The following is a 72,089-nucleotide window of genomic DNA, read 5'->3' as shown; positions in this document are numbered from 1 at the left end:
AAGTCAACAAGTGAAATGACCAAGCAAATCCACGTAACCTTACTCAATCAAGTATTCTCAACAAGAAATAATGACCAATGTCCAACTTCACATATCATAACCTTTAAGGATACATAACATCATACTTTAGTAATACACCCCAATTACATGTTCAAGAGGATAATCATAATCAAATAATATCATTTATAATGTAGCATCAATGTGTTATCATCATATACATCATTATCATATGCATACATATTATCAACTTCCTAAAGCTTTCATCAAGGCCAACTATTTCAAGGCATAGTAGAGTCTCATACCCCTACCTAGGCTAAGTTAAACCTTTCAAGTCACCCTAGTTAGTTTATACTTCATTTCTTCATTTTAGTTTAGTGAACACTTACCTTAATTGACATAGACCACAAGAGATAAGTGTGGAATCCGGTGTTGTAAAACCTTACACCGATGGAAGGTGGTCTACCGTCCAAAGTAAAACCAAACATAAACGTAGCTTTCTAGGTGGATCCACTAGCTAGTCTTCCTATGGAGGAAACATAGTTCAAGAACTAAGAGAGAGTATATTACCTCTTCATACCACTTGGTAATTGGGTCCTCCTCTCATGGTAATCTATTAGATTAGTATTCCTTTTTGGGAAGTCAACATCTCATGTAGAACTATAGGGCGAACCTTTCCCTTTGGGAAGTCATCACCTCTCATTGTCAAGTTCACTCGGTGCTAAGGTAAGTCCCTTTATTGAAATATTTTTAAGTCCTTATTATCAATCATAGATTAGTTTAGGTCATAGGGTCTATCCCTTGTGTAATCATCATTATAACTAGCTCAATAAGAATTGTATGAGTATAAATCCTTTCATCACAATTCATATAGGTGAGGTTATCACATTACATATCACTTCATAATAAGGAACATTGGTATACATGACCATCCGCATAACACTTACATATTAACCAACCTCACAAAATAATCAAGACATTTCAATTAAACATTATACAACCCTATCAATCCTAAATAAGGCATACTCCAACACAATCATCATGACTTAATCACAATTAACCTCAAGTTGAAGTAAGGATAGGGATTACAGACTTACCAAGTCTTCTTCATAATTCATCATAAGGGTCTTACCATCAACCGACAAATCAAATTAACTAGGTCATCACATCAACATAATTCAATAACCAACATGATAATAAGGCTAGAAGAATCACTACACCATAATTCAATACTTACTCAAAGCTTATGACAAGATACTTAGGTCAATTCTCATAACCTAGATCACTTCTCAAGAACTAGTATGAAAGACTAAAATTCACCCTAATTAGTTCATGATTAATGTAGAAACATCATCTCATAGTGATTTAACCAATAATCAAGTAAATTGAATCAATCTCAACCTAATTCACATTTAGATCAAACCTAGGGTTAAGGGTTAAGGATCATATTCTTCATTTTGAACCAAACCATTACAATTGATCATAATCAAGTTAAAATAAATGTTATTCTATCCATTATATCCTAAATAAACCATAAATCAAGTAAATTGAATCAACCTCAACCTAATTCACATTTAGATCAAACCTAGGGTTAAGGGTTAAGGATCATATTCTTCATTCTGAACCAAACCATTAAAATTGATCATAATCAAGTTAAAATAAATGTTATTCTATCCATTATATCCTAAATAAACCATAAACAACTCTGTTCACAACATAAAATTCGTAATTGAATGAAACCCACTTGAAAACTCTACTTTTTGAAATACTTTGAAGGAGCACTTTGAGGAAAAAAGTCTCAAAGGTGAATTAGATCTCATACCTCCACGTTTGCTGATGATTTCATAGTGAAATCGTCCCTTTCCAGCCCCCAAAACCTCCGCCTAGCTTGTCTTCAATGGTGTCTTCAAATAGAGAGAGAAAGAATCGAGAGGGAAGAGAGTTTATTTTTGTGAGTTATGTTTTAAATTAATGAGGGTTAGAGTCTTTATATTGGGGCTTAATCAACTTATTTAGATTCCCATGAACCCCTAATTAATCACCTAACTACCTAACTAATTAAATGAAACTAACTTAAGTTGTGCAAAAAACTCGACCCTCACAGACGAGACCCCAAAAGACGGGCCGTCTATGAGTCGACGGTCATTGTGCCCTTCAAAGATGCACAATCGTCGTTGAGTTTAGAGACTATGCATTTGAGGGCCTCCAAAATTTTTGCTAAATGCGGGAAGATGGTTGGCATCGACGCCCCATCGATCCTCACACGAGCTGTCATTGCCCTCTCGTGGTTGCACACAGCCTAGGCAGTGTTGCCTCCTAAGTGGTTAGGTTCTCCTCAAGGGCCCTTGGTTGGTCACTGGGGAGTCATATCCAGACGTTGCAACCACGAATCATCTTTAACAGTTATTATACACCCTTCCCCCTAATTTCATGGATTTTTGACTCCTAAAAGCTAGTCAAATAAGCTAAGGCGTGCTAGTACCCCTTAGAACTAGTTTCCGAACGTCATGAACGTTCTAGGATGTTTTGGTTCCTAAATTTCCTAAATGACCTATATTTATTGAAATAGGTCTTAAAAAAGTTTTTCGACCCCATGGTATCTATGTTAGGCTTTACGACTCGTCTTGGATTTTACGAAGTGTTACATTATCCCCCCCCCTAGGAACATTCGTCCCCGAATAACACTAAATTCTTTTGAAGGAAGGAATAGACTCAAGCTAGCAGCACAACCAACTCAACAATATTAATTCAACATAAATCATATCATTTCAAGAAGGAAAATTTCAAAACTCCAATTATCACTCATAACGCTCAAACACTTCATCATGAGACATTTCCTTCTCACAACACAAATGAGCTGAACATACATTACATGAGTCAATTAGCACCAAGTTCAACTTATCAATAGGTCACATGACTTTTCTCAAAACATAACTCAAACAAATAAAAAAGGAAAAATTTCAAGTTTCAAATGTACTACTTCACTGTAATTGAACCCAAAATGCACATATTTGCAAAATTCACCAAAAATCATGAAACTTCAATTTCTAGTCATATTTATATTATTAAAAAGAATGACTAACCTTAATAACAAAAAAAAATGAGGGTAACGGGACTTCATGTCATCCTCGGCCTCCCATGTTGCACCCTCAACTAGGTGATTCTTCCATAACACCTTTACGGAAACCACCTCTTTATTACTTAACTTCTTGACCTTCCTATCAAGAATTTGAACCGGAACTTCTTCATAAGAGAGGTTATCCTTGAAACCAAGACCCTCAATAGGAAGGATGGACTCGGGATCACCGATACACTTCTTCAACATAGAATCATGGAAACTGGATGAACTAAAGGCAATTCAATAGGGAGTTCCAATTCATAGGTAACCGTATCAACCCTTTGCAAGATTTCATAGCGACCCACATAACGAGGTCTCAATTTCCCTTTATTTCCAAATCTAACGACCCCTTTCATTGGTGAAATTTTCAAATACACCTTATCAGCTTCTACAAACTCAAATCCCTTCTTTTCTGATCAGCATAAGACTTTTGCCGACTATAGTCCGTTTGAAACTGGTTCCTTATGATATGGACCTTTTCTAAAGTCTTATATAACAAATTGGGATCAAGAAGAAAAGACTCACCCTCTTCAAACCACCCTATTGGATACCTACACCTCCTACCATACAAGGCTTTGTAGGGAGCCATGGAGATGGATGAATGAAATCTGTTATTATAAGAAAACTCAACTAAAGGCAAATGCTTATCCCAATTCCCTTTAAAATCAATAATGCAAGCCCTAAGAATATCCTCAAGGGTTGAATAGTGTGTTCCGCTTGACCATACGTTTGGGCATGAAAAGCGGTACTCAACTTCACCTCAGTAACCAACCCTTTTTTAAAAATGACCTCCAAAACCTATATGTGAATTGTGCACCCCGATTTGATAAGATGGCTCACGAAATACCATGGCGAGACACAATCTCATCTGTGAAGATCCTAGCATATTCTTCTACCTAATAAGTAGACTTGATGGGAATAAAGTGAGCGGACTTAGTCAACCTATCCACAACCACCCATATGGAATCATATGACCTTTGAGTCTGAGGTAAACTCACTACAAAGTCCATATTGATGTCTTCCCATTTCCAAGTAGGAATTTGGATCTCTTGTAGTGATCCACCCAGCTTTTGATGTTCAGATTTTATTTGTTGGCAATTCGGACACTTAGTGACAAACTCCGCTGTGTCCTTTTTCATACCTTCTCACTAATATACCTCCCTTAGGTCATGGTACATTTTCGTCGAACCCGGATGAATGGAGTATTGGGACCCATGGGATTCTTCAAGGATCCGGTCCCTCAACCCATCTACATCTGGAACACACGATCTCCTTTGGTACCTCAACACACTATCCCCTCCAAGGAGAATGACTCATTTAACTTGCCGAAAACCATTCTTTCAACTTCATTAATGGTTGATCAAGGTGTTGTTTGGACTTCACCTCAACCACTAAATATGACTTGGAATTATGATGGACCATAGCACCACCATTCTGAGAACATTCAAACCTCAACCCCAACCTAGCAAACCTATGAACTTTTATCACTATGTCTTCATCAATGTGGGATACACTACCCATTGTCATACGACTTAGGGCATCTGCCACCACATTAGCCTTGCCGGGGTGATGGAGGACACACATATCGTAATCTTTCGACAACTATAACCATCTTCTTTGCTGGAGGTTCAACTCCTTTTGGATAAACACATATTAGAGAATCTTATGGTCGGTAAAGACATCAAAATGTACACCATACAAGTAATGCTTCCATATTTTCAAAGCAAACACCACGGCCGCTAACTCAAGGTCATGAGTGAGATAGTTTCTCTCATGTACCTTATGTTGCCTAGAATCATAGGTTATCACCTCCCATGTAGCATAAGCACACACCCCAAACCCACATGGGATGCATCACAGTATACAACAGACCCCTTTGTACTCTCCGATAAAGTCAACATCGGAGCGGAAGTAATCCGATCTTTCAACAATTGGAAACTTTTCTCACATGCCACCGACCACTCAAATTTCTTACACTTTTGGGTCAAAGTAGTCAAGGGAGATTTAATAGATGCAAAATCATCCACGAACCTTGGGTCAGTTGGAGCCAGTGGTCTAGGCCAATTTTTCACCGCCTCTATTTTCCTTGGGTCTACCTCAACTCTTTCACGAGAGATGATATGCCCAAGAAAAGCCACCGACCTCAACCAAAAGGCACACTTGCTATATTATGCAAACAATTGATGTTCCTTAAGGGTTTGTAATACCACCCTCAAATGATTGATATGATCACCCTCATTCTTCAAATATAACAAGATGTCGTCAATGAAGACAATGACAAATAAATCTAGGTATTTTGAAACACCCTATTCATTAGGTCCATAAATACCGCCGGAGCATTAGTGAGACCGAAAGACATTACAAAGAACTCATAGTGCCTATATATAGTTTCAAAGGCCGTCTTTGGTACATCCTCACCTCTCACACTAAGTTGCTGATACCTTGACCTCAAGTCTATTTTTGAAAAGTAGCTTGCCTCTTGGAGTTGATCAAACAAGTCGTCAATCCGAGGGAGAGGGTACTTATTCTTAGTGGTGACCTTGTTGAGTTGGCGGTAGTCAATACACATTATCAAGGACCCATCCTTCTTCTTTCCAAACAACACTGGATCACTTCATGGTGATATTCTAGGCTTATAAAGCCCTTTTCTAGCATATCCTTGAGTTGAGCCTTCAACTTCTTCAATTAAGCCGGAGCCATCCGATAAAGAAGAATTGAAATAGGATTCATTTTCGGTGAAAAATCAATAACAAAATCAACTTTCCCTTAGGGAGGAATACCGGAAAGGTCATTAGGGAAAACCTTTGGAAATTCACTCACTAAGGGGACCGACTCTATGGGATGAATTTCGGAGTCTAAATCTTGGACTCTGACTATGTGATATAGACAACCCTTTGAGATCATTTTGCATGCTTTTAGACAAGAGATGATACGACCTATAGGAATAGAATTTCCCCCCTTCCACTCAACAATGGGTTCATTTGGAAAGTTAAACCTCACTACTCTTGTCCTACAATCAATAGAGGCAAAACATGCATGCAACCAATACATACACAATATAATATCGAAATCATGCATATAAAGTCCTACTAGATCAACATGAGAAACTCTATTGGGAAACATCATAGGACAATCTCTATACACCGTTTTTGCAACAACTGACTCACCCACCAGTGTAGACACTATAAAAGGTTCATGCACCATATCGGTAAAATGTCAAACTTTTAGTTACAAGAGGTGTAACAAAAGACAAGGTAGCACCCGGATCCAGTAAAGCATGTACATCAATAGTAAAGGCTTTCAATATACCGGTCACCACGTCGGGAGAAGTCTCCTGCTCACTCCTAGAGTGAAGATCACCTTCTTGGGAGCATCACTAGAACAACTTGCTTGAGCTTGGGTATCCTTCTCTTGACCCTTCAAATTTGGACAATTTATAACCTTGTGACCACTCTTTCCGTAGCCAAAGCATTTCCCCGTTCCTACCAAGCACTCATCAAAATGACCCTTTCCACACTTGGCACATGTGGGCTTCTCATTTGGGGAGTTCCCACTCCTTTCCTTTTGGGCTCTAGGATTAGTCACCTAATCATCACGAGCCTTAGGAAATTTGGATGGAACTTTATTAGAGAACCTTTTCTTGAATCTAGGCTTGTCTTGGATCTCAAGCCTATTCTTTGTATCACCACCATCAAATGATCTTGCCCTCTTATCATCTCTACTTTTCCTCTTATCCGTTGCCTCCTCAACCTTTCTAGCATGCACCATAAGACGGGAAATGTTCATGTTGTCACGTAGCATGGCCGAATGACATTCCTCTGGTAAGTCCTCCGACACCCTCGTCACAAAACAACGCATTTGATCTCTAGGATTGGAAACTAAGGAAGGAGCATATTTGGACAATTTAATGAATTCCAAGGAGTATTAGTGAACACTCCTTCCTCCTTGGCGAAGGTTAATGAACTCTACCACATTTTCCTCAATCATTCCCCTAGGAAAGAACCAATCTGGAAAAGCCTTCTTAACGATCTCCCAAGTCAATGGACCACATCTCAATGGCCTATTATCCCTCCATTGCACAAACCATGCTTGAGCCACGTCCTTGAGTTGGTAGGTGGCCAACTCGTCCTTCTCACTTGTGGACAATCCTATAGCTAAAAGTATCTTAGAGACTTCATCGATGAATTCTTGGGGGTCTTCATCAACCTTAGACCCGTAGAAGGTAGGAGGGTTCATTCGAGTGAAGTCTCTTAGATAGGAATCCATAGTAGTGACTTGTTGAGGGGCATGGGTTACAACCTCCCAGTTGGCTTGATCCGTCATAGCTTGGGCTTGAACCGTGGCGGCTTGAGCCAATTGAGTGAGGTTCAAACTCATGCTCTAATACCAAGTTTGTCACATCTGGGTTCACTCCCTAGACGTAACCGGCGTCGTCGTCCTCTTTGAGGACTAAGACTAGTCTCTTAGTTTACATCCTCACATTCATAAGTCGAATTTAGCAAAAAATTTACAACATTTATTAATTCTACATTGGAGGTTTACATAGACCTCTACATACGCATATATTATATATATATATCGAGTATACAAAGACCCTTCGTATAGGAAGGTCACATAGCCTTCTAGTTTTATTGAACACACATATATATAAGATAGAAAAATAGTCTCGAAGATTGTCTCATCTCATACCATCTAAACAGTCATAGAAATTTGGGCATAGCCCTACACCATATGTAAAGAAGACACATCTAGGATTATACAAATCGTACTCGATTGAAAATAGAATGAACATAAGAGTCTTAGAAAAACAAGCAACTCCATATGCAAGATATGGGCATCGCCCTCGAAAATTGAGGACCTAACTACTTGGATGATAGAGAATATCCAAGCCTTCTTCAAGTCGTCTCAAATGAGGCCTCAACAATCGGAACATAAAATGTTTGGGAAAAGGGAAGAAAATGGGGTTAATACACCACTTGTACTAAGTATGAGACCATATGCACATATAAGAGCAAAACATGGTAAAAAGGGACATTTAGTCAAAACATGCCATTTTACCCTTTAAAAGTCTCATGCATAATCAAGCAAGTCATATCAATCAACCAAACATGCTTAATAACTCAAACAAGTAATATGTATACCAACATACTTGAACCCATAATCTACTACAACCCTATCATCAAGGAATAACATCACAAGAATGAATAAAAGTTAACATATCATAATAATCAAGACAACTACTCATGAATCCTCATCAAGTCAACAAGTGGAATGACCAAGCAAATTCCCATAACCTTACTCAATTAAGTAGCATCAATAAGAAACCTGACCAATCTCCAACTTCACATATCATAACCTTTAAGGATACATAACTTCATACTTTAATAATACACCTCAATTACATGTTCAAGAGGATAATCATCATCATATAATATATTTTATAATGTAGCATCAACATGTTATCATCACATATATCATTATCATATACATAAATAATATCAACTTCCTAAAGCTTCCATCAAGGATAACTAGTGCAAGGCATAGGTAGAGTCCCGTACCCCTACCTAGTCTAAGTTAAACCTCTCAAGTCACCCTAGTTAGTTTATACTTCATTTCTTCATTTTAGTTTAGGGAACAGTTGACTTAAACGACATAGACCACAAGAGCTAAGTGTGGAATTCGGTGTTGTAAAACCTTACACCGATTGAAGGTGATCTACCAGCCAAAGTAAAACGAAACATAAACAAAGCTTCTTGGTGGATCCACTAGCTAGTCCTCCTATTGAGGCAACATAGTTGAAGAAATAAGCGATAGTATATTCCCTATTCATCCCACTTGGTAATTGGGGCCTCCTTTCATGGGAATCTATTGGATGAATATCCCTCTTTGGGAAGTCAACATCTCATGTAGAACTATAGGGTGAATCTTCCTCTTTGGGAAGTCATCACCTACCATTGTCAAATTCACTCGGTGCTAAGCTAAGTCCCTTTATTGAAATGTCTTTAAGTACTTATTATTAATCATATCTTAGTTTAGGTCATAGGGTCTATCCCTTGTATAATCATCATCATTACTAGCTCAATAAGAATTGTATGAGTATAAATCCTTTCATCACGATTCATATAGGCAAGGTTATCACATTACACATCACTTCATAATAAGGCACATTATTATACATCACCATCCGTATAACACTTACATCTTAATCAAAATCACGACATAATCAAGACATTTAAATTCAACATCATACCACTCTATCAATCCTAAATAAGGCATACTCCAACACAATCATCATGACTTAATCACAATTAACCACAAGTTGAAGTAAGGAATATGGATTACAAGACTTACCAAGTCTCCTTCATAGTTTATCATAAGGTTATTAACATCAACCCATAAATCAACTCAAATAGGTCATCACATCAACATAATTCAATAACCAACATGATAATAAGGCTAGAAGAATCATTACAGCATAATTCAATACTTACTCAAAGCAAGATACTGAGGTCAATTCTCATAACCTATATTAATTATAAAAAACTAGTATGAAAGACTAAAATTCACCCTAATTTATGCATGATTAATGTAAAAATATTATATCATAGTGATTTAACCAATAATCAAGTCAATTGAATCAATCTCAACCTGATTCACATCAACATCAAACCTAGGGTTAAGGGTTTAGGATCATATACCTCAATTTGAACCAAACCATTACAATAGATCATAATAAAATTAAAATACATGTTAATATATCCATTATATCCTAAACAAACTATAAACAACTCAGTTCATAACATCAAATTCGTAATTGAATGAAACCCACTTGAAACTCAACTTTTTAAAATACTTTAAAGGAGCCCTTTGAGGAAAGAAGTCTCAATGGTGAATAAGATCTCATACCTCCACATTTGATGAAGATTTGATGGTGAAATCTTCCCTTTCCATCCCCCAAAACCTCCCCCTACCTTGTCTTCAATGGTGTCTTCAAATAGAGAGAGAGAAAGAATAGAGTTTATGTTTGTGAGTTGTGTTTTAAATCAATGAGTGCTAGGGTCTTTATATTTGCGATTAATCAAATTATTTAGATTCACTTAAACCCCTAATTAATAACCTAACCCCCTAAATTATTAAATGAAACTAACTTAAGTTGTGCAGGAAACTCGACCCTCACAGACGAGACCCCGAACGATGGGCCATTTGTGAGTCAACGGTCATTGTGCCCTTCCGTGCTGCACAACCGTCATTGAGTTTAGAGACTCTGAATATAGGTGACTCCAACATTTTATATAAGTGTGGGAATAGGTTTGGCATCGACGCCCCGTCGATCCACACACAAGCCGTCGTTGCCCTCTCGTGGTTGCACACTGCCTAGGCAGTGGTGCCTCCTACGTGCTAGGGTCCTCCTCAAGGGACCTTGGATGGTCCTTGGGGACTCATACCCAGACGTTTTTACCAAAAATCATCTGTAACACTTGTTATACACCCTTCCCCCTAATTTCATGGATTTACGACTCCTAAAAGCTGGTCAAATAGGCTAAGGCACGCTAGTACCCCTTAGAGCTATTTTTCGAATGTCATGGACGTTCTTGGATGTTTTGGTTCCTAAACCTCTTAAATGACATATATTTATTAGAATAGTTCTTAAAAATTGTTTAGACCACATTGCACCTATGTTAGGCTTTACGACTCGTCTTGGATTTTTTGAAGTGTTACGTGCACTTAGTGGGATAGTAGTGTGTTCCTACCTGTAAATGTGGTTGTGTACCGATACTTCACTTTATCTTAATTTATTGAGTATAAGGCATCTTCATTCGTCTATTGACATACCTCGTTTGGAATATTAGTGATCGTCATCAAATTCAAGGGTGAGCTAGTTCTTTGAGGCACCTTGAGTTCTCTTTTCAGTTATGTCCCCAATTCAGAGATTGACTAATATATTGGGACTTATCTTTAAATTGGGTTCTTAGACTTGTTGACCTTTAGATTGTTTGGTACGCTGACTTTCAAGTTCAAGGTATTATTCTGTATTTATTTTTATTTGACTTTTGTTGGAGTTTCTGGTTCTTTTTCGTATCATTTAAACGTGCTCCCCCAACTTTAAAAGTCTTAGTCTTGATTTAGTTATGCAGTCCTTGGTTAGCTAATTGGAATTAATGTTTCTCCTACTAGAGGGTTATTATGGGTGTCAATCACGATGGTCTAGGTTGTGACAAAGTTGGTTTCAGAGCCTAGGCTCATTAATCTCGATTTACCAAAATGACTCTAGTAGATACTTGCGGAACAATACGGAGACGTCTTCAATTTTCTTAGAGAGGCTGTAGGACTTAAGAGAATTCCCCTGTTTTCTTTTGTCTCCTTTCGTTATATCACTAACCTCCTTCAATTTTTGTCAACATATGGTTAACATTAGGTTCAATGGAGTCAAGACTGTAGCTTCTGTCGATGCTCCAGCTTAGGAATCTGCAGCGAGAGGTCGCAGTCGAGGTAGGGGTGGAGGAAGATCTAAGGTAAAGGATGGGAAAGAGTGACACTTACTATAGATGAAGCACCATTCAAAAATGCTACCGTGAATGAGTCAGCTCCTACGTATCATATAAAAGTAGAAGAGTAAATAGAGTTTTAGAATGATGAGAATATTGGACAAGAGGAAAGGTGCAGGCTGAGACTAAAGGTATTCCTCCCTTACACCGAGTGTTAGCTCAACTAATTATGTCCTTCTTGAAAGGATTGGTTGGTCCTATAGTATTTCCCTTTTTCTAGAAAATCAAGCTCCCGCTAATCCCCCTATTATTATCACTGTCCCCAAGGTGGGTGGAACTCTATGTCATACGTCCTTTGTTGGGTTATTTTATGAGTGGTAACGTGCATGAGATGTTGAATAAGTTATTGCAATTGAGACTGCCTGTGTTCCATGGTTCTTAGAGTGAAGAAGCCTATGAGTTCATCCTAGACTGCTACGAGAGGCTTTAAAAGTTGGGAATTATCCATCAACATGGAGTGGTGACTTTTCAGTTTTAAGGTGAGGCTAAGCAGTGGTGGAGAGCGTATGTGGAATGAAGATCTTCAGCTTTACCCATACTCACTTGGACCTAGTTTCATGCAATGTTTTTGGAGAAGTATGTGCCTCTGACTTAAAGTGATCGTAAGAAGGATGAGTTCATTGCTTTGGAGCAAGGTTGTATGTTTTTGGCTGCTTATGAGTTAATAAATTGTCTAAATATGCTACACAATTGGTGACTACCGAGGAATAGAGGATATATCTATTTGTTAAGTTGATAAATTATGAGTTGCAGGTATTCTTTATTCATATGACCTCTGAAGGAACAAGCTTCAATGAGGTAACATATTTTTTGAAGAAAGTGAAGGGGGTGAAGCGAGACACTCAGGCTAAGTCATTGGTTAAAAAGCCAAAAATGCAGGCAACTTTTAGGGATCTTACTTCATAGGTTTGGGGAGGACAATACTTGAAGCCGGCCAAATAATTAGTCCGCAATGCCCTCTTATATAGGTAATTCTCTGGCATTCCACCTCAAAATTTGATCAAGGATATCTAGGGAATCGCACCTTCGGCGGGTAGCAAGCCATCTTTTGAGCACACTTGTTATAACTGTGGAGAACCTTGGCATATAAGGAGAGATTTTCCCCACTCACACATGATGGATTACATAAATGAGCAAACTAAAGCAGTGGTACCCATGGGAAATGGTAATAATGGTTGAGGGTGTTCACAAAGTGGGAGAGGAGGAATTCAATGTGGCCATGAAGGTATGGTAAATGGTAACACATGTAGAGTTATGGTGCATCAAGGTAGGGAAGTCACCTATCATGATGGCAGGGTTTAATGTTATATTTTTCCAGGCAAGACCGAGGCGGAGGCATCTGACGCAGTAATAATATATACTATTCTTGTCTGTGACCAAATGGCTAATGTGTTATTTGATCCGATATCTACTTTTTTTTATGTGTCCGTGCGATTTTCCTCAAAATTTGCTATGATTTTTGATAAACTTTATGCCCCCTCCATGTTTCTACCGTAGTTGGAGAGTCTTTCATAGTTACCCATGTCTATCTTGATTGTCTTATTTTATTTATGGTTTTCAAACTTGGGCTTGTTTGGTAACTTATGATATGACTGACTTTGATATAAATCTTAGGCATGAGTTGGTTGTCCCCCTATTATGTTTTACTTACTTGAAATCCTAAGTTTGTGATAGTAGATATCAAGGATGGGCAAAGTTACAGTGGGATAGGTTGTGCAAGCTTAAGCAAGCTAAGATGATATCCTCCATTCGATCTAGGAAACTAGTACGACAGAGTTGTTTGTCTTATTTGGATCATATTCGGGTTAAGTCGAATATCCTTTTATTGAGTCTATTCTTGTGGTGTTAAAATTTAGAGAAGTGTTTCCTACTGATTTTCCTTATATGCCTCTTGATAGAGATATAGATTTCTGCATTGATTTAGAACCTAGTACCCACCCCATTTCCATCCCTCCGTATGATATGGCTCTGACAGAATTAAGAGAGATTAAGTCTCAAATCCAAGAGCTTCCTGATAAGAGTTTCATCCGTCGTAGTGCTTCCCTCTAGGGTTCTCCATTTTTTTTAATAAGAAATAAGATGGTAGTGTGAGGATGTGTATAGATTACCGGTAATTGAATAGTGTCACCATCAGAAATGAGTACTCATTGAATCGATTAGATGATCTTTTTGACCGATTTCAAAATGCATTAGTTCTCTCTAAGAATGATCAATGGTCTAGTTTCCATCAGTTAAAGATTAATCTAAAGATTAAGTGTGAGGATGTGACCAAGGTGGCCTGTAGAACCTTTTATGGGCAGTACGAGTTTTTAGTTATGTCATTTGGGTTGACTAATGCGCATGCAAATTTAAGAGATTGATGAATAGTGTGTTCAAAACATTTATTGATTCATTTGTTAAATGTTTTACTGACAACATTTTGGTCTATTTGAAAAGTGAGAAAGAGAATGCCGACCATCTTCATATCTTTCTAGGTGTTCTAGGTAAACAAAGATTGTATAAGAAATGTTATAAGTGTTTGTTTTTGTTTTCTTCGGTTACACTTTCTCAGGTTTGTAGTTTCAAAAAAAGGTTTAATGGTAGTTTCCCCAAAAGATTTAGGCGTTTAAGGATTGGGTTCGACCTAGCTTTGTGATGGAAGCTAGGTGTTTTATGGGGCTCGCTAGCTACTATCGTCGATTTGTGAAGAACTTTGCTTCTATTGCCACTCACATGACAAATTTGACCAAAAAGGAGATACCATTTGAATGGACTGAAAAATGTGAGGAGAGCTTTCAAAATCTCAAGACTCTATTGTCCAAAGCACTTATCCTAGCACTGCCGGTATAAGGTAAAAATTTTGTTGTTTACTGTGATTCTTCACATTCGGGTGTGCTTGTTGTTCTAATCCAGGATAAGAATGTTATAGCTTATGCATCGTGTCAACTAAATGAGCATGAGAGGAATCATACAACACATGATTTGGTGTTGGCGGCGGTAGTGTTTGCTCTTAAGATCTGGCGCATTATATCTATGGTGTCAAGTATGAAGTGTTTATTGATCATCATAGCTTGCAACATTTTTTCACCAAAAAAGAACTGAATTTGAGACAACGAAGGTGAATGGAGTTACTCAAGGAGTATGATGTACCATCCAATATCATTCGGGTAAGGTTAATATAATGGCAGATGCACTAAGTTAAAAAGCAGTGAGTATGGGTAGATTGGCTTTCTTGAGTGCAACTAAGCGACATTTTTCTAAGGAAATCCAGACCTTATTGTCTGATCATATAGTTGGGCATCTCATAAAAAGGTGGAGTGTTAGCTAGCATTGAACTTAGGGCCATTCATTGAGGAGATAAAGGAAAAACAGAATGAGGATAAAAAATTTAACGAGCTTAAGAAGAAGACTACGATTGGTAAGACACAAGAAACCACTCTTGATGGGGAAGGTGTGCTCAACTTTATAGGAAGGATTTCTGTTTCTCAACTTGATGACCTGATCAAGAACTTGTTGAAAAAAATCCCATGGTTTTCAATATTCAATTCATCAGTTTGTGACGATGATGTACCAAGATTTGAAATGAATTTATTGGTTGACGGGCATGAAGAAGGAAATAGCGGAGTTCGTCGATTGTCACACCCGAGCTTACCCCCTAGTCATGGACGACACCCAATGACCATTGCTGACCTTGAGCAAACCCTTGGTCTGGCTTACTGAACTTAGCGGACGACTTAACTAAATGTAAAACAAGAAACATGTCGTAAATAAATTTAAGATAATTATCTTGGCCAAAATTACACTTAAATCTCAATATAAAATATCTGTAAATAAATAGAGACTCAAAGTGAACTATCTGACTAACTATCTGTCTATGAAGACTCTACAATACTAAGATGAATGTTTGGACAAACCCCACACCATTTGATAAATGAAAAGACTGAAAGCAATAAAAGAATCCTCCGGATTCAAGGAGGCTCACCACTTACTCTGGTTGCTCAAGCTAGATCAATGAGGCGTTGGATGTTGATCCTAGTTACTTGTGTCTGCATCATAAAATGATGCTGGCCAACTGTCATCAGTATATTAAATGTATGAGTATGCGAGTTGCAATGGTAAATAATAACTTAAGCTTCATAAGAATAAGAAGAAAACTTACCTTGGCTCTACTCAACTCATAAAATACTGAAATTAATATAAATCAACAAAGACAGATGCAATATATATAAGGCTTAGTAAAACAACAAAATAACTTAGTTCGTTAAACAAGATGCAATAACAAACTATACATTAATTATATATAATTGTAATACAGTTTTTGTGTGAGATTCTCTAACCAACAACCATCATTATGAGACTAAGCAATGGTACAACGTCTTACCTCACGTTGCAAGAGGATTGTACAATACCTTGCCGCCAGTATAGAACCTGAACTACTAAATGGATCCAGTAGTCTATGCTCACAAGAACTAAGGAATTATCTAAAATGTATGACCCTTCTTCTGTCCATGTTGGATACATGGTTTATGGAGGCTTGAGTTAATATGAACTCGTGTCTCCATATCGATGTTCAGTACTACTTCCAAAATACATAGCTCATATATTTTAAAAACAACTTCTTCTCAGGTTTGAGGTAATTGCTCCAACTTAGTTTTAAAAGCTCTCTTGGAAATCATAGTTTCCTTTTTACTAAAACTAGACAAAGGCTCGGTTGGAATTCTAGTTTCCTTTTCTTGCTCAAAATGTGAAAACATTTGTAACTCTTTGTTTAACTTGAAACTCTTGACTTTAACTCAATTCTTAGGGAATACTTAGTTCCCTTGTATTTCATGAAGGAAGACTTCAACTTTTACTGTTTACTCTTAATTAAAAATTGAGCCATAAAACGAACTTAAAACATTTAATAACGACTCTTGAAATCCTTTAATACTTTACTATGACTTATTTCTCAACTTTCGACTTGACTGTAAACATCTTTGACTTTGAACTTAAAATTTCCTTGAATTTGATTGTGGATTCAAGGTTATGATTTGTGGTCTTTAGTGATTTCTAGGTGTTCAGAAATCATTTGAAGTAATTTGAATCATTGGAAGGTGTTATGTACCTTAGAAGGACTTAAAAAGGCAAAACTATGTAAACTGGCGAAAAATGCTTATGTCGGCGCACTGGTGGCGCGCCGTGCCAACCTCAGTTGACTAAGGCTTGGTTCTACCGCACTCGTGGCGCGGTGGTCCAGGCCTCAGTTGACTGAAGCCCTCTTTTGGCGCATTGCAAGTGCGACACGCCTTGCATGTCCCAGGTGCGTCTGACAAATTTTTCAACTTATTATTTGATCCTAAATCGCCTATACACCCATAGTTTCATCCCGAAACCCCTACGATCATCAATACCTTTAATACCCATCAGATCTTACTCAAAAACAACATCGAAAACTACTAATCAACATCAATGGCCATTCAATCAACTCAACCAAATAGGGATTCAACAAGATTTATCAAGAATTTACTTCTAATCATGTAATCAATTCTAAAACCTTTGAACTGAAACAACATTGGTGTGCGGATGAACTAATTTAATAATAAAGATCTCATATACCTTGATAGGGATCACACCCGACGAATTTCACTCGAAATCCCTTGGTGTTCTTTGCGAAACCTTTATCTTTCTCCCTTCTCCTTCTTCTCTTATCTCTTCTCCCAAGCCCTAACTATGAATTGATTTCCCAAACTTACTTAAGGTTTATTTTTACCCCAAATAAACCCTTAAAACGAATAAGGAAATAAATGGACAAAAAGATAAGTTTTCCCTTACTTAAATTTAGAATTGTACATTCCTTAATTCAACAGCCCAACTTTCGAAAGGCATATCTCCCTCATACGATATTGAAATCATGCAAACTCGGCGCCATTGGAAATATCTTTTCAAGGGCTTTCCAACCGTATAAAAAACTGACTCTAACTGATCATGAGCTAGAAGTTATGGCCGTTAAAAAATGACAAAAAAATTCACTTTCTTTACTTTAGGAAATTTTTCCAGATTGTCCGTTTTCTTTCCACAAGTGAAAATTTTAAGTTTCTTAGCTTATTCTTGAATATTATGAGTTATGAGATATTACAATATATCCCCCTTGGGAACATTAGTCCTGGAATGAGATTTCTTTCATTGATCTGAGTATAGCAACCACAAGTTTAACACTCAACAATCAAAAGCAAGTAACAACACGCCTACTCATAGTTCCTAAAGTAATGAGAAGAGAATTAGTACCTTTATATATGTTCCCTCCGGATTCAAAGAGATGTGGATATATCTACTTCATATCTTCTACAGCTTCACAAGTTGATTCTTCAACAAATTGGTTTCTCCAAAAGGTCTTGACTGATGCAGCCTCCTTTGTTCTCAACTTGCGAACTTGCCAATAAAAAACTTGAACCAGAATCTCTTCATAGAGTAGGGGATCCTTAATCCCAACCTTTTCAGTTGGTACAATCATTGAAGGATCATATATGCACTATTTCAACATGGACATATGAAATACCGGATGAACCGCTGCTAAATCTTGTGGTAGCTCCAACTTATAAGCTACATTGCCAATTTCTCTCGGATATTCTATAAGGACCAATATACCGGGAACTAAGTTTACCCTTCTTACCAAACCTCATAATTCCCTTCATCGGTGAAACTTTCAGATATACCCAATCGTCCATCGCAAACTCCAACAGCCTTCTCCTAACATCTGTCTAAGACTTTCTGTGCCATTTTTAATCTCTCTTGAATCACCTTCACCTTCTCCATAGCTTGGTGAACTAGATATTGTCCTATAAACCCGCTTCACCAACTTCGAACCACCCAATAGGAGATCTGCATCTTCTCCCATAAAGAGCTTCGTATGGAGCCATTTGGATGTTCGAATGGTAGTTGTTGTTGTAAGTGAACTCAATGAGAGGTAGGTGATCATTCAAATTCCCCTTGAAATAAATCACACAACCTCTCGACATGTCCTCTAAGGTCTAGATAGTACGCTCCTCATTCAAATATGTCTGATAATGAAAAGCAGTGCTTAATTTAACCTTTGAACCCAAATCTTTCAGGAAAGACTTCAAGAACTGTACAGTAAATTTTGCACCTCTATTTGAAATAATGGATATCAAAACTCCATGAAGTCTTACAACTTCTTGAATGTATGACTTAGCATAATCCTCAGTCGAATGGGTAGTCTTTACTTGCAAAAAGTGGGGTGATTTTTTCATTCTATCGACAAATACCCAAATAGAGTCGTACTACCTACGATACCTTGGTAACCCTGTGATAAAGTCCATATTAATCATCTCCCACTTCCATTTTAGAAGTTTTATATTTTGAGCCAACCCTCCAGGCCTTTGGTGCTCAACTTTAACTTGTTGACAATTTTGGCACTTTGGGACAATTCCGGAAATGCCCATCTTCATACCTTCCCACCAATATACTTCTCTCAAATTACGATAAATCATTGTGGAACCCAGATAAATGAAATATCTAGAGCTATGAGCTTCCTCCATGATCCTCTCTTGGAGTCCATCCACCAAAGGTACACACAACTTACCTTGATATCTCAGTACATCATCTCCCCCTTGTTCAAAAGCTAATACACTTTGATTATGAACATTTCCCTTTAATTCAAGCAAAAATGGGTCTTGGTCTTGCTTCTCTTTTACTTCTAACACTAAGGATGATTCAGCCCCATTGGTCACCACTATTCTTACTTTTGTAAAATCCATATATCGAACTCCTAAGTGTGCAAGTCTATGCACATCCTTTACTAATTCTTTCTTCTCTTCTTTTATATGGGAGGTACTACCCAAAGACTACTTGTTTAAGGCATCAACAACCACATTAGCCTTACCTAGATGGTAATAAATGCTCATGTCATAATCTTTGAGCAACTCTTACCGTCTCCTTAGTCAGAGATTTAGCATTGAGATCCTTCTAGGTGAACACATATTGTAGGATCTTGTGATCAGTGAATATATAACCATGAATTCCGTACAAGTATTGACGCCATTTATTCAAGGAGAATACTAAAGCAGCCAACTCTAAGTTATGGGTTGCATAATTCCTCTCATGAACCTTCAACTGTCTGTAGGAATAACCTATAACCTTGCCATTCTACATTAACACACAGCCCAAACAAACTCTTGATGTTGTAACAATCGGGGAGCACCCCCTAGACGTAATAAACGTCTTCATCCTCGAAGAGGACTTAAACTAGACCTTAGCATACATCATTGCATATCATAGGTAGAGAAAATGCGGAAAATTTTAAAACTGTACATATGAAGTTTACTTAGACTTCTCATTTATCATTATATGAAGTTTACGTAGAAATATTGTTTATCAACATAGTCAAATTCATTAAAGTAGTCTAATATTGTCTCACACATAACCATCTATTATAGAATCAGATGTTTTGGGCATAGCCCTGCACTATTACAATATGCCTCATAAAGGACTTACAACAAAGTCTCAAAAGATAATAAATGAACATTATCTTAGACATACTCATATAGTAATTCTAGAATAGTGGCATCATCCTCGGACTTGAGGACTCACCAACAACTTGGAAACTTATCCAAGTATTCCTTGAAAATGGCCTTGAAGCTCTTCAATGACCAGAACCTATATAATTGTACAAATAGAGAGAATATGGGTTTGTACAAGCCACATGTACTAAGTATGGAAACATATGCAAGTAACCTTTGAAAACATGCACAAAGGGACATTTTCTTTCAAAAGCATGCTAATTCACTTTGAAATCCTTTATGCACACACTAGAGTATATACAACTCAACAATCACAACAACATTAAGGCATGTTCATATTCATATACAAGAATAACATCATCATAAAAGTCATAGTAACATTTCATGTTCTAGAGTTCATATCATCAAGTATACAAGACCCTTACTCACAATCCCAATCAAAGCCAACTAGTGCAATGCTCATGTGAAGCCCAATAACCCCAAATAAACAAAGTAAACTACTAAAAAGACAATAAGTAATGCCTTTTGCTCATACAACATCATATCATGTGTAGTCACCATTATACATAGCAATTCATACCAATATCATGTGTAGTCACCATTATACATAGCAATTCATACCAATATCATGTTCATCAAATGAAACTAACACCATATAAGAGAAACTTATATCGAATCAAAATCATTCATTTCATTCATAAAGTAGGTACATAAGAACTCCTCCTAGGACTCCCCTCAAGTCAAACTTGTGCAATGCATAGGTTAAGTCTCACACCCTTACGTACACTAAGTAGTACCCCTTACGTCATCCTAGTTAGTGTCCATCTTTATTACTTTCATTCATTCATTTCACTTTTGGGAACATTCACCATAACCGAGAAAAGACCATATAAGATAAACATGGAATAGGGTGTCATGAAACCATACACCAAAAGAAGTGATCTACTTGCCAAGATAGAAGCATACATGAACATATAATCTACGTGGACCCATTAGGTAGTCTTCTTATGGGGCACATAGTTAAGGAACTAGGAGATTTTCTAGAAACACTTTTATGCATATTTGCATTGTAGTCTCTATGTAATGAGAAAAATAGTGAACCTACCTTCTCTCTTGGGAAAGGACACCTCTCATATTTAGTTCGCTCGATTTTCTACTAAATTCCCTTTTTGAAATATCTTTAAGTTATCCTTGACGTTAGTTTATTGTATAGGCCTTAGGAGACTAACCCCTTGTATAATCATGATCATAGCTCTTAGGTTTATAATGAGTACTTCCTTTCATCACAACCCAACATTTAGTGAGATCATCACATCATAGACATAATAATAAGGTACACAAGAGAATCACTTTCAACCTTGCATGATCATACCCCTATCATGATCTCACATTTAACATATTCATAACATGCTATCATATTTATGAGATCGTCATCTTCCTATTCAATGCACATATTCATACTTCAATCGAGCATCATAATCAATAATAGACCAATATAATTGAAATAAAGTACTCGTGATGTTAGAAGTCTTATCAATTGCTTCAAAGAATCTCTTTCAAGATCTTACCCTCAATTCCACAAAATTTACCCAATAATCCAATCACCATCATCATATAATAGTAAATTAAGGAAAAGCACTCCCTAATCAACCATCGATCTACTTCATAGTAAGGGTTAGGGAAAAGGGGTCATTCATTAATCTTTTAGAGAAATTAGGTCAATGTATAAGGGACTATAACAATCCACCAATAAACAAGCATAATCTATCAATATAAATCAAATCAATATCATATTACACCAATTTCAATGATATCCCACGAAATATGATGAAAACCATATTTTTGAAGAACATTGAAAACCCATCTTTAAAAAACCTCTTGGGGAAAGGAGTCCCAAAGAGTCACTAGAATCCATACCTTGTTAATTCATAGAGAATTGTAGAAGAAAGAATTTATATTCAAGCCCTACTGCAGCTTTACCTTGTTCTATAATGGGGGTCTTTGGAGTAGTGAGGAAAGTAGAATTAAGTGAGAGTGATTTGGGGTTGGAAAATTATGAGGTCTTACGTTAGTTTAATGACGTAAAACCCTTTTATTGTCCTAACCTAACTTATTATAACCGACCTTAAACCTTAATTAATTAATTAAGTAAACAACTAAATTCCTCTAACTTAGTAGTTAAGAGACAATGAAATAGGGTCCCAAACGACGGAACCACATCTACGGGACGCCGACAAGACCATGAATCGTACAGGTCATCGTGGTTTAGTTCAGAGAAATATTTTTGGGATATTTTGGTGCTAAGGCTAAGTGTGGACCAACGAGACCCAACAACGAAGCATCGTTCAAACGACAGCACGTCATTTGCCCTCGTGGTTGCACACTGTAACTTGACAGCTTTTGAGGGTGAAATGTTGGGTCCTCTTCAAGGACCCTTAGGGTGATACTTGGGGAGTCTTACCCGGATTTTTTGAACCAAAACATACTCTAATATATGTACTAGGCCTTTTTACCAAGTTTGACCTTTTTCCGACTCTTTAAACCCCTTGAAACACACCAAGACACACTAGTTCACTTTCACTAGTCTCCGGGCATTGTGGTCGTTTCTTGATGTTTGATTCGAACACTTCCTAATTAAGTTAATTACCGTTGTTTAAGATTAAAAACACTTTATAAGGCTTAGTTCATTAGGTGAAGCTCTAGGATAGGTCATGGAACTTCCGGAGTGTTACATTTTTCCTCCCCCAGAATATTCGTCCCCGAAAGACACCTTAACCTTTTCCTAGGGGAAGAAAGAGACTCAATACTAGCAGCCCAATCACAACAACAACATGAATATAACTGCATGAATCACAACTAAAGGAGGATACTCAACTTCATTCAACACAACAATCAAAGAATTACACATAGCAACTCCATTCATAATTCATCACATATAAGAACTTACTATTTCATATCACATAATAAGGAACTTCCTTCTTAATTTCAATGTGAACTCCAAATGAACATCAAAGAGTTAACATGGAATTTTTTTCTCAAAACAACATCAAAGCATGCTCACTACAATCTCATGAAGGCAAACATACACATTACATATAAGTGCAAGTTAAACACGAGAAATGTTTTCATGAAAACTCATTTTAGCATGAACCTTACAAAAATATGCAACGTACTTAAAACAACAAGCCAAGTTCCACATTATTAATAATTTTTATTTTACGAGGACCTACTAACCTCAACCTTGACTAGGAGTAAGAGGAAAGAGATAAGGGTAGCGGGACTTCATGTCGGTCTCGACCACCCATGTTGCACCCTCAACTAGATGGTTTCTCCATATAACTTTAACGGAGGCAACCTCTTTGTTCCTCGACTTTTTCACTTGGCAATCTAGGATTTCAACCAGAACCTCCTCATAAGAAAGATTCTCATTCACCCCTAACCCTTCAATCAGGGGAATAAACATCAATCGCCTATTCATTTCTTGAGCATAGAAACATGAAATACCAGATGAACTGGGGCTAATTCACTTTGTAATATCAACTCATAACAAACTTTCCCAACCCATTTTAGTATTTCATAAGGACCTACATATCGGGTACTAATTTTCCCCTTTTTTTACCAAATTGCATCACCCCTTTCATGGGTGAAATCTACAAGTATACGAAATCACCTATTTCAAACACAAGATCTCTTCTTCTATTCTCAGCATAAGATTTTTACCGACTATATGTTGTTTTTAACCTATCCCTTATCATTCAAACTTTTTCCATTGCCTCATAGACTATCTCGGGACAAAGGAGTGACAACTCTCCTACCTCAAACCACCCAATAGGAGACCTACATCTCATACCATAAAGTGCTTCAAAAGGTTCCATAGAAATACTCGAATGGTAGCTATTATTGTAGAAGAACTCTATCAATGGTAGGTGATTGTCCCAAATACCCTTGAAGTTAATGACACAAGCCCTCAATATATCTTCTAGGGTTTGGATGGTGTGTTCCGCTTGGCCATCCGTTTGAGGATGAAAAGTGATGCTAAGTTTCACTTGAGTACCTTAACTCTTTTGGAAAGACCTCCACAAATGAGAAGTGAATTGGCACCTCTATCCAAGATGATGGACAAAGGGATCCCTTGCCAACTCACAATCTCATTAAGGTATAACCTAGCATATTCCTCCGCCGAATAAGTAGATTTGATTGGGATAAAATGGGAAAATTTGTCAATCTATCAACAATAACCCATATTAATCATTTTCCTCTAGGTACGGGGGAAACCTACAACAAATTCCATATTAATATCTTCACATTTCCAAGTAGGGACATCTATCACTTTAGTTAACCCTCCTGGTCTTTGAGGTTCGTCCTTGATTTGATGATAATTAGGATATTTACCCACAAACTCAACTATATCCCTCTTCAAACCGTCCCACCAATAGACCTCTTTAAGATCACGATACATTTTGGTGGCACCCAAATGAATGAAATATTAGAAAGCATGAGCCTCTTCTAAAATTTTTTTTCTAAAGTCATCTACATTCGGTACACACAATATACCTTGGTACCTAAGTACCCACATCCTCCCTTGGGATAATGACTCATTGAGCTTGCTAACAAACGATTCCTTCAACTATATCAACAGAGGATCAAGATGTTGATTAGACATCACCTTAACCACTAAAGACGACTTAGAGTTATGATGAACCATGAAACCCCCTTTTGGAGAATCTTCTAACCAAACACCCAACTGGGATAGTATATGAACATCTTTCACTCGATCTTTCTTACCTTCTTCAAGATGAGCTACACTATGCATAGTCATTCAACTCAAAGAATTCGCAATAACATTTGATTTTCTGAGATTGAAAAGGACACTCATGTCATAATCCTTCATAAGTTCTAGACACCTTATTTGCCAGAGATTCAACTCCTTCTGAGTGAACACAAATTGAAGACTCTTGTTGTTCATAAAAACATCTACATGTACCTCATAAAGATCCTCCATGTTTTCAAAGCACACTACGGCTGCTAGTTCAAGATTATGAGTTACATAGTTCTTCTTATGCATCTTGAGTTTTCTAGAGGCGTATGTTATAACCTTACAATATTGCATGAGGACACAACCCAAACCTACTCGAGAAGCGTTAGAATGCACTACAAACCCTATGGTACCCTCCAGCAAGGTCAACACCAGAGCAGAGGTAAGCTTATCTTTCAACTCTTGGAAGCCTCTTTCACAAGCTTACGACCACTCAAAATTAACTTTCTTTTAGGTTAAGGTTGTAAAACGACAAATGATAGATGCAAACCCATCAACAAATCTTCTATGATACCCTGTTAAAACCAAAAAAATTTGAATATCGGTTGGAGTCAAAGTTCTAGGTCAATTCTTAACTGTTTCTATTTCTTTGGATCGACCTTTATACCCTCAGTTGAAATAATGTGACCAAGAAAACCAATTGATGTCAAGCAAAATTTACACTTACTATATTTTGCAAAGAGTTGATGTTCCTTGAGGACTTGCAATACTTCCCTCAAATGGCCTCAATGAAGACAATTACAAAACAATCAAGATAATTCCAGAACACCCTATTCATAAGGTCCATAGTTGGGGGCATTAGTTAGACCAAAGGACATGACTAGGAAATCATAATGACAATACTTAGTTTAGAAAGTCGTTTTAGGTATGTCTTCACCTCTCACCAAAAGTTGGTGGTATCCCGACCTCAAATTTATTTTTGAAAAGTAACTCGCTCCTTGGAAATGATCAAACAAATCATCAATCCTAGGGAGAGGATACGCATTCTTTATGGTGACCTTGTTCAATTGTAGGTAGTCAATACAGATTCTAAGAGACCCACCTTTCTTTTTCCCAAATAATGCTGGACGCCCCATGGAGAAATTCATGGTTGTATAAACCCTTGTCAATCAAATCCTTGGTTGTATAAAACCTTGTCAATCAAATTCTTGAGTTGAGCCTTCAACTCTTTCACTTGACCGGAGCCATCCGATAATGAGGAATTGATATGGGTTTCATATCCGGCAAAAAATCTATGCCGAAATCTATTTCCTGTTTGGGAGAAATTCTAGGTAAGTCATGGGCAAAGACATCCGGAAGATCCTTCACTATGGGGACCGACTCTAAAGAAGTGGCCTCGTATTTAAGGTCCTTTACCGTCACAACATGATAGAGACATCCGTTGGAAATCCTCTTACAAGCTTTTAGACACGAAATAATTCAATCTGTAGGGATTGAGTTTCCCCCTTTCCATTCTAAGACTGGTTCAATAGGAAATTGGAGCTTTACTATCCTTGATCAACAATCAATATAAGCAAAACAAACATGTAACTAATACATCCTCATATGACATCAAAGTCCAGAATATCAAGTTCTAACAAATCGACCAATGTAACTCTACTGGACAATAATAGGGACAACTCCTAAAGACTCTTTTAGCAACAACGGAGTCACCCTCCGGGGTAGTTGCCGAAATAGGTTCAATTAATACATTAGGTAACACATCAAACTTCATGGCCACTAAAGATTTACAAAAGATAAAGTGGCACCGGGATCTAGTATTCCATAGACATTAATGGAAAATACTTATAACATACCGGTGACAACATCGGGAGAATCCTCTTGATCACCCCTAGAGCAGAGAGCATAGAATCAGTTCTTCTTAGGAGCACTAGAACTAGGACCGCTTGCTTTTTCTTTGTTTCTTTCCTTGTCCCTTAACCAGAGGACAATCCCGCACCTTATGGCCACTCTTTCCACAACCAAAGCAATTATACATTACAACTAGACATTCACACATGTGTTTCTTAACACATTTAACACATGTATGTTTCTCACTTGCTGAATCATGTACCGTGGTTTCACGGTACTTTCAATGCTCTTTCCTTAAGTTAAGTGTGTGTCAAAGGCCTTTATGTATTGGTTTTAATGTAGTTTTCTCTTTGTTTGCAGGAAATCTGTCCGGAAGGAGAACGTGGGAGAATTGTGCTGAAAATTGCAAAAGTGACAACCTACAGAGAGATCGACGGTCCGGCGTGACCTCAACGGTCCTGTGGTAGTCACCGTCATACGAAGAAAAAGGATGGTAGAAAGGAAGTTAGGGAATTCTGACAAAGTGTGGGGCTACGGAGGCTCTCGACGGACCGTCATAGCCACAACAACCGTCCTGCACATCCGTCAATGTTAACAAAAAGTAGCCCCAGTACCCATCTTCAAAAGATTTTAAGTATGGAGGCACAAAAGCTATCGACGGACCGTTGTGCACGCAACGGACCGTCATCCATGGCTGTCGATGGTAGCAGAAAGTAAGTGAAGAATGAAGCAGAAAAAGAAGTAAAGTATGGAACGACGGAAGGCCTCAATGGTCTTTTGTGACCTCGTTGGTCCTTCGTAACCTAGACGGTCCGTCGCTCCAGTCGTCGACTCAGACACGGTTTTTGGGCAGTTTTTCCTTAAATAGATTTCCCTCTTTTGTTAGGACTCCATTATGATAAATACTTCCAAAAACCTCGCTTTTGAGGTTAGACTCTTGGATATATTTCAGATTTCATTTTTCTAGTTGTGAACTTGTTATTTTGGGAAATTATTCTATTTTCCGGAAATTGTTTATTGCAAGTTTGTTGATCAATTCAAGTCATTTTCTGTGTTTTCTTCAATCTTATCAAAGTAAGTACATGAATTCTTATCAAACTAATATGAATTGTGTTATTATTAACATGGGTAAGTAAATACATAGCTAGGGTTGTGGGAACCATGGGTAATTAATAAGGTAAACTAGCTAAAATAACAATTCTAGAATAGTGTCTTGCATGTATTGATAATTCTTTCATTTATAAGTAAATTTAACGAGTGCACGTGTTAGAACTCGCCTTATTGCTACTTGCCGGACCAAGGAGGTAGATAATAGGAAAAGAATTATCAACGTAGATTTAGTATATACTATCTAATAGGCTAGTGTCGATTGGTGCGAAGTAACAACTAAGCCATACATCGATTATGATGCTTAATATGACGTAAACGTAAGGTTTATTAAAGCATACACACGTAGCTAGACCAAGGTGCAGAGTGAAATTTCCTAGTTGCTGGACCAAGGAATTAGGGATACATAACTTACCACTTTGCATGAAAAATACTAGGAAAGGATTGTTATTGCAAGAATTACAGCGATATGAACCTGTGGGAATACTTAAGCCCTAGTTACTCTCATTACTTGATAAAAATCAAATCTTTATACCTGTCACTTGTTTATTTAGACATAGCTAAGTACATTTATTGCTTAAAACCCCCCTGTTTGTTACTTGTTTTCTCAACGGACTTGGCTAAATAGAAGTAATAATAGGTTAAAGTTAAGTCTAAATCATTTTCCTCGTGGGATCGAACCCAACCTCATAGTTGGGTTCTTTACTTGATACGATGAATTATACTTCTTTTTTTAAGAAGTAATATTGAGCGTATCAAACTTTGGCGTCGCTGCCAGTGAAAGTGGCTTTTAGATTAACTTTAAGCTTATTCCAAAAGTTTAGTCAACATTTTTCGTATTTTACTTTTTCTTTTTGTTTTTGTCTCTTGCAGATCTAATTTCCATGTATGCCAAGCACGCGGAGTAGAGCAGAACCCATACTCTCACCCAACCCCAAACTGGAGCGCACACTACACAAAATGAACCGAAATTGGGGTATTCTTGATGATGATCAGAACTTGGAAATTCCACCAGCGATTGATGCTCATAATCAATTATTAACTGAAAATCGTAAGGAAGGTGAAATACATAGTCAACCTCCCGCTCCACGCCCTAAAGAGTATTATAGGGGATATGATAATATTACTGACTTTGAGTGCCCACTTGTCTTGCCTCCCATACAACACGGCCATACTTTTGTGGTAACTAGTAGTCTGATGCAAGTGCTCACCGCCAGAGGTTTGTCTTCAGGGCTACCTTCTGAGGATCCACATGCTCACATTGCCAAGGTGAGGTCGGTGTGTAAGAGTTGTGTAGGAGGCCTGATTTGAATATGGACGTAGTTGGGTTGAGAGTGTTTCCTCTCTCACTAACGGCAGAGGTCGCCATATGGTTTACCGAGCTTCCCTATAAATCAATCTACACTTGGAATCAATTGAGGGATGTGTTCTTATCACATTACTACCCAGATTCTATGAAGCTAAACCATAAATAGGGTGAACAACTTTGTGGCACTACCGGGAGAATCAGTCAGTAATTCTTGGGATAGGTTCAGCTTGTTTATGAGAAGTGTACCCAATCACCGCATCGATGATGAGTCACTGAAAGAGTAATTCTATCAGGGACAAGATGATAATAATAAAGCAGTACTGGATACGATGGTGGGTGGTTTTTATGGGGAGTGTCCTTTTGCTGAGATTGCTGAGAAGTTGGAGAAAACCTCCCGAAATAATAATGCTTGGAGCACTAGGAAGTCAGATATTGGGAGAAACACTTTTGCAGTGCAATCCGCACACAACCCAGCCGCAGATGAGATTCGTGAAGAAATGGCTCAAATGAGAACTGAGCTTGGGTTAGTGTTGAAACACGTCACTATTGGTGTAGAAAAGGTAAATGCGGTGAACTACTTGTCTAAACCACCATCGCTGACTGATGAGTATTACTATTTAAGAAGACTTTTATGCGGTAAATGAGCAAACGGGGGATTTCCGACCAAAAGTCCAAGGCTCCAATAAGGAAAATTGGCGCCAAGGTAAGGGAAATCAAGGTCGAAACTATGGTAATTACAACCGAGAGGGTCATTATGTCCGATATGGAAATTAGATTTGCGACAACAACTTCAACTGGGGTAACTATGGTAACAGAAATGATAGGAGCTGGCCCTATGTTCCACCTCAAAATTGTAAAGTTTGCTCCTAGAGATGGTCGAGGTAGTATTGTGCGAGTTGAGGATATGTTGCAGAAAATGATGAGGATGTTTGATGCTAGTGATGATAACACTAAAGAGTTGAGGAGTGACTAAGCGAGTATTGGGCAAAATTTTGATGCACATGCAATCTCGATCAAGCATCTTGAGTTGCAAAATGACTAATTGTCTTCGACTATGAACCCACGCCAACCGGTCACTCATCCTAGCAATACCGTCCCAAATTAAAAAAAATGATGGACATTATATGACAGTCACAACTCGAGGTGGAAAGCAAACCATTGACCCACCGATGCCGTCTGGCATAGAAAACGTGATAAGAGGCGATGATGAGGTAGTGGAGGTTAGTGGTTAGTTAGAAGACAAAACAGGGAAAGAAGCTGAGGTACCCTAAAAGGTGACCCCCATGCCTAGACCACCACCTCCATTCCCACTGAGGTTAGTGAAAAATACCGAGGATGGTAAATACCGGCGTTTTATCATTATGCTCAAACAACTTTCCATCAATGTACCTTTGATAGAATCTCTTGAACAAATGCCCGATTAAGCCATGTTCATGAAAGATATGGTCATTAAGAAAAGATCGGTCAGTTTTGAGGATGATGATAGAATGCAGCATTGTAGTGCTATTGCTACAAGGTCTCTAGTGCAAAATAAAGAAGATCCGGGGGCGTTCACTATTCCATGTACAATTAGGTTATTACACTTTGCGAAAGCATTATGTGATCTTGGGGCAAGCATAAATCTCATGCCTCTCTCTATTTACAAGAAGTTGGGTTCGGGTGACCAAAAGCCCACTGCGATGCGGCTACTTATGGCCAATCAAATGGTAAAGAGGCCTATTGGGATACTCCACGATTTGTTAGTAAAGGTGGAGTCATTCATATTTCTGGCCGATTTTGTGATTGTAGATTGTGAGGTTGATTTTGAGGTGCCTATTATTCTTGGGAGGTCATTCCTTGCTATGGGTAGATCCTTGGTTGTTATGGAGAAAGGTCAAATGAAATTTTGATTGAACAATGAAGAAGTGACTTTCAACACTTGTAGGTCCATGAGGCAGAGTGGTAAGATCCAATTGGTATCTGCCATATCTTACAGCGTTGAAAAGTCATATGAGGTACAAATACAAGAGCGTCTGGATGTAGAAGCACTAGCGGCAGTGATCATGAATTTTTATAGTGATTTTATTGAAGAGTATGGGTCATTGGTCGCGGCACTTGATCGAGGTGATGTTCGGTTTAAACCAAAGAAGTTGGAGTTAGATATGACGCATCGTGAGTCTCCACCCGCGAAACCATCTATAGAGGAGGCTCCAAAAGTAGAACTTAAGGATCTACCACCTCATCTGAGGTATGTATTCTAGGGAAAAGGTGACACTTTGCCGGTAATTATTGCATCAGATTTGAATGTGCATCAAGTTGAGAGTTTGGTGGAGGTGTTAAAAAGGTTCAAAAGATATATTGGGTGCACTATTGCGGACATTATTGGGATCCCTCCCGGGATTTGTTCATATAAAATATAACTCATGCCCAATCATAATCCAATTATTGGGCACCAGAGACATTTAAATCCACCAATGCAAGAGGTGGTGAAGAAGGAAATCATTAAGTGGTTGGATGCTGGAGTGATATATCCAATCGCCGATAGTAGTTGGGTATGCCATGTTCAGTGTGTACCTAAGAAAGGGGGAATGACTGTGGTCCCTAATGAGAAAAATGAGCTTGTTCCGATGAGGCCGGTGGCTGGATGAAGGGTATGTATGGATTACCGTAAATTAAATGCATGGACCGAGAAAGACCATTTTCCTATGCCCTTCATGGACCAAATGTTGCATAGACTTGCAAGAAAGGGGCGGTACTATTTTCTTGATGGCTATTCGGGTTATAATCAGATTTCTATTGCACCGAAAGATCAAGAGAAAACCACCTTTACTTGTCCTTATAGGACCTTTGCATTTAAGAGAATGTCCTTTGGGTTACGTAATGCACCAGCCACATTTCAGAGATATATGATGTTAATATTCTCCAAAATGGTGGAGGAAACTATTGAGGTGTTTATGGATGATTTTTCAGTGGTTGGTGACTCCTTTGAGCGGTGTTTGAGTCATTTGTCCGAGGTTCTTAAGAGGTGTGAAGATTGCAACCTCGTGCTAAATTGGGAAAAATGTCACTTCATGGTGAAAGAAGGTATTGTATTGGGTCATCGCATTTCAGAGAAGGGTATAGAGGTTGATCGAGCCAAAGTTGAGGTGATAGAGCGACTTCCTCCACCTATCTCTGTAAAAGGTGTGAGATGTTTTCTTCGGCATGCATGCTTTTACCGGAGGTTCATCAAGGATTTTCAAAGATTTCACATCCTTTGTGCAAGTTGCTTGAGAAAGAGTGTAAGTTTCATTTTGATGAATCTTGTTTTAAGGCATTTGGTGAGTTGAATGAAAAGTTGGTGTCTGCACCTATCATCATTTCTCCGGATTGGAGCAAGCCGTTTGAGGTGATGTATGATGCGAGTGGGGTTGCTCTTGTTGTGGTATTGGGACAAAGAAGGGACGAAATCCTTCATCCCATTTACTATGCTAGTAACTCCCTTAATGAAGTCCTAAAGAACTACACCGTGAATGAACAAGAGCTTCTTGCAGTAGTCTTTGCTTTCACGAAATTTTGCTCCTATTTGTTTGGCACAAGCGTTATAGTGCATACTGATCATTCTGCTTTGAGATATTTGATGGCAAAGAAGGATGCGAAACCGAGGTTGATTCATTGGGTATTACTATTGCAAGAATTCGACTTTGAGGTAAAAGATAGAAAATGGACCGAAAATCAAGTTGCTGATCAGTTATCCCGATTAGAAGATGAAGAAAAGAGAGAGTTAGGTGAAAAGGCTGAGATTGATGGTACTTTCCCTGATGAGCATGTATTGGCTGCATCCCAAGACTTAATTCCATGTTTCGTAGATTTTGTGAATGAGATTGATGGTACCTTCCCTGATGAGCATGTATTGGCTGCCTCTCAAGACTAGATTCCATGGTTCGCAGATTTTGCGAATTATCTAGCTAGTGATATTATCTCACCGGACTTGTCCTTTCATCAAAGAAAAAAGTTCATGCATGATGTGAATAAATTCTTTTGGGATGAGCCATACTTGTATAGGAGTTGTGCTGATGGGCTTATTCGGCGTTGTGTGCCGGAAGTTGAGATGTTGAGTGTTTTGGAGGCATGCCATTCTTCGCCTGTAGGTGGGCATCATAGTGGTATTCGGACTGCTCACAAGATCTTGAACTGTGGATACTATTGGCCAACAATCCACCATGATGCTCATGAGTTCTCCAAGGCATGTTATAGATGCCAAAGAGATGGTGGCATTTCACGAAAGCAAGATCTCCCTCTAAATACCATTCTTGTGATTGAGTTATTTGATGTGTGGGGCATTAACTTTATGGTCCCTTTTTTGAGTTCTCATGGGATGAAGTACATTCTTGTGGTAGTGGATTATGTGTCTAAATGGGTGGAAGAAATTGCACTCGTGAATAATGAAGGGAAGAGTGTCATCACATTCTTGAAAAAGAACATCTTTTCAAGATTTGGCACCCTAAGGGCTATTATTAGTGATGGTGGATCTCACTTTTGCAACAAGCTGTTTAAGAGATTACTGTATAAGTATGGGGTTCTCCATAAGGTGGCCACTCCTTACTATCCTAAAACTAGTGGGCAAGTTGAGGTGTCAAACAGGGAGATTAATCATATTTTTGCAAAAATAGTGAATGCTAGTAGAACGGATTGGTCAAGAAGGCTATATGATACTCTTTGGGCCTACTGGACAGCATACAAGACTCACATAGGTATGTCCTCATACCAACTTGTATATGGGAAGGCTTGTCACTTACCGGTTTAATTAGAGCATAAGGCCATGTAGGCAATGAAAAAGTTGAAAATGGATTGGAATGAGGCTGCAGAACAGAGGCTAAATGGGTTGAATGAACTTGATGAATTTCTCTTGAAATCATATGAAAGTTGAGCCCTCTACAAAGAATATATGCAGAAGTACCCTGACCAAAAGATTGAGAAGTGCGATTTTTAGGTAGGGGATTCGGTGCTTTTGTTCAATTCTAGGTTGCGTTTTGATCCGGGCAAACTCAAGTCCAAATGGACTGGTCCCTATTTGATCACCCAACTATTCCCTCATGGTGAGGTTGAGTTGGATAACAAGGAGGGTGTGAGGTTCAAGGTGAACGGGCAGCGAATCAAAATCTATCTAGAGCATGCGGAAACGGCAAAGGAAGTGATCGAGGTATACCATCATGATGAAGTCTGAGTAATCAAGAGTCCTCCTTCGTGCCGCGACGTGAAATCAAGAGTTGATTGGGAGGCTACCCAATATGTATCCTCTAGCCAACTATAGTTTTTTCATGATTTTATAGGCATAGTTGCATTATTTTGGCTTTTATTTATTTAATGTTCCATCTGACTGCCTTTTTATTTTTCGTTTGTAGTGTTGGCTAGAGGAGATATTAGAGTTCGTGTCCAAAAAGTGTCGAGAAAATACAAAAATATTAGCTTAGTGGGTGTTAAATGTGTAGGTATCAAATCACCAAAAATCTGCAGAAAATTTGGTCTACTACACAGATTGACGGAACCATCGACGGACCGTCGTGTCATCGACGAACTATAGGTGGGATCCTTCATTCCCATGTATGCTTTCAAATTATCCAAGTTAGGGCACCCTCGACGGACCTTCGTCCATGTTACAGTTCGTCTATGGAGAATTGTCGTGTCTTTACCCACCGACCCGACCCGACTCGTTAGGCTGAATATTAAAAATTTAAACCTTTAAAGTTTCCACCTCTTCACATAACCCCTCATAACCGTTTCTCTCCTTATTTCCTACCATTTCTCCCCATTTAATCACCATTAACTCCCATTCCCTCTCCATCTTCTAATTTCCCACACTTCCCCAAATTCCCACAGTCCCTTTGTCTCCCAATTCTCCCAGTTTATTCAGTCCATTGCCGGTCGGTGTTTGTGCTGCTTTTCAAATACCAGTGTCTTACATCCTCTTCCTCTACTCAAGTTATCAGGTATGTTCTTCTGATCCATGAATTAACAATCGTTAATTTTTTGTTTTCTGATTAAACTTGTTGTCTTACTCTGTGGATCTCCAATTTTGGACCCTTATTGCATGCTAGATTAACCCCGTAGTCCTAAGTTCCCGTAGAACATTGATATTGAAAAGGAATGGGGGTGTTTTGTTAAAAAATGGCGTGTGTTTCCTGATTCTATTTCTGACCTAGGGTTGATAGGCTGTTGAAAATGAATTCTAAAACTGGAGAAATTCTTGCCCTAAGGATAATGGGATGTTGGGTAGTGTCTTGGGAATCTTGGGTTGTTAGGGATACTCGGCATTAGTAAGTTAGAGGAACTAATTTGGCTAAAATAAAATAAAAAATTATGTCCCTAAAAGGCAGTATGAGACCCCGTCGACGGACCGTCATGCCCTCGACGGACCATCGTGGAGGTCCATCACTCCCCTCTTCTAATTAATAGGACAAGTGTCCCTCCACGAACCCCTGTGACGAACCTTCGTGCCTTCGTCGGTTCGTCCTGCACAACCGTCGACATTTTCAGAACCTTTGTTTCTGAGGTTTTCAAATTTTAGTCCAAGTGTCCCTCGATGGACCACTATGACGGACCGTCATGCCTTCGACGGTCCATCCTGCACAATCATTTCCACTATAAGTACCTTTGTTTCTGATTATATACATAAATTTCACCTAAGTGTTCCTCGACGGACCCCCATGACGGACCGTCGTGCCTCCGACGGACCTTCTATGGGTCCATCATGCAGTGCTGCAACTGCTGCACTGCCATTCCATTTCTTTTTTTACTTTGTTGCTTTCTTCTTTTGCATGTACTGGTGCTAATTGATTTTCTTTGCAGGTACTAATGGCACCAAAACAAGACTGCTTCTACTCACGAGGGTATTCTAAGTCCGTCACCCCGTCCGTCCGGATGGTCATAGGCTCAGACGATGAACGTGACCCGAAGTATGTGCCACTAGGAACTCTCACTCCCACTCGTGATGCACGCATCACCAAAGCCATGCCCACGAAGGTGGCGTCCGACGGAGTCATTGCCTCCTAGTCTGAAGAGAAGCGCATACTGATCGGCGCACCTTCTGGGTCTGCTGCATAGTCTGAGGGAGAATCTGGACCAAGGATGCCTCCGGTTCAAACGAAGTGTCCAATTCTGAGGAGATCTTCGGGTTTGAGGAGGCCTCTTCTCCAGCCACCGCATCCTAGTCTACCTCGTCTGATGAGGCTGATAGTGCTGACTCTACTCCAGCACTCCAGACTGGCGTCGCCGCCCCGGTTGCTGATCATACATACTGGTGGTGTGTTGAGGGGCAATATCAAGTATACACCGATGGCACGCTGCCGAATGACAAGGGGGTCATGACCCGAACCCTGACACTAGAGCGGCGGGTTCTTACGGGGGGTCTCCTCACCATGCCGGCTATTCATGAAATATTCACCAGGCATCGGGTGGAGTGGACAGCTCGATATGTATACCACTACAGTGAGGAGATGGTCCGAGAGTTCTACGCCTCCCATCTGTCGAGTCTCCGATCTCAGCTAGATAGGCGGGCATCCCCCGCCAAACATGCTCCTTTAGATTACGTCCGAGTACGTGGCAAGTGGGTTGACATTTTCTTGCCGGCCATCCGCAGGTTTCTCTATGGCGCGGATGTTGATGCCATCCAGAAACCTCTCACTACCAAGTGCAACTATTGGTGGAAGTTGATTAAAGATGGTCGGTTCCTACGTGAGCCATAGTTGAGAGAGACCACCAAGCGATGGATTGCACAGTACCTTTCCGTCGATTGTGAGCTTGCCGATTGAGTGCTGGAGCCCAAGAGAAGTATCAAGAAGACTAACTTCACCTTCAAAGAAGTTTTTATGTTTACTAGTCTGACACTGCCTTTCCTCCACTGTAGCTGACAACATTGTCACTTGGCATCTTGCGGTACTGATGGTAATGATGATTGCGGGGTTCGAGGTTGACTTCGCATGGCTACTACAGGCTGTGATGCATGAGTGGGACTTCGAGGACACTACTACCCCTTCCCGTGCATGGATTTTGCTTTGTCCAGGTTAGCAGGAGTGCCCGTGTGGCACATTGATGTGCTCAAGACCCCGCCTGGCACAGTAGATGTTGGCCTCATTCGTTATGAGTAGAGCAAGCCCAAGCGTCTAACCCGGATACATATGAGTCTACCTATACCACTTTGGTCGAGTCTATCAAGAGTAGTAGCACCGCTCTGAGCTTCTCCCGCTCGACTCCATCTGCTACGCTGGTCCTGCTTGCTAGGGTCCAGAAACTTGAGGCCCAAATGGCCACACTTTTGCACCACATCAAACCTTGGATGCATAGGTCTATTGTTGAGGCAGAGGAGCGCTTAGAGAGGAAGATGGCCCAGCACACCAAGCGAAAGTTCATTGAGGTCCACCAGCGCTTTTACGCTTTTGATCTGCGGGTTCTTGCCCGACCAGACCCTATAGTGGATGTGACGGCTCTCCAGGCTGCTGATGAGAGTCTTTGAGTAGACTTAAATACTATACTAGATGATCGGGTGTCAAAGTCTGAGGCCCCGTCTGCAAAGCCCGCTGAGGACACGGCGTTGGCTGCCCTGTTCTCCACCACTGATGTGCCACCACCTCCTCCACGAGAGCGTGCCAAGAGGCACCGTACTAGATATGAGGATGAGTCCCGAGCTCGGAAGAAGGAGCGCCATGAGTTGGAGGCTGCGAGGAGAGCCTCGCTTATTGATGAGAAGGCCCGCCGGTTGAGGGCTACAGAGTTTGTTGTTGGGGCGTCTAGTTCCAAAGTTGCAGAGGGTGAGAGGACCACTACTGATGGTGTTGTCATTACTGAGGAGTCTACTGATGGTATCCCTACTTCAGAGGGAGTGGGTTCCGAGAAACCGGACCCGCCAGCTTGTTGATCACCAGTGCTTTACGCCTCAACTTTGCTTCACCTACTACCCTATTTTACATACTTTTATGCATTGGGGACAATTGCATGTCTTTTTGTTAGGGGTGGGGCAAATGGAAAGTGAGTGCTACGGTGAAGTCTGAGTAGCTCAACTCACGATCCTCTCTTGGTGTTTTCTGGCCTATGTTGTTTTTTCGCCAAGAGACTAGTTATTTCTATTGTTGAACCGGCATATGTTAGTATCTTTTGCACATAGTATAGAACGGACTCTTAAGCATGACTACTAAACAAAAATGATATCCTGATTCAAAGAAAATGTTGCATGACTAGGCATTGTAACTGATAACTGTGTGGCTCTAAGCATGGCATAGAGATACACCACTGCATTACCCTAATCTAAAACTCGAACTAGATTTCTGATAATTTTGTAGAGTAATTAGATGTCAAGTGAGTGTGAGGAAAATTTGAATATTACACCATTAGTACTGAGCTACAACTTGCCTGGTTAGTCCTGCTAAAAGTAAGTCGTAATAGACAATTAGGAAAGCATCATGGGCCCTTGTTCAATCAATAAAGCCAATCTTTATATTAAATAACAGAAAACCGAATGAAATTAATCCCTTCTTGATCCAAATGATTTGAGCTTAAATTAGACCTTTCTTTTTCACCACAAGAGATATTTTCTGGGAACAATGTGTTGGCCCTGGTCCCTCAGCTTATGCCAAAACCATATGTTGAGGGTGGCTAATGCAGATAACAACCTTGACGTGGCTCTGACCCAAATTTGGGTATTGTGTACCTTGACTCATGGCAATGCCATGAGTTGAGGGTGGTTATTATGTGAATGCTCCAGAAAGTGGGGTTGAAAGAACAAAGAGAGAGAAAGAAGAAAACAAAAGAAAAGTGACTCAAGAAAAGTTGAAAGAAAAGTAAAAAAAATATCTGTAAATGTGAAAATACAAGCAAGAAAAGAAAAGAGTCACTTACACAAAAGAACAAACAAGGGAGAATAGCAAGGTGAAGGAATACGAGAAAATTAAGAAATAGGGCGGAATAAAATGATGAAAAGGTAGGACGCTTAGCCGTTATGTCAAGGAGTGCAATAAGTCACTAAAATATATCCAAATGTACCCTACCTGACCCTGAGCCTAAGTTACAAGCTAAGAATTCCTATCGTGATCCTAAGAGTGTATTATGGTGAACTTGAAGTAGTGAAATTAAGGGCAAGTCTATGCCAATAAGTATAAATGAGGTGTGAAGTTGTTCTGAGAGCGAGTGTTGAAAAATAATCCTTATACTCAAACTGAAATCATTGTGTGAAAAAATGAGGATGTTGTTTTGAAGCAAGGGCACTAGTTGCAATACCGGAAAATTAGCACCTTCGTGGGGGATCAAAGAGGATAGGTGTCAGTGTGTGGTGAGTCTGTGTCATGATCTGATCCACATGATCAAGCCTAATAGTGATAGCACGCATCAATCAATTTGAAAATACTCGAGATTGATAGCCAGGTGATTGCAAAAATCTAAAATAAGGATACGTTTGTACAAAGATTTTGTGATGAGTCATAGTTCGTCGCTTGAGGACAAACAACAAATTTATGTTGAGGGTGTTGATGTACCGGTGTTTCACGATACATTCAATGCTTTTTCCTTAAGTTTAGTGTGTGTCTAAGGCCTTTTTGTATTGGTTTTAACGTAATTTTCTCTTTGTTTGTAGGAAATCTTTCCAGATAGAGAACGTGGGAAAATTATGCTGAAAATTGCAGAAGTGACGACCTACAGATCCATCGACGGTCCGTAGGTGGACACTGTCGTACGAAGAAAATGGCTGCCAAAGGAAGTTTGGGAATTCTAACCAACTGTGGGGTACGAAGGCTCTTGATGGACCGTCATAGCCACGACGCACCGTCCTGCACATCCATCAATGTTAACAAAAACTAGCCCCAGTACCCATCTTCAAAACATTCTAAGTATGGAGGAATGGAAACCATCGACGGACCGTTGTGCATGCAACGGACCGTCATCCATGTCCGTCTATGGTAGCAGAAAGTTGGTGGAGAAAGCAGCAGAAAAAGAAGTTAACTATGGAACGGTGGAGAACCTCGACGGTACGTCCCTCTAATCGTCAACTCAGACGCGGTTTTTTGGCAGATTTTCCTGAAATAAATTTCCCTTTTTTGTTAGAACTCTATTATTAAAAATACTTGAAAAAACCTCACTTTTGGGGTTAGACTCATGGATATTTTTCACATTTCATTGTTCTAGTTGTGAACTTGTGATTTTGGGAAATTATTCTATTTTCCGGAAATTATTTATTGCAAGCTTATTGATCAATTCAACTAATTTTATGGGTTTTCTTCAATCTCATCAAAGTAAGTACATGTATTCTTATCAAACTAATATGAATTGTGTGATTATTAACATTGGTAACTAAATCCATAGCTAGGGTTGTGGCAACCATGGGTAATTAACAAGGTAAAAACTAGCTAAAATTACAATTCTAGAATAGTGTTTTGCATGTATTGATAATTCTTTCATTTATAAGTCTTTTTAATGAGTGCACGCGTTAGAACTCACTTTGTCGTGACTAGCCGTACCAAGGAGGTAGATAATAAGAAAAGAATTATCAACGTAGATTTTGTATATACTATCTAATATGCTAGTGTCGATTGGTGCGAAGTAACAACTAAGCCATACATTGATTATGATGCTTAATATGAGGTAAAGGTAAGGTTTAGTAAAGCATAAACACGTAGCCGGACCAAGGTGAAGAGTGCAATTTCCTAGTTGCCGGACCAAGGAATTAGGGATACATAACTTACCACTATGCATGCAAGATACTAGGAAAGGATTTATATAGATAGAATTTCCGCATTATGAATCTGTGGGGAACACTTAAGCCCTAGTTACTCTCATTACTTGATAAAAATCAAATGTTTAAACCTGTCACTTGTCTATTTAAAAAAATCTAAGTACATTTGTTGCTTAAAAACCCCCCCTATTTGTTACTTGTTTTCGGAAAGGACTTGGCTAAAAGAAGTAATAATAGGTTAAAGTTTAGTCTAAATCATTTTCCTCGTGGGATCGACCCCAACCTCATAGTTGGGTTGTTTACTTGATACGACCGCTTATACCTTTTTTTTGAGAAGTAAATTTGAGCGTATCAGTGAATCACCACCTCTTCCCCTTTGAGATATAGGGTTATTATTATTACGAGCCTTGGGGAAATCAAAAGGAACTTTTGTTTGACAACCTCTTCTTGAACTTAGGTTTGTCTTGAATTTCCAACATACCCTTAGAAGTACCTCTTTCATACGACCTTTCCGTCTAAGCATCCCTAATCTTCCTCTTAAACCTACTCTCCTCAATTTGTTGAGCATGAACCATTAAATATAAATGTCCATATTTTCATTAAGCATCGCACAACGACATTCTTCCACAAGATAATTGGACACACCCGTCACAAAAAGGTTCATTTTATCTCTAGGATTGCACACTCATGCCTCACTGACGAAGGTTGATGAACTCTTCCACTTTGCCTCTCTTTTATCCCTTGGGAAGAACATATCAAGAAATGCCCTCCTAAAGACTTCTAGAAATATGAGACCCGCTCTCAAACCCTATTGTCCCTCCATTAAGTATACAAAGTTTGAGACACATCGTTATGTTTATAAGAAGCTAGTTCAGTCTTCTCATTTGATTTCACTGCCATAGCATACAAGATCTTGTAGACCTCATCAAGAAAGTCTTTGGGGTCTTCATTCACCTAAAACCCAAAGAATATGGGATGGTTCATCCTAGTAAAGTCCCTCCAGCGAGAGTGGTACTAGCATTTATGTTCACACCATTTCCAACTTCCTGGTTTCCTTGAGTCGTCATAACTTGACTTTGAGTAGTTACGGCTTGAGATTCAGTAGTCATGGGTTGATCCAAACTTAGGAAGTTCGACCTTATCTCTCCATTTTTCATAGACGGAGGATTGACCGGAGCTTGTACACCTTGAGGAGCTTGTTCTTGACGAGGAGCTTGATTACCTTGTGGAGGAGCTTAGTTGCCTTGCGGAGGAGATCCCACATAAGACATTTACAATCAACTCCTTCTTGAGGCTAACCTTCTAGTAGTCATAGCCTATAACCACATAAAGTTAATACTCTTGAGGCACGACATAGGAATACCAAAGAAAATGAGAATTTCCTAAGCATAACATAGACTCTCATTCATAAGTGTGGCGCACTTGACAATTACGAACAACACTTTACGTAGACATGATTTAGTGAGACATCATTCCTAAGATAACTTAACCTCATTCTATGATACAAAGTTTGTCACAACCAGGGAGGACCCCCTAGACGTAACTGACGTCTTCGTCCTTAAAGAGGTCTTAGACTATCCCTTAGCATACATTATTGCATATCATAGGTAGAGAAAATGCAGAAAAATTTATAACTTTACATATGAAGTATACTTAGACTTCTCATTTATCATTATATGAAGTGTACACAGGCTTTATGTTAATCAACATAGTCAAATTCATTAAAGTAGTCCAATATTATCTCAGACATAACTATCTATTATAGAATCACAAAGTTTGGTCATAACACTTACAATATTATAATATGCCTCATATAGGACTTACAACAAAGTCTCAAAAGATAAATTGTCTTAGACATAGTCAAATAGTAAAGTAGAATAGTGTCATCATCTTCGAACTTGAGGACTCACTAACAGCTTGACATCTTATCAAAATCTTTCTTGAAAATGGCCTTGAAACTCTACAATGGCCCGAACCTATAATATTGTCGAAATAGAGAGAATATGGGTTAGTACAAACCACATGTAATAAGTATGGAAATATATGCAAGTAAAACCTCTAAAAACATGCACAAAGGGACATTTTCTTAAAATCATGCTAAGTCAGTTTGAAAGCCTTTGTGCACACACAAGGGCATATACAAGTCAATAATCTCAACAACATTAAGGCATAGTCATATTCATGTACAAGAATAACATCATCATAAGGTAATATCAACATTTCATTTTCTAGAGTTCATATCGTCAAGACCCTTACTCCCAAACCAATCCAAGCCAACTAGTGAAATGCTCATGTGAAGCTTCATAACCCTACATAGACCAAGTAAACTAGTAAGACACCATAAGTAATGAATTTTCCTCATACAACAACATATCATGTGTAATCATTATACATTGCAATTTAGACTAATATCATGTTCATCAAATGAAACCAACACCATATAAGAGAAACATTATATAGAACCAACATCATTTATTTCATTCATAACATAAATACATAAGAACTCCTCTTAGGACTCCCCTCAAGGCCAACTTGTGTAATGCATAGGTAAAGTCTAATACCCTTACCTGCACTAAGTGGTACCCCTTAAGTAATCCTTGTTAGTATCCATCTTTATTACTTCCGTTCTTTCATTTTACTTTTGGGAACATTTGCCATAACCAATTATAGAAAAAATGATCTAAGTATGGAATCCGGTGTCATGAAACCCTACACCGAAAGAAGGTGCTCTACTTGCCAAGGTAGAACCATACATGAACATAGCATCTAGGTGAATCCACTAGCTTGTCTTCCTGTGGGGGCACATAGTTAAGGAACTAGGAGATTTTATAGAAACTCTTTTATGAACATTTGAATTGTTGTCTCCATCTCATGAGAAAATATTGAACCTTCCTTCTCTCTTGGGAAGGGACACCTCTCATATTTAGTTCGCACGGTGCTAAGCTAAATTCCCTTTTTGAAATGTTGTCAAGTCATCCTTAACGTTTAGTTTATAATATAGGCCTTAGGAGACTAACCACTTGTATAATCATGATCATAGATCTTTATAATGATTACTTTCTTTCATCACAACCCAACATTTAGTGAGAGCATCGCAACATAGGCATAATAACAAGGTACACAAGAGAATCACTTTCAACCTTGCATGATCATACCCCTATCATGATCTAGCATTCAAAATTTTCATAAGATGCTATCATATTCATCATATCATCATATTCCTATTTAATTCATATATTCATACTTTAATTGAACATCATCATAAAGAATTGACAAACATAATTGAAGTCAAGTACTCATGGTCTTAATAGTCTTACCAATGGCTTCCATGAATCCCTTTCAAGATCTCACCCTCAATTCCACAAAATTTACTCAATAATCCAATCACCATTATCATATAATAATAAATTATGCAATATCACTTCCAATTACAACATCCCTAATCAACTATCAATCTATTTCGTAGTTACTGATAGGGAAAAGGGGTTATTCATGCATCTTTTAGAGAAATAAGGTGAAAGTCTATGTAATTAAAACAATTTACCAATAAACAATCATAATATATAAAGATAAATAAAATGAATATCATATTAAACCAATTTGAAAGACAACCCATGAAATTGGATGAACAGAATAGTATTGAAGAACATTGAAAACCAAACTTTGAAGAACCTCTTTGGGAAAGGAATACCAAGAGCGAATAGATTCCATACCTTGTTAATTCTTAGAGGATTATAGAGGAAAGCGTTGATATTGAAGCCCTAGTGAAGCTTGACCTTGTTCTTCAATGGGGGTCTTTGGAGTAGTAAGAGAAAGTAGAGAGAAATGAGAGCGCTTTGGGTTTGGGAAATTATAAGGTCTTAGGTTAGTTTAATGAATTATAACCTTTATTATTCCCTACTAACTTATTATAACCGACCTTAACAGTGAAGACACAGTGAAACAAGGGGGCCAAATGAGAGAACCCCATCCACGGGACGTCGACCAGACCATGACTGTATTGTTCATCGTTGTTTGATTAAGAGACTTATTTTAGGATCTTTTGGTGCTGAGTATAAGTGTGGACCAACAACATCAATGATGTAGCTTTGTTCAAATGGCGGCTCATCGTTTTCCCTTGTGGTTGCATAATGTAATTTGATAGCTTTTGAGGGTCAAATGTTGGGTCCTCCTCAAAGACTGTAGGGTGGTCCTTGGGGAGTCGTAGCCGAAAGTTTTGACCCTAAACATAATCTAATATATTTCCTAAGACTTTTTGCAACAACCTTTTTCCGACTCTTTAAATCCCTTAAAACACAACAAGGCACACTAGTTCACTAACACTAGTCTCCAGGTGTCGTGGTCATTTCTTGAAATTTTGATTCTAACACTTACGAATCAAGTTCATTACCTTTTTTTAAGATTTGAAACACTATGTTAAGGCTTAGTTCATCATGTGAGGCTCTTGTCTAGGTCATGGAACTTATGGACTTGTTACAGATGCATCATAGTACACCACAAAACCTTAAGTACACTCTAGAAAGGTCAAAACCAGAGAAGTAGTCAACATCTTTTTCAACTCCTGAAAGATTTTCTCACAAGCTTAATACCATTGAAACTTACCTGTGTTTTGAGTCTTCTTTGTCAAAGGAGACGAGATAGATGAAAACCCCTCAACAAAACTTTTATGGTATCCATCCAAACCCAAGAAACTCCTTATATCAGTTGGAAACGTGGGTCTAGGCAAACTCGGCACAACTTCTATCTTTTGGGTATCAACCCTAATCGCATCACCAGAAACTATGTGGATGTTTTAGCCAAAACTCACGCATAGAGAACTTGGCATATAACTCCTTATCTTTCAAAGTCTGAAGAACTATCATGAGGTGACTAGCATGATCTTCTTCATTCCTTGAATTGATTAGTATGTCATCAATGAAGACGATAACAAATAGATCTAAATATGGTTTGAAAACTCTATTCATAAGATCCATGAATGTTGTAGCCATATTTGTCAAACCAGAGGACATTACAGAAAACTCATAATGTCCGTATCTGGTTCTAAAAGTTGTCCTTGGGATATCATATTCCATAACTTTCAATTGATGGTATCCTAATCTAAGATCAATTTTCGAGAAGCAGGAAGCACGCTAAAGCTGGTTGAAAAGATCATTAATCCTTGGAAGAGGATACATATTATGATGGTAACCTTATAAAGTTGGCGTTAGTCTACAGACATACTAAGGGAACCATCCATCTTTCTCACAAACAAGACTGGAGCGCCCCAAGTTGAGACACTTGGTCGAATAAAGCCCTTATCCAACAGATCATTCAATTGTTCTTTCAACTCTTTCAACTCTGTTGGTGTCATTCCATATGGTGGAATAAACATAGGTTAAGTATCTGGAATTATGTCTATGTCGAAGTGTATTTCTCTCTGAGGAGGGACTTTGGGGAGATCATCAGGAAAAATTTCTCGGAACTCTTTTACTATAGGAACCGACTGAAGGGAAGGTACCCCAGCACTTATCGCATTATATCGGACCAAGTAATAGATACATCCCTTTGAAAATAACATTCTCACCTTAAGGTACGAAATAAAACGACCCTTAGGCACTTCTGAACTACTACTCCACTCTATGACTGGCTCATTAGGAATCTATAACTTGACAACTTGATTTGTACAATCTATTGATGCATAAAAGGCATGAAGCCAGTCCATACCTAGAATAACATCAAAATCTACCATGTCTAACTCTACTAGATCATCTATGGTGTTCTTGTGATTGATATAAATAGGACAATCACCATAGACTCTTTCCGCTAGAATAGACTCTCTAATAGGGGTAGAAACACATAAAGGTTCAAAAAGTTTCTCAAGAAGAATCTCAAACTGATTTGTAACATAATGAGTTACAAAAGATAAACTTGCTCCTGAGTCTAACAAAGCATAAACATCAATGTAAATAATTTGATCATACCCATGACAACATCTTCAGAGTTCTCTTGCGTTTGGAAGCTTGTGGTTGCATAGAGGCGGTTTGCCCCTCCGCCAGTACAAAAAGTGGCTCCTATAGGTGCAACCGTGTCTGGTGGAGAAACTGATGAAGATTGGGCTATGTTCCCCGGATTTCAACCACCCTGCTTATTCTTAGGACACTCTTTCATGAAATGGCCCTATTGACCGCACTTGAAGCAACCTGACCATCCATCATTTCTACCACACCTACCACATGTAGGAGCCCAACTACCTCCTTGTGACACACTTCCTTGGGAATGGGCTGGTCTAGCCTTGGAGTTCTGCAAAGTATTTCCATTATTCTCACCTTTGTTTCTAGGCGTAGATGTACTAGCAGATGATGGTGCATGTCCCTTTTGTTTCAGAAATTATGGTCGATTTGAACCACGTTTCTGCTTCCCAGACTCATTACTTGTCTTCGCATTTTTGTTCCTATACTCCTCTCCGTCCCTCATCTTCTTCTCTTCAACTTGCTGAACATAAACCATCAATTGGGATATGTCCATGTCACCGATCAGCATCGCAGCTCTGCCCTCTTTGCTTGATTCATGACCCAAGCTAGCAACAAATAAGAATTCTACTCCTCATATCCTTAACTATTTCAGGAGCATAGTGAGATAGTTGGAAGAACTTCAATCCATACTCATGAAACACAAAGAGTCCTGGTCCAGAGTAACAAACTCTCGTACCTTTTCCTCTTTCAATTCTTGGGAAAGAAACGTCCCAAGAAAGCCTCTTCAAAAAATCCCCACTCACATGTGGTGCATCCTAATCTCTGCCCTTTTTCCGTTGGTCAAACCAAGTCCTAGTCACATTCTTCATTTGGAATGCACCTAGCTCGACTCTCTCAATATCATTGACATGCATTACCTTAAAAACCTTATTCAAACCTTCCATGAAGTTCAATGAATCCTCAATAATGATCGAACCATAACAACTTGGGGGATTCATCCTTAAGAATTCACGAATCCTCGACATGTCAGCCCCTTCTTGTCGAGCTCCTCTTTGCTGACCAACCTTATTAGTTACAGTCTGACTCAACATCCTAATAGCCTCAAGGAAATCAGCGTTGGTAACTTCCCCTTGAGTTTGCATTTTAAGTGCATTGAGTAACTCTGGTTACTGAGGTTCAACATTTCTCCTAGCTGAACGACCTCTTGTTGTACTTCGTGAAGGCATGAGGATCAAAAACACGCGCAAGCACGAATTAAAGGGAAACATTTTAGAGATAAACACTAATGCACGAATAGGAATATGAAAGAAGTAAGGAATTGCTAAATGTTGTTGCCTCCTAATCATAGATGTGTCGAGCTTCACACCAATGACTAAGACTCTACAGAGACAGTTTCATAGACTCCCTAGGACTCTTGATCATTGTATTGATACCAAGTTTGTCACGTCCTGAGCCTACCCCCTGGATGTGGCCGGAATCCAATGACCATTGTTGGCCTTAAGAAAACCCTTTGATAAGCTTACTTAACTCAACTAAAGACTTAATTTAATGTAAAACGAGAAACATCTCATATTTAACTTTAACATAACGTCTTGGCAAAAATGGTGCTTACGTCTCAAAATAAAATATTTGTAAATAAACAGAGACTCAAACTGAACTATCTAACTGATTATCTGTCTATGAAGACTCTACAATACTAAGATAAATGTTGGGACAAACCCCACAACATTCTATAAATGAAAAGAATCAAAGCAATAATATAGTCCTCCGGATGCAAGGAGGCTCACCACTGACTCTAGATGCTTCAACTCGATCAACGAAGTGCTGGATGCTAATCTTGGTTACCTGCGTCTGCATCACAAGATGATGTAGTCCAACTAGAATCAGTACATCAATCTGTGGGAGATTCTCTAACCGACGACCATCACTATGAGCCTAAGCGACGGTACAATTTCTTACCTCACGTTGCTAGAAGACAATCCTATACGTTGCCGTCAGCATTGAACTTGAACTACTAAGTGGATTCACTAGTCTATGCTAAAAATCAAAAAGGAAAGTATGACCCTTCTTTTGTCCATGTTGGCTACATGATTTATTGGGGCTTGAGTTAATATGATATTGCGTCCCCATATCGGTTCTAAACTTCTTTTTACTAAAGCTCTCATGGAAATCATAGTTTTCTTTTTACTAAAGATATCCAAAGGTTCTGTTGGAAGTCTAAGTTCATTTTCTTGCTCAAAATCTGAAAACATTTGTAACTCTTCGGGAATACTTAGTTCCCTTAAAACTTTTGAGACATGAACTCAACTCTTTACTCTTTGCTTAACTTGAAACTGTTGACTTTAACTCAACTCTTAGGAAATACTTAGTTCCCTTGTTTTTCTTGAAGGAATGACTTCAACTTTTATTATTTACTCTAACTTGAAACTTGAGGCTTAAAACGAAGTTAAAACATTTAATAACGACTCTTGAAAACCAGTTAACACTTTACTTTGACTTCCTTTTAATCTTTAGAATTGACCCTAAACTTCTTTGACTTTGGCCTTAAATTTCCTGTAATTGGATTATGGATTAAAGGTTATGATTTGCGTTCTTTTGTGATCTGTAGGTGTTTAGAAATCATTTCAATTAATTAGAATCATTGGATGGTATTAATGTGCCTTAAAAGGACTTAAAAGGCTAATCTACGAAAACTAGATGAAAAACACTGATCCAGGCGCACTTGTGGTGCTCCCCCCCAGCCTCAGTTGACTCAGGCTTGGTTCTGGAGCACTAGTAGCGCGCCGCGTAAGGCCCCAGTATATTGAAGCCCTCTTTTGGCACACTGTAGGCGCGACGTGCCTGGCCTTGCCCAGGTGCATCTGGAGAATTTCTCAACTAATTTTATAATCTTAAATTGCCTAAACCTCCATAGTTTCATCCCCAAACCCTTATGATCATCAATAACTTAAATATTCATTGGATTTAACTCAAAAAAACATCGGAAATTACCAGTCAACATCAATGGGCATTCAATCAACTAAACCTAATAGGGATTCGACAAGATTTGTCAAGATCCTGTGGTGTTCTTAGCGAAATCAATATCTTTCTCCCTTCTCCTTCTTCTCTTATCTTTTTTCCTAAGCCCTAAGGGTGAATTGATTTTACAAAACTGAGTTAAGTCTTATTTTTACCCCGAATAGACCATTAAAATGAATCACGAAATAGATGAGTGAAAAGACTAGTTTGCCCTTACTTGAATCCGGAATTAGACTTTTTTTACTTCAACAGACAAACTTGAAAAAGGCATATCTCCCTCATACAATATTGAAATCATGCAAACATGGATTCCTTGGAAATATATTTCTAAGGGCTTTACAACCATATAAAGAATTGACTCTAACTCATCCTGAGCTAGAAGTTATGGCCTTTTGAAAATGACAAAAAACTCACTTTCTTAACTTTAGAAAATTTTACCAGATTTTCCCTTTTCTTTCCAAAAGTGAAAAATATTAGTTTCTCATATTATTCTTGGCTACTAAGAGTGCTAACTGCAATAATTGCCAACAAGTACAGTATGAACATCAAAGGGCTGCAAGTTTGCTTCAGAGTATGCCAATTCTGAAATGGAAGTTGGACAGGATAGCCATGGATTTCATGGTTGGTCTTCCAGAAACTGGATGTTTGATTCTATTTGGATAGTGGTTGACAGACTGAGTAAGTCAGCCCATTTTATTTTATTAAGAATAGATTAATAATGTTGATACAATTGGCTAAGGTGTATGTAAAAGAGATAGTGAGGTTGCATGGGGTACCGATCTCTATTATCTCATACCGTAGTATACAGTTTTCCTCCATGTTTTTGAGGAAGTTACATGATGAATTGGGAACATAACTCTCTTTTGTACAGCTTTCCATCAACAGAAATAAAGCCACATATGACTATTCAAGTGTTAGAATACATGATCAGGGCATGTGTGATTGATTTTTGAGGTCATTAGGATAAGTTCTTACCTTTGTGTGACTTCCCCTATAATAATAGTTATCACTCCATCATATATATGGAACCATTTGACGCACTTTATGGGAGGGTATGTAAATCATCCATAGAATTGTTCGAGGCTGGAGATGTGAAGCCTTTAAAAGTTTGATTCAAAGAAAGATGTACAAGATAAGGTGAGGAGTATTCAAGATAAAGTTTTAGCAGCCCAGAGTAGAAAAATAAGTATAACGACCATAAGGTAAGAGACGTGGAATTTTATACTCGTTAGAATAATCTTCTTAGGGTATCACCCATGAAAGGGGTGATGAGATTTGGCAAGAAGCACAAGCTAAGTCCATGATACATTGGTCCCTTTTAGGTTATTGAGTGTGTAGGGCATTGCCTTATAGATTGGCTTCACCTCCTAATCTATCTCGAGTCCATCCGATATTACATGTATCCATGTTGAACACATATCATGGTGACAGCGATTACATCATTAACTCGGACTCAATTGTGTTATACAAAGACCTCCAATATGACGAGGAATCACTTGAAATTCTTCATCGTGATGTGATTAAGCTAAGGACCAAGGAGATTAATTCCTTCAAAGCTCAATTGAATCATCTTCTAGTTGAAGAAGCTACTTGGGAAACCTAGAAGGACGTGCAAGACAAGTATCTCTAGTTGTTCGTCAATTCATGTACTACTTTATTCTTTCTCTATCCTATTTTTCCTATGTTTGTCACTCAGGGACCAGTGATGAGTAAATTGGTATCTATTGTACCGACTTGTTCCCATCATTATAGAAAAACCAAGGGAAAAAAATTTGGGCTAAAAAACTTTTTCATAGTAACTTGGAATTTCCTAGCCCAGTCCAGAATTGGATGAAATCAGAGTTAGTAAAGTCTAGAGGAATCAAGTAAAATTTGGGTGATCTATATATTGTTCTCATCACATGAGTAGATATCTAAGATGTTAAGGTGCCCCTACGATTTCACGGAATTGATATCATGTGAGTAGAACTCCCGTAACTGATTATAGAGTGAATAGGTAGTTTCTTAGTGTCATTGGTTGAATGTGTATTGCGTAATGGGGTTTTTAAACTCTTAGTTTGAATAACTGTTTCCATCTAAGCAGTTGTGGCAGAACTATTCCCTCCAGGGTTGGGCTGTTGTAGCGGGATTAGGCCTGCCATGGCGGGATATTTGCGAATTAAGTTAGAAATAAACCCCAATATTGTCTTATTCTGCACTTTTCGACTTTGAGAGTTAAAAAACGACCTCATGTATTTTCTTTATAGTATTCCACAATTCTTGAGTCTAAAGGTATGGTTTTCATCCCCGAATCCATTTTTTGATTCATAGAACATAGTTTTGTGGTAATGTTGGGGAAGAGTTTTGGAATTGTTTGGATGGTGCCCTAATTGGGATATTGGGATCATGGGTTTGATCTAGAATTGATAGAGTTGTTGGTAATTTTTGTAATTATATACTTTTTATTAATTCCCTTGTAATATTAATGGTTTGTAGACCAAGAACAAGCGGAACGAATCCAAAAATGGAAAAATCATGCTTCATAGAGGATTCAAGCTTGTTTTGAGGTAGGTGATGGTTGTGTTCTCATTTTATGTGATATATGTTTATTCTTGCTTCATTATGATACATTTATGTATGCGAACGTTGAATTATTGATCATAATAATCGTAAATGAGGATAGAGGGATAATTGAATGTCATGAATCATGACTTGATTGTATGATTATGAGAATATACTTGTGATTGTTATTGTGATATGTTGAATGGATCCGGTGTTGCTCTCGGAAAAGCTAACTATACCGTTTTCCATGAACCGACATAAACATTGGAACGAGTATCACGATCCGACACGCAAACTTGGAATAGGTACCACGTACCGCTACACTCCTAAAAGCTTGGTTGTTGGTTTCATGAGAAGAACATTGACTTGTAATAACTGTGTATATTGATAACTGTGAAATTGATCATTATTTGTAAAGGATATCGATATTGTATATGTTCGGTGTATGCATGTTATTGTTATGTCGTAATGGCTTATGTATGTTGCACTTAATGGGATAGTTGTGTGATCCTACCAGTACATTGTGGTTGTGTACTAATATTGTACTTTCTCTTTCTTTTTTGAGTGCAGGACATATTCTGGCAGCTATTGACATACCCCATTTAGAATACGAGTAATCATCATCAAATTCAAGGGTCAGACAATTTTTCAGGGCTGCCATGTGTTCTCTCTTAGTTTATATCCCCATTTCAGACTTCGACTAGTTCATTAGGATTATCTTATATTTAAATTAGGTTGCAACCCATTTTCTTAGACTTGTTGAACTTTAGATGTTTTCGTACATTGACTTTCAAGTTCTAGGCATTATTTGGCATTTATTTTTATTGGACTTTTGTTAGAGTTTATGGGAACTCCCTATTTCTTTTCCTTAGCATTTAAACCTTCTACTATAACTTTAAATGACATATCTTGATTTAGTTGTGCAGTTCTTGGTTTGCTAGTTACTATTAATGGTTCTTCCACTGGAGGTTAGTGTGGTTGTCAATCACGATAGTCAGGTCGTGACAACATTTTACCCGAAGGTTAAACAAAATGTATATTTAATGTATTTTCAATAATTTCGAGTTATTTTAGACCATTTTCCTTTGAAATATAACACCAATTGTTACTTTTATTTATCTCATTTTCCTTTTCTTCCTAATTTATCTTCTCTCATACCCTCTCCTCCACCCACCCCGTATCCCCACCCCCCACAATCTGTCAAATGTGAATATTTTTTCTTTTATTATTTATATATTTTTTTTAATTTCAATATCTTATGAACTAATTAGAAAGCATATTAAACTCAAAAGTTATGTCAAAATGAAGTAAACTATTTAATTTAGAACTTCAAATGGTAACTTAACTGAAGGTTGAAGATATATAATTTGTCTATAGGTATGATAATGGGTATTGGAAAGGTCAATCAAGGTTACTTGAATAATATTAATCACTAATTATTTTATTTATATAATAAATAATATTGGTGATTTAATTAAGGAAAATGCTTAGCTATGTTAATGTATAAGCTACTTAAATGATGGTTGAATAATTATGTATAGTAATATGATATTAGATGGTCAAAGATAATATTAAATATACTAAATAATAACCTCTAGAGTATGCATTAGAATAGAATGGTGATTTAATTAGGATTAATACCTAAGTATATATAAGTTACTTAACATGTAAAATCAATCATGTGTTAGTGCAAAAAAATTAGAGCAAATTACATAACTTTATCTAGTATTGGCCATGATTATTATGATTTACGGTAGTTTCAAATTTTACATAATGTGTCATATTTCGTTCTTTGGATACATATATCTTAACTCGACAGATTCATGTATCAAATAAATTTTTTTATAATGACATATATATTTTAATCGTTAGAAATAAATAATTCTAACCAATTTTTTTCTAAATTAAAGAACGTATTGGGGGTTAGTTGACTACTATTAACATATATCAAATGTATCAAATTTATGAAATTGAAATAATTGTAAACTTTATCTTCTTGGTAGTAAATGGTCTTTATTATTTCCTTAGTTACATGTACCTATATGTCTATAATAGTATTGCGTGTATCGTAGGTTTTTTTAAGGATGGTGTGTATACCACTCATTCTCACTTCTTGAATAGATCAAAATATCATCTATGAACACAATTACGTATATATTAAGGTACTATCTAAACACCCTATCCATAAAGTCCAAAAATGTCATTGGGGAATTTGTGAAACAAAAGGACATAACCAAAAACTCATAATTACATATAGGTTTCTAAAAATGATTTTCAGAATGTCTTCCTCTTTCACCCTCAATCAGTAATAACCCGACCGCATATCAAATTTTGAGAAATAACTTTCCCCTTGAAGTTGGTCAAATAAATCATCTTTTCTTATAATAGGATACTTGTTCTTAATGTTTATCTTGTTCAACTGTCGATAATCAATACATATACAAAGTGAATCATCTTTTTTCCTACCAAACAACACCGGAGCACCCCATGGAGAGATATCGGTCGGATTAAATCCTTATCCAATAAGTCCTTTTACTAATAATTTATGTCCTTAAGTTCCACCAGAGTCATTATATAAGGAGTAATAAATATTGGTTGGGTAACGGGGAGGAGGTCAATACCAAAGTCTATTTCCCTTTCAGGAGGAACACCAGATAGATCATCTGGGTTAACTTCTGGAAACTCTTTTACAACAGGGACAACTCAAGAATAGGAGTTTCAGACTTCACATCCCTCACACTCAATATATGGTAGACACAACCCTTAGAAATCATTTTCCTAGCATTTAGGTAAGAAACAAATTGATCTATAGGCATAGGATTCCCTCCCTTCCACTCAAGGATAGGCTCATTTGGAAATTGAAATTTGACTACTCTAGTCCTACAAGCAATAAAGGCGTAATAGGAATGCAACCAATCCATTCCCAAGATAATAATGAAATCCATCATGTCAAACTCTATCAAAATTAACCAAGGTAACTTTATGGGACAAGGTAACATGACTTCTTTTACAAACCGTCTTAGGCACCATAAAATCACCAACAGGGGTAGAGACAGAAAAAGGTTCTAACAACACATCGGAAAGCATATCAAATCTCATAGCTACATAAGGGGTCACAGAGGAAAAAGTAGCCCCTAGATCAAGTAAATCATACACATTGTTGTGGAAAATTGTTAACATACCCGTCACCACATCCGGGGAACTTTCTTGATCACCTCTAGTTTGGGGAGCGTAGAAACAGTTTTTGATAGGAGTATTCCCACCGGAACAACTTAGAACGGATGAAAAGTAGGGTTGAGACCTACGACGAGAATCTTCATCATCCGTAGGAATCAAAGGATAATTCCTTATTTTGCATCCGTCTTTCCAACACCAAAGTAAGCATTAGAACTTGCTAAACACTTACCTTCAGGATTTCTCCCACATTTATCACAATTAGGCATTGAAGGACTATTACAATCTCCTTGAAATTTTAGGTTAGACACCTTTTCATTATTAGGCCTTGGAAGAGCACTAGAAGAACCTTACCTGAGAAATTTTTCCAAAAGCTTGAACGACACCATCTACCAGTCCTATAATGTGAATAGTTACGATCATCCACTCTTTCCCTTTTTGCCTTTCTAATCTCTCATTGAGCTTTTATTCCTCAATTTGTTGCGCATGCATCATAAGGCAAGAAATTTCCATGTCTTGGAAAAGAATAGTGGTGCGACACTCTTTGACTACCATGTCGGCCACTCCCGACACAAACTTAACCATATTGGCCCTATGATCTGCCATAATGGAAAGAGCATACTTGGATAGTTGAATGAACCTCAAAGAGTAATCGTTACAATGATATTTTTTTGCCTAGGTTTGATAAACTCAAGTACCTTGTCCTCTCTCATCATCAGAGGGAAGAAACTGTCAAAGAAAATAGCTTTTGAATATTTTCCATTCTATGGGACCCACTTCCACCGGCCTTGCCTATTTCTACTTATTGAACCAATTCTAAGAATCCCCTTTGATTTGGTATGTGTCTAGTTTCTCCTTCGTTATCGGATTTACACACATAGTAGAAAGTACCTTGTAGACTTTGTCGATAAAATCTTAAGGGTCTTTTTAAACATTGGAGCCATAAAATTTGGGAGGGTTTATTCTTGTAAAATCTCTTACTATTGCCGCCACCTTACCCACATTTAGGTTCACGGTGTCTACCGCCTCTCTATTGGATTATGCCATCATGTCTTGAGCCAAAAATTTGAATGCCGACCTAAACTCCGTATTGGTTACATTCTCAGTCAATGGGTCAATCAGAGCTTGGGGAGGAACCTCTTGACCAACACTGCCTCCCTTTATCCTTCTAGCATTAGCCCTTCTAGTGGTCATATCCTGAAAACCACCGGGCACAAATTAGGAGAAAATCTATAGTGTTAAACACCATGACACGACTTAGGTGAAGAAGTGATGCTTCCTAACATCTAATAATCTCTCATTAATAAATGTATAGCACTTTACACTTATGAACAAGACTTTACCAGACGTGGTTTGAGACATCCTAGAACTATTCTCGACATTGTGCTCTGATTACTATGTTTTCTCATGACCCAGGGGTAGCCCCTAGATGAAACAAATAGTCTAACACCCTGAGAGGACTCATACAAGCCACTTAGCGTATCATAACATAAATTAATAAAAATGAGCGGGAATTTTAAACTTTTTAATACAATCAAAGTCTTTTATAAAACAAGCGGAAGTCTAACATTGCCTCAATCAGCTAAAACAATATGAATAAAGTCTTGGGTCACAACCCATAAAATAGTATAATACATAAAAGAAAATCGTAAAACACAGTGGTGGTCACATCTTTGAACAAAATGAGGACTCACCAAAACTTTATATCCTTGATCAATAATGAAGTCGTCCGACCTTACATTTGATAAGAATGTAGGCAAGAGTATGCACTAGTACAAAAATGTACTAAATATGATGCCTCACATAAACAACATCACATAAGCATTAGTCAACATAAGACATAAGACATAAGCATTGTCAAGACACAATAAGCATCATAACTCTAGACAAATACTCCCTTAAGTAACCTCACTTAACCTTAGACAAGCCTTAGGTCATTCGCCTCTAGTCAAAATTGCATCATGGAAGGCATATCTAGCAACATTCAAATCAAATCATCTTCATAACATAATTACATTATTCATACTTACTTTTAAACACATGAGGATTCGCCTCAATGCCTAGATTATAAAGGCTAATGGGTATTCGTCTCTGCCTTACTTACTTTTATATCGTGGGTACTCGTCTCCACCATTCCATCATATGACATGAGCACTCGCCTGCAAATCATTTCATAAGGGTAATGGGTACTCACTTCCATGTCCATTCATCATAGTATGAACGGTGGATTCACCTCTTTTTCCATTCTAAGGAGTATGGAATCACCTCATATTCTTATATATGGAAGTTAAGGGTTATCACGTTTAGTCTCATCAATTACATAAGCTTTAAGTCTAGATTCATTTTAGGTAAGATATCCTTTTAACCTAGAATCATTCATGTGAGTAAATCTTACACATTCATTCAATTATGCTTATCCGTTCATTCTGGGAAGTATCTCTTCAACACCATAGCATGAGCAATCAGCAATTCATAGTTTAGTCTTTAATATCAAAGAACTATATCTCATTATCATCAACTATAATATACTATCAAGCAATTAACATCATATTCATCCTATTTGCTTCAATATCAAGCAATTCTAATCATGATTCATCAATCCTATAAGGAGATATCTAACCAACAAAGTTTACCTTTATGGTATCAACCCAAATCATATTAATTCCACTCTCGAATGATAGGTTAGGCATGGGAATATGTAATCTCATTCTAAATACATGAAATTCTATCAATTCAATCATAAATGATCATTATCATACTTTTTGGATCCACATACATCATAACCCAAAACATTGGAAGAAATCTTAACTAGAATTACGGAAATTCTTCTTCAAATTATGGAATTCTATGGGATTTGATGGGACGAATGATAAAAGTCATCATACATTACTCACAATGCCCACAAAATCTTGAATACTGGGAGACTTGATCTTGACCTATCTCTAATTTCTTCAATCTTCTTAAGACTTTTAAAGATAGAAATTTTAAGAGTACTTTTGGTTTTTTTTAGGATTTAAGAGTGACTTGAATAAGGGGTTTAGGGGATAAAAATATTATATAAGTGGTATATACTCAGGCAAAATGATACCACATTGATCTAATTAAACCTGATATGACCCTTAAGTCCCTAAAATAACTACCAAGTCCCCACCTGAGACCACGACCGACAGGATAGACCTATGATCCATCCAGGTCAGTTGGCGTTTGGTTTGAGATTTTTGAGCCATCCAAGACTCCCCCAAAATGGGTTGTGTACCTATCTACGGGGTGTGGGTCCTAGTGTGGTACACTATCCTAGAAAGTTCCCTCGGTGCTCATCCATGAGGCTTACCTACAAGACGTGGTTGGATTTTGTGGGTGAAACCTCAAACTTCGAACAATTTTCTATGCTTTCCTCTTTAGGGTATGGGGTGTTACACCAAACTTTATTTATAGTCTCATGTACCAATTCGGGATCTATCAAAGCAACTTCACCTACTTTAAACCAACCTATAGAAGATCTAAGACTCCTATCATATAGAGCCTCAAATGAAGCCATATAAATGCTTGAATAATAGATATTATTGTACGCAAACTCAATCAAAGGCAAGTGATCATCTCAATTACCCTTGAAATCAATTGCATATGCTCTCAACATATCTTCCAAATTCTTAATTGTACGCTCCGGTTGCCCATCGATTTATGGATGAAAGGTCATACTAAGCTTAACATGAGTATGAAGACCTTTTCGGAATGATTTTCAAAAGTAAGTAGTGAATTGGGTACCATGATTGGAGAGAATGGACAAGGTCACTCTATGCAACCTCACCATTTCCCTCATTACAAATTAGAATAGTCGTCTACCGAATAAGAAACTTTGACGAGAATGAAATGATTCAATTTCTTCATGTGATCTACTATAACTCAAATTAAATCTTGTTGTAGTTAGGTACGAAGAAAACAAATAATGAAGTCCACATTCAAATTTTCTCATTTCCAAGTAGAAATGATAATTTCTTGAGATAAACCTCTCAGCTTTGATGCCCAACTCTCACGTATTGACAATTAAGACACTTAGCTACAAATTTCTCAATATTGTTCTTCATCCAATTCTGCCAATAGATCTCCCGCAAGTTACGGTACATCTTGGTCGCTCTCAGGTAAATGAAAAATCGAGAACTATGGGTTTCTCATAAGATCTGAGATATCAACATTTGGAACGCACAAACGACCTTGATATCGAAGAACGTCGTTTCCCCTTAACAAATATCCTCAATAGACTTTTAAAAAATTGGTTCCTTCAATTCTACCAAAGTCGGAACAAGCCCTTGCTTGGCTTTCATATCAGTCGCAAAAGATTATTCTAAACTATTGTGAAGTATAGCACCACCCTTGGTAGAATCAACTAGTCGAACACTCAACTAGGAAAATCTATTAATATCTTGAGTTAACTCCTTCTTATTATTCTCTACATGAGAAACACTGCCCATCAATAGTTGACAAAGACCATCTGCAAAAGTAAGTCTATCCTTCCATTCTTGAAAAATATTTTCAAACGCTTTGGGGCATATGAACTTAACCTTCTTTTGAGTCAATGTCGTCATTGGAGAACAAATCGATGAGAATCCTTCTATAAACCTTCTATAGTAACCAGATAAACCCAAGAAACATCTCATGTTAGAAAGGGATAGAGTTCTAGGTCAACTATTCACAATATTTTTCTTCTTAGGATCTACCTAATACCCTTTCTAAAACAATACGACTAAGAAAATTAGTGGACCTAAGCCAAAACTCCCATTAACTAAACTTTTCATAAAGTTTTTTGTCGTTTAAAACCTGCAACACAATACTCATATCATCGGTGTGCTCTCCCTCAATTTTTGAATACATAAATATATAATAAATTAACACAATCACAAACGTATAAATGTATTTTCTAAACACCCTATTCAACAAATCCATAAATACGGCCAGAGCATTAGTCAAACTAAGTGACTTTGTAACACCCTAAAACAAACTAAGGTGAACTAGAGTTTAGTGATGGTTTATTGAGTTAATTATAAGTTAAAATAAGTTAAATTAGTGTTATTAGGCAGTGTGTGATGTTTGGTTAAGTTTGGAGGTCAAACTACGAAGAACATCCATGACGTTCGGAAGATATGCCTTAGAAATTGCTTGTGTGTCTTGATGTGTTTAAGTGAGTTGTACGTGTTCGTTTAGTTTGAAAATTGTGTGGGATGTTCCTTAGACCTAGACGAATATGTTTAGGGGTTTAACGTTTGGGTACGACCCAACCAAGGACCAACAAGGGACCCTATAGAAGGACCCAAACTATCTTGGCAGTGTCCACCAACAAGGGAAAACGACGGCCAATGGTCCAACAAACGGCCCGTCGACTTGCCCCGTCAATTTATAATGCAAGGGGGGATATCCAGGCCCAAAATTCATCTAAAATTCTACCCACAAAACCCAACCAACGGACCGTTGATGGACAGACGGTCTGTTGGTCCCATCCGTCGTTTGAAGCCTGCCAAAAAGTTGCGTTCCCTGAAATGACTTGGGGTGGTTGGTAAATTCACCCTAGGTCTTTTAGGACCCTAGGAAGATAATTTAGGTTTTTGTAAGTTATAATATATTAGTTTTAATTCCTAGACCTAGACAATACCCATATTTTTCAAATATTCGAACTCCCTCTCTAAAGAAAACTCTCTCAAAGTCACTATTGGAGCTAAGACTCAAGGAAAGCTAGGATGGATGGTTTGGACGTGTTTTTCACCAAAATTAGTGTATTTCCTAATCATTGAGGTATGGAATCCATCTTTTAACCCTTTTCCATTCAAAGAGTCCTTTCTAAAAGATTTCAAAAAAGTTTTCAAACTGTACTTTCTTATATCTTTGATTTTAAGCATGGGTCTTCTTGTAAAAGTGTTTTAATGATTCAAACGTGTTTATTCTAGTATTAATTGATTATTTTAATGTAAAAACCCCTAATGAACTCATGTTTATGCATATTTCCAACTTTTATCTTAAGAAATGGGTTAAATGAACATGTTTGTGTAGGGTATGAACATTGGTTTTGTTGTGTTGTTATTATGGTTTAGATATTTCCGTAAGGGTCTTATTATGATGAAATATTGACAAATTTGTTAAAGGTGGTGATGGTTTAATTAAATGGTGAGTTACATATAATGTATAATTCTTATTATAAATTGCTCTTGAGTGGTATATGGTCCACCTTCTTGGTGGCGGTGTAAACTTGATGAATTTGATTATACTTAGTACGTATTGTAAGTGTGTCTTTGAAGGCCTAATATGTGAAATGAATTGATAATGATGATGGTTCTTGTATTGGGTATGTGGTGCTTGAATTACATATTGTGCTTAGATTATGCCTAAATGAAGTACATGATTATATGAAGCATGTAAAGTGTGTGATTTGATGAATTTAAGGTATAAAGAATGTATAGAAGTTAATATTAATTAAATGATGCTTATATGCAAGGTGTGCTAACATGTACACACACATACAATTAAATGAATGAATGAAGCTAAGTTAAGTCCAAAAGGCGAGTTTTGTGGTGAACACTCTTCGTGAGTTGAGATGAAATGTTTAGTAGCAACCTCACAACATCCTAAGATCTTTCTAAAATAGGTTGGAGGATGAATGCCTTTCGTGAGTTGAGATGTGGTGTCCAGTAGTTATCCTTAACCTATACTTCATAATGTTTAGAATTCGTGGGGGTTATACCTTGCACCGAGAGGATATGAAGAAGAGGTGGTTGCACTTCGTGAGTTAAGATGTTCTATTCCAATGTAACTCTTGAGAAGAATGAGTTACTTAGTAGATATCTCCTTATCCCTTAACTATGCGCCCACATAGGTGTAGCTATAAGGCAAGCCATGTAAAAGCAATGAGAATGACCTTACTCTAGGCATGTGAGGATCCCTCATCCGACAAGGGTTAATGTTTGGATTACATGTCTATATCTCATGGTCTATGTAGGTTTATCTAACTCCCACAAAAGAAATGAATGTGCTAAGTCTTCTAAAAGAGTGTGCTACTTAGGGTAGGTAGTGGAATGGGAAGCTATTGATCTATTGCACTAAGTAGGCATTCCAAAAGAGGAGTCTTGGTGAGTCTTGTATGAATTGAATGAATTAAGTCTAGGGTGGGAGGTAGGGGACACTATCTATCCATTGCCTAGGTAGGACCTTCCGAAAGGGGAGTCTTGGTGTCAAGCCTTCTAAAAGAGTGTACTACTTAAGGTAGGTGGTGGTATGGGATACCATCTACTCATTGCACTAAGTAGGCAGTCCGAAAGGGAAGTCTTGGTGTCTTATTTAAGTGTTCTTCAAATGTCTTGTTATTGAAGTGGTGGCTTGTTCTCCATAGGTGAGTAAGCCGAAAAGGGGTAGTCTTGAGATCACTTTGGTGTGTATTGAAAGAGGCATATGCGTACTTCCTTCATGTCTTACCTTGGTGAGTGTTAGGATAACCTCGATAGGGAAACTCCTAAGGAAATGATTTCACTTCCTCATTGGCAATACCTTGGAAGTTCACTATTAATGGAGCCAAAAATGGTTCACTGTAAAGCTCTAAGAGTTCACTGTAACATTTTGATTACTTTACTGTAAAAATTCCTTTAGTTTAAAATTGTGGAAATCCATCTCTAAGTGTTAAATGATGTTTTTTATGATATTTTGCATCTAAATTGATGAATGTTTTAATTACATGGCATGAAAGTTTACTTTACTAAAATGTTCCTTTTTACATGTTTTTGCATATGTCATACTTAGTACATTATTTGTACTAACCCCATACTTTTCTATACTTAATAAGTATAGGTTGGAAGCTTTTGGAAGATTTGAAGGCAAAGCTTGTGAAATCTACTCTCTCAAGATCTAGTATGTCCTCATATATTCGAGGACATAGCTTATGTTTTCTTTGTTTTAATATTAAGACTTATTATATATTTTTTCTTTTGATGTAAAGGGACATGTCCCTAAGATTTTATATCGTGTCTTCGAGTTGGTTTGTGACGATAAGATTCTCTAAATATTTATGATCCTTTTATTAAATGTCGTGAAAAGTTTTAAATTCCGCACTACTTTTCATGTCTTATGTAATGAATGATAGTTAAAGGCTTTTACAAGACCCCAAAAGTTCAAGTACGTCCGGTCATGACCCAAGGGTTCTCCCTAACTTCTAGGGGGTACTTTCGAGTCGTGACAGACTTGGTATCAGAGCATAAGGTTATGTGAAATAGTTTAGGGTCTAAAACTCTCAAAAGTCGCGTCTAGTAGTATCTTGATCATTGGTGTGAGTCGCGCACATCCATTGACAAGAGGCTATAGGATGATAAAAGTTTCACTTTCTTTTCTATTCTAATGTCGTGCCTTAGAGTTGAGTTCTATAAGGTGTCTTTTCTCAACATCTTCTCTGTGTGTTTATAGGACATGAATATGAGGAGATCAATTGCTAGGAGGGACGAGGGAAGTGTAGCTAATGAGAGGATTCCTTCCCTTGTTGACCAAGTTCCTATTTTTTGACTTGAGGAAGAGAATGAAGAGATTCCCCTTCAAGAACCTCAAGTGCCTCCAGAACCTTAAGAGCCTCAAGTTCCCTAAGTGACTCATATGCCTCAAGCTCCTTTTGGTGAAAAAGATATGACTAATTTGAATTTGAGGGATGCTATAATGAATTTGACCCAACTCATGACGGCTCAAGATCATGTTGTCAATAATCACTTTGTTGCTCAAGCTAACCAAGGAGTTGGACCTCAACCTAATGCTAGTACTCCCAATTTTAGAATTTGGGATTTTAGGTGGATGAACCCTCCCACTTTTCATGGCACTAAGGTGGATTAAGATCCACATGGTTTCATAATAAGATTTTTAAAGTGGTAGATGCTACGGGTGTGACCCCTAGGGAGAAAGCGAAGTTAGACGCTTACCAACTCAAGGATGTGGCTCAAGTGTGGTATGAGAAATGGAGGGGTGAGAGACCCTTAGAAAGAGGTCTGGTTGATTGGGAGAAATTCAAAGAGGCTTTCCTGGATAAGTTCTTTCCCTTAGAGTGGAGGGATAAGAAAATGGTTGAATTCATGAATCTTCGTCAAGGGGGAATGAGTTTGCAAGAGTACTCTCTCAAATTCACTCAACTCTCTAAGTATGCCCCAACCATGGTATCAAACCCTTGGGATAGGATGAAGAAATTTGTGATGGGAGTGTCTAACTTGGTGGAGAAAGATTGTTGTACAGTAATACTTCTTAATGACATGGATATTTCTAGGCTCATGGTGTATGGACAAAAAATTGAGGAGTCAAAATTAAGGAGATAAGGCAAGTGGGTAACAGGCGTAGGTCGGATGACTCTAGTAACCAAAAACCTAAGAAGAGTATCTATCACCAAGATTCTTCCATGGGAAACAAGGATAAGGCTCCAAAACCAAATTCCAAAGGTGGTGACCATACTTTTGAGAGGACTAGGTGTACTACTTGTGGGGAGCAACATTTGGGTAGGTGTCTTGCGGGAACGAATGGTTGTTTTAGTTGTGGTATCAAAGGCCACAAGATGAGGTACTGCCCTAGCATCAAAGCCATAGGGAAAGAGGTCAATCAAACATCCCTAGATCCTAATGCTCCAAAGAAGAACCCTCCCTATGGGATGGGATCTAGGAAGGATAACTAATCCCGAGTTGATAGTCCCGGCAAGTCTTAACCCTTTATTATTGTCCTTTTTTTTGTTATGATATGATTTTATACTTCATATGATTATGTCATCTTGATGAATTGCTCAAAGGATGAAATTTTGAAATTTTAAGCATGCTTAACAGTGTTACAGTGATGTTCACTGTAAGATTTTTGAATTTTCAGAAAATTTGTCTTGCCTTTGATTGAAGTTTCAATGTGTGCAAAAGTGTTGTATATGATCATGTTTAATGTTGGAGAAGGAAGTTCTTCCATAAAAGAAGGATAAGGATGAATTTTGAGTTTGTGAAGTTTTGCAAAAAGTTGCCTATAATTCAAGTTTTTGGAAATGTAAAATGGTGCTCCTTGATAATTGATACTTTGATTATGAGTGTTTTCATCATTATTTTAATGTGTTCTGTGATTCTAAATGATTCCTTGTTGGTTTTAAAGTTTTAGTGTCATTCGAGGATGAATGTTATTCTAAGTGGGGGAGAATGTAACACCCTAAAGTGAACTAAGGTGAACTAGAGCTTCCTGATGGTTTCATGAGTTAAATTTCATTTAAAATGAGTTAAATTAGTATTCTTAGGCAGTGTGTGAAGTTTGTTTAAGTTTGGAGGTCAAACGACCAAGAACGTCCATGACGTTCGGATGATATGCCTTAAAAAGTGCTTGTGTGTCTTGATGTGTTTGAGTGAGTTCTACGTGTTCGTTTTGTTTGAAAATGGTGTGGGATGTTCCTAAGACCTAGAGGACTATTCCTAGGGTTTTAACATTCGGGTGCGACCCCACCTAGGACCCTAGAGAAGAACCGAAACTGCCTTGGCAGTGTCCACCAACGAGGGCAAACGACGGCCAGTGGTCCAGCCAACAGCCCGTCGACTTGCCCCATCAATTGGAAATGCAAGATGGGATATACATGACCCAAATTCAGCTAAATGTTGGCCCATGAAACCCCACCAACGGATCGTTGATGGACAGATGGTCCGTTGGTCCCATCCGTCGTTGTAAGCCTGCCAAAAATTTGTGTTCCCTGTAATGACTTGGGGTGTTTGGCAAATTCACCCCAAGTGTTTTAGTACCATAGGAAGCTATTTTTAGGGCTTTTAAATTATGTTAGATTATTTTTAAGTCCTAGACCTAGAAAATACCCCTCACTTCAAATATTAAAACTCCTTCTCTATTGAAAACTCTCTCAAAGTCACCGTTCTAGCTAAGACTCAAGGAAATCTAGGAAGGCTTGTTTGGATGTGTTTATTCACCAAAAATAGTGGGTTTCCTTCTCATTGAGGTATGGTATCCATCTTTTAACCCTCTTCCATTCAAGTAGTCCTTTCTAAAAGATTTCAAAAAAGGTTTTCAAACTTTACTTTCTTCTATCTTTGATTTTAAGCATGGGTCTTCTAGTAAAAGTGTTTTAATGATTCAAATGTGTTTCTTTTAGTATTAATTGATGATTTTAATGTTAAAACCCTAATGAAGTAATGCTTATGCATATTTTCAACTTTTAGCTTAAGAAATGGGTTAGATGAACATGTTTGTGTAGGGAATAACTTTGGTTTTCTTGTTTTGTTATTATGATTTAGATACTGCCCTAAGAGCCTTATTATGATGAAATATTGAGAAATTTGTTATAGGTGGTGATGGCTTCGTTAAATGGTGAGTTGCTTCTTATGTATAATTCTTGTTATAAATTGCTCTTGAGTGGTATGGTCCACCTTCTTGGTGGCGGTGTTTACTTGATAAATGTGATTATACTTAGTACGTATTGTAAGTGGCTTTGAAGGCCTAATATGTCAAATCAAGTGATAATGAATATGGTTCTTGTATTGTGTATTGTGGAGCTTAAATTACATATTTTGCTTAGATTATGCCTAAATGAAGTACATGATTATGTAAAGCATGTAAAGTGTGTGATTTGATGAATTAAAGGTATAAAGCATGTATAGAAGTTAATATAAATGAAATGATGCTTATATGAAAGCTATGATCACATGTACACACACATACACTTAAATGAATGAAGCTAAGATAAGTCAAAAAGGGGAGTTTGGGGGTGAACACTCTTCGTGAGTTGAGATGTAGTGTTTAGTGGCAACCTCAATACATCCTAAGAGCTTTCTAAAATAGGTTGGAGGATAATGCCCTTCGTGAGTTTAGATGTGGTGTCCACTAGTTATTCTTAACCTATAGTTTATAATGTTTAGAATCTGTGGGGGTTATGCCTAGCACCAAGAGGATACCAAGAAGAGGTGGTTACACTTCGTGAGTTGAGATGTTGTATTTCAATGTACCTCTTCAGATGAGTACTCCTCGCTAGTAGAGAATGAGTTACTTAGTAGCAATATCCTTATCCATTAACTATGCGCCCGCATAGGTGTAGTTATTGGGAAAGCCATGTAAAACCTAAGAGAATGACCTTACTCTAGGCAAGTGAGGATCCCTCACCTGATAGAGGTTAATGTCGGGATTCCATGTCTAGGTCTCATGGTCTATTTCAGTTAAGCTAACTCCCAAAAAAGAAATGAATTTGCTAAGTCTTCTAAAGAGTGTGCTACTTAGGATAGGTAGTGGAATGGGACGTTATTTATTCATTGCACTAAGTAGGCATTCCGAAAGGGGAGTCTTGGTGAGTCTTTTATGAATTGAATGAACTAAGCCTCCTAAAAGAATGTACTACTTAGGGTAGGTGGTCGTATAAGACGCTATCTATCCATTGCACTAGGTAGGACCTTCCAAAAGGGGAGTCTTGGTTCCAAGCCTTCTAAAAGAGTGTACTACTTAGGGTAGGTGGTGGTATGGGACGCCATCTACTCATTGCATTAAGTAGGCATTCCGAAAGGGAAGTCTTCGTGTATTATTTAAGTGTTCTTCAAATGTCTTGTTATTGAAGTGGTGGTTTGTTCTCCATATGTGAGTAAGCCGAAAAGGGGTTGTCTTTAGGATCACTTTGGTGTGTATTGAAATAGGCATATGCATACTTCCTTCATGTCTTACCTTGGTGAGTCTTAGGATAACCTCGGTAGGAAAACTCCTACGGAAATGATTTCACTTCCTCATTGGCAATACCTTGGAAGTTCACAATTTTTGGAGTAAAAAATGGTTCACTGTAAAGCTATAAGAGTTCACTGTAACATTTTGGTTACTTTACTGTGAATGGTCCTTTGGTTTAAAATTGTGGAAATCTCTCTAAGTGTTAAATGATGTTTTTTAATGATGTTTTGCTTCTAAATTGATGAATGTTTTAATTACATGGCATGAAAGTTTAGTTTACTAAAATGTTCCTTTTTGCATGTTTTTGCATATGTCATACTTAGTACATTATTGGTACTAACACCATATTCTATACTTAATAAGTATAGGTTGGAAGCTTTTGGAATATTTGAAGGCAAAGCTTGTGAAATCTACTCTCTCAATATCTAGTATGTCCTCATATATTCAAGGACATAGCTTATGTTTTCTTTGTTTTAATATTAAGACTTATTATATATTTTTTCTTTTAATGTAAAGGGCCATGTCCCTAAGATTTTATATCGTGTCTTTGAGTTGGTTTGTGACGATAAGATTCTCTAAATATTTATGAAAGACTAGCTTTTTATTAAATGTCTTGAAATGTTTTAAATTCCACACTACTTTTCATGTCTAATGTAATGAACGATAGTTAAGGGCTTGTTAAAGACCCCAAAGGGTAAAGTATACCCGGTTATGACCCAAGGCTTCTCCCTAACTTCTAGGGGGTACTTTCGGGTCATGACAGACATTAACAAAAACTCATAATGATCAACCAAGCTTTTGAATATTATCTTTCTTTAACCTCAATTTATGATAAATCGACCGAGGGTCAATCTTAGAAAAGTAGTTTTTCTTTGAAGTTGGCCAAACAAATCATTTATCCTTGGGAGAGGATATTTGTTCTTAACTGTCAACTTGTTCAACTGACGATAATCAATACACATAAGAACTGAGTCATATTTCTTTCTCACAAACAAAATTATAGCACCCCATAGAGAGATACTCCATCAGATGAAACCCTTATTCAACAAGTCTTACGGTTGCTCCTTTTGTTCTTTAAGTTATGCCGGAGAAATTTTATAAGGAGGAATAGATATAGGTTGTGTATCTAGATAAGTTCAATACAAAGTCAATTTCCCTTTCGGGAGAAAAACCGTGTAGATCATCAAGAAATATTTCCGAGAACTCATACACAACTAGGATTGACTCAAGAGTAAGGGTCTTAGAATTTATATCCCTCATCCTAACTAGATGGTAAATTCAAACCATACAAATCATCTTTCTGGCTTTAAGAAAAAGACAAACTAACCATTAGGCATAGAAGTTCCCCCTTTCGTCTCTAGGATGGGTTCATTCAGAAATTGAAACTAGACTACACAGATTCTACAAGCAATAGAAGCATAACATGAATGCAACAAATTCATACCAAGGATAACATCAAAATCTCACATATATATGAAGCTCGACAAGGTCAACATGATGACTCTATGAGGCATGGAGTGAGGACACTTTCAAAAGACCCTGTTAGCCACAACAGAATCATCGACGGGAGAAGAGACTGAATAAGTATCTAACAACACATCTCGAAGCATATCAAACCTCATATACACATATAGTTTTGCGAAAGATATCCACCTATTATAAAGTCACTTTAGATCCACATTCATGTTTACCCTCATTTGGTCTCTTCCTTACCCTATTTCTATTAGACAAGGAAGCATTCACTTTTAGTCAACCATATCAAGGAAAGCAACCAATGGTAACAATCCCAATAATATAAAACATTACAATTCATATTAACATCAAATGCAATTGCCATTTAGTCAGAAGCATATTCATTATCTGAGTCTCAAAGTCTACTTGTGCAATGCATGGATAAAGTCTCATAACTCCACCCACACTAAGTAGTGCTTCTTGAATACCCATAGTTCATCCTAAACTTTGTCTTGTTTGAACTATCTTTAATCGACATAGACCATGAGATCTTAATCATGAAATTTCGTGTCTATCCCACGCCGAAAAAGGGTTGTAAAACTTGCCTAAGGTAGAACCAAATAAAGACCTATGAGGGCACATAGTTTATGTATAAGTGGATTGTTACTAGAAAACCTGGCCTCTACTAACGTGAGGGCTTCCATCCCGAGATATTGTTCCTAAAACCCGGCCTCTACTATCGTGAGGGCTTCCATCTCACATCACTATCTAGTCAGTGATAAGCATCATTCTAATTGATTTCATATTAAGTCTTGACTTAAATTGATAAATTTAGAAGAGTGTTTTGACACTTAATCCAACAAACTCATGCTAAAACTCCTAGATTCACTAGGTGGGACTACTCTTCCAACCTTAGAATCACTACATGTGATAGAACTTTCACATCTATGATATTCACACCTAAGTGCTGTGTGTGTGTGTGTGAGCATACTGATCCAATAAACACAAGAATTAGATCATAGTATATTCACTTTACTCTCGAAGCAATCTAATTCACATTGCTCAAAGCAATATAATTGCATATACACAAATCTCACACACAGAAAATTCTCATGTTTTGCCCTTCGAGTAATATAGATCACATTCAGACAACCTATCTAGAATTACTACATTATACATAGATGGTAACATGATTCAAATAACTACTACAACATAATCTTCTAATATTCATCTTACCACAATTCACCCACATCACAAAGTCACAAATTCAGGACATGGGGGTTCATGGGTTTTTGGAGGAAATTAAACATGAAAACCATATAAATTACTAAATTAATGCATAATTCAAGTAAATCAATCCATTACATTTATGATTCTGTAACATTCAACTTGCATCAATCAATACCCACACTGAAAAATCCAATTTGAGAAAATAGGGGAAATTCATGGATTCCTGAGAAATTCAACATGAAATAATATAAAATCATAAATATATCTACAAACAAACATAATTCAATCAATTAAAACAAATTTGAAAGAAATCCATGAGATTGAAGTCAAGCCCTAACTTTTGCTTTTCTAGTTTTGTAATTAAGAGTTTTGGAAGGATTCTATGGGTAAAGGCTACCCATTGATGAAAATCTACCGTACCTTTATGAAGATTCACCACGAATTTGGTGAGAAAAACTTGATTCTTCAACCCTAGCTTCTCCTTTCTTCTTCTCTCTTGAAGATCTTAAGAGAAGATTTTGGGGGAAAGTTAGTTATGGATTTTGGGTCTTCGGATTTATGAGGTGTAAGGGTTAGATAATGACTTAAAAAATACTTATATAAGAATATGAAAACAATACAAAATGACTCCACATTAAATGAACTAAAAATTAAATTTCCTAACACTCCATAGCCTTGGCCGAATTGAGGAAGCCGGCGGACATGACCCACGACAAAACCCCACGGACCATGGGTGGATCTAAAGGGTGTGTTTCAGGTCCTTGGTTCATTTCCTGCAGCTCCTCACCTTGTCTCTTGACCACATTACCCAACCATGAGGTGTGGGTTCACCTACAGGTCGTAGGTGCCATCCGTATATAACCCTTTTTGGGCAGTTTTAGGGTGAAAATTAAGGGTCTCAAGGATCCTTGATTTGTCCTTGGGGAGTCTTGCCTTGATACTTAACCCCTAAACCCTTCATTCCAAGTACAGGAATCCATTTTACAATTCTAAATCACACACCAAACTCTAAAACTCTCATGTAAGGCTCTAGTTTCACTAACTAGTTTTTTCGGCTGTTACATGAAGAAGCCATTAAAGGATGCAAAAATCAACTAGACCTGTTCATGAATACATGTTTTGTTCACTTCAATATTGTCTATGTCTAATTAAATCTTCTCGTTGTTCTGCTTATATGTTACGCCTCTTTTCTTGACGATCTCAG

This window comes from Solanum pennellii, chromosome 3 (assembly GCF_001406875.1).
Source record: "Solanum pennellii chromosome 3, SPENNV200".
Taxonomy (NCBI): domain Eukaryota; kingdom Viridiplantae; phylum Streptophyta; class Magnoliopsida; order Solanales; family Solanaceae; genus Solanum; species Solanum pennellii.
This window is presented reverse-complemented; position numbering follows the sequence as displayed.